The 60,948-nt window shown below is 45.1% G+C and overlaps 2 protein-coding genes and 1 long non-coding RNA gene across 3 annotated transcripts; all 3 read left to right on the top strand.

Annotated features, from left to right (window-relative positions):
- The first annotated feature begins 1,840 nt into the window (after window positions 1-1,840).
- LOC142771281 (polyhomeotic-proximal chromatin protein-like) lies at window positions 1,841-3,288 on the top strand. The gene has a single exon (XM_075872757.1). The coding sequence runs from the start codon at window positions 2,274-2,276 to the stop codon at window positions 3,279-3,281; it is 1,008 nt and encodes a 335-aa protein (XP_075728872.1). The 5' UTR covers window positions 1,841-2,273; the 3' UTR covers window positions 3,282-3,288.
- Window positions 3,289-25,773: 22,485 nt separating this feature from the next.
- Window positions 25,774-27,410, top strand: LOC142771282 (uncharacterized). Its single transcript, XM_075872758.1, has one exon. It carries the CDS (start codon window positions 26,054-26,056, stop codon window positions 27,161-27,163), a length of 1,110 nt encoding a protein of 369 aa, XP_075728873.1. The 5' UTR covers window positions 25,774-26,053; the 3' UTR covers window positions 27,164-27,410.
- A 1,853-nt stretch (window positions 27,411-29,263) lies between these two features.
- Window positions 29,264-48,933, top strand: LOC142771603 (uncharacterized). The gene is made up of 4 exons (XR_012886015.1): window positions 29,264-29,480; window positions 31,998-32,061; window positions 33,509-33,661; window positions 48,829-48,933. It is a non-coding gene; the product is annotated as an uncharacterized LOC142771603 (long non-coding RNA).
- Window positions 48,934-60,948: the final 12,015 nt, after the last annotated feature.

Below are 60,948 nucleotides of genomic sequence, written 5' to 3' on the forward strand. Positions count from 1 at the left end.
ACTCGGAAAATATTGGGCTCTGTTAATAAGTTAACTAGTGCGAGTATGGGAGTGTTCAAAAGCAATTTATAACCGAGATGAAGCGAACACTCAAATGTCCTCATTACAATAGTGAACTGAAAGAGAAATAGCAACAGAGAAGTAAAAACTAGAACGCAAAATATAAATAAACAGAAACAACAAGAAAAGACACAAAAATTGTGAATAGAAAACAGGAGAAGGAAAGAAAGAAAAAAACCACAGAGAAACAAAGTAGGCTGCCAAGCCGCACTTTTTTTTATGTTTGTAACCCCTAGTGTAATCCTGCTTTAATACTTCGGAAAAAAAAAAGTTACATTGAAGGTGCTATGTAGCTATCCAGGTATCATCAAAATTTTTAACTAAAATTTGTAACGTTTTCGATTCGTAAGTTCCTTTACTTCGAAATCGAATAGTACATTATAGTACCACTAAATGATTGGCCGATCCCCCAAACTGTGTATGAGCCACATGTGAAGGGCAACAAGAACAAGAACAGTATCTAAGCGAGCACTCTACCATCTGAGCTACACCAGCCGACGTAAAACAGAACGATATAGTGCGCTATTTGATCGAACGAGTGAAAGCAGCCTTTGCTGCCTTTCTCTCTCTCCATATCGAGTTTTAAAAAGGCTTCGTGAAAGAGCGGAGACTGGTAGGCGCACGTCGGGCAGAATACTTCTTCAGCATACGGCAGTTATGTAAAAAAAAAAAAACAGAGTTGATGATTATACGAACCGGCCTAAGGCATCTTATGAGTGATTTGTTGCACTGTTTTGAGTGAGTTCTGCCTTTTTTAAAATATGTGATTCTGTGAGCTAAAGGACTTTTTTTGTGGGTGTGTATTCGCTTTTCACAAGGTTATCCCGAGTTATCCGTGATAAAAACGCAGTGCTATAAGTTACAACGTACGTATACGCTCTGTTGTTTGTACATCCCACTAAATTCATTTTGTTACCTGGTGCAGTTGTACTCACCTGAAATGCAGTCGCTAGTATGCAACAAACCTCCCCATTCTCAAAAGCACAGAAGGTGGTTTTTATGCGCACATGAACTAAAGAGGCTGCACCTCGATGGTCCACTCCTTCTGAGGGACATCTGGCAATAATTCCTGCATCAACCCTGTGGTGCCGGCATGGCTTACACTAAATAAAGACACTTTATACGCAACGACAAGTGTCTTACACGGTAGAGTGACGTGTCGTTGTACAGTAGAGCCTGGTGATGCTACTTAGACGGCGAGCGGGACGGCTCAGTGCTCTCCCATAGTTGAGTACGAAGTACTCGAAATCGTTAAACATGTTTTCTAAACACAGAGCCTAGTATCTGCGGCACACACCCACCCGGGATATCGGCCACGAACTTTGCAGCTCTGAAAATACTTCAGTTTTTAAAGGCTTACGTCTGCTCAAACTATATATATATATATATATATATATATATATATATATATATATATATATATATATATATATATATATATATATATATATATATATATATATATATATATATGTTTTTGACACAACAATATTGAAATCTAACGGGTAATATTGCCAAGGACAGTATAGGAGAGGTTATTAGACCGAAATCTAAGGTAAATGTGAAAAAAGAAAAGTGGCTGAAAAATCACTTGCCGTTATAACCGAGATAACCAAAAAGCTAACTTGTCGGTTCCTGCCCACGGAGAGTTATCTTATCATAACCGACCGGCTAGCTGTATCTCGCCGTTGTCGTTGATTCCCCAGCTCATAGAAGCACTAGATTGACTGCTTGTTCCTCTACCACTTGCTCCTTGGACCACTACGAAGGATGTCACTAACTCGCGCTCAGATATGATTCTTCTTTTTCTGATCCTACACCTGGATTGCACGTGCTCCTTTCAAAAGGACGAAATCGACGCCACTGACACCACTGCCACGATTTTGCTATACGCTTGCGAAGCGTCTCATCAAAAGGGCATAAAAACAGTCGTGCACATTACTACGTTTCAAATTACACGTGTCAGTTTCGAAAGTTATCTTCTTTCTAAACGACGGCGAAGTTAGCACGCGCTAGAAAACATCCGCGCGCGACGCACTCGGTTTCGCTCGTTCGAAGAAACGTTCTTCAGCACGCGCACTGAGAATCACCAACTGAAACGCGATCGCTGTGGACGGGAAAGTCTTGAGACACCAACAGCGTCGACTGCATACAGGCGAACGCCGAGAATCGCAGTAAGTGACGGACGTCAAGATAGTTCGACCCTTAACGCCATGCCTGTACCGAATCGTCGGCAAAGACGCCACGTTAAGGGCCAGAAAGCACGCAGTCGTGCCGCTTCGACGGCCTCCTGCGGAACTCCCAGAGGCACACCGCCGTACTCCGGGCAACGTCCACAACGACTCGAGACCCGATCGGACATTACCGAAGATCCGTTACACGAAGCCTGCAGGGCCTTAGTCCTATCGGACCTCAGTCGCCTCTTGCCCACCCCGACGGTGTCCAAGCCAGGCGTGATAACGCACGTCATCGACGGGTACGTCATCCAGGAGTCATTGCAACCTTTGTCAACTGCGACCGCGGCAACGACATCCAGTGTTGAGGAGGCGCAGCGTTACTATCACGTCAGCAGCGCGGACGCACCACTGTCGACGAAGCTGGGCCCGGGGACAGACCCCGGTACGTCTGGAGCCGTAGCGCAGGATTCGACCACTAAGCGTGAACATCCGCAGTCCCTCGATACGTCCTTCATCGAGACGCCTGGCACAGCCGAGTCACTTCCGCGTGCTGCAACGTCCACAGCGAAATTGAGGCGCAGAAAGAAGATTCCGTCACTGGTCTGCAAGAAAACAGAAAAAGGCCTCAAGACGACTCCGAGAAAGACCGTCTCCTCTGTCCCAGGCGTCGATGCCACCTCCAAGTCTGAACTCATCAATGGGACGCCACCAGAAGTCCAACCGATGTCTCCCCAGGGCTCAGTGGCTTTGCAGGCATCTCCTCCGCTGATAACCGAACCCCGGCAGCGTCAGCACGAACCTGCGTATCCACTGCAGAATTGGAGTAACTCGCCGGAAAACTGGACGGTGGATGAAGTAGCAGAGTACGTTTCCGGGATCCCTGGGTGCGAGCGCATCGCTGAGAAGTTCCGCCACCACGAGATCGACGGCGGCGCGTTGTTCCTCATCAAGGAACACCACCTCATCAGGACGATGGACATGAAACTGGGACCGGCGTTGAAGATTTGTGCCACCATTGGTTCACTTCGCGAGGTGTTGTCCTAAAACAGACTTGTGGCACACGTCTGAACATAATAAAAAAGGTGTTCTAAATGTGTAAACCACTGTTCACTGTGGCATTATCGTGAGTAACGCAAAAAAAGAAGGAACGTGAATTGTTGCGAAAATGTACTCTTTGCGCTGCTTTCCAACATGTGAACGCCCCAAATTGAGATTAGATCTGTTTAACATTAACACCGGTTGTGCTAACAAAAACGATTGCAGTAGCCATTCAGCTCATGTTTTTCGCCATTGAACGACGTCGCCAACGCGAATTGAGTTGCGTCACGCAAAATCAAAAGTGACTTGTTTTGTCTATTGGTGCTACCGAGGATCGAAACTTCTCAATTCTGCGTAGCGAAATAGTTTGCACATTTGTTGACTCTAAATGAAATATGTCTTGTCTGTGGCACTCCGTTTTTTGTGGATTGTCAAGCACTTGCGATAGTGAATCAACGATAACGATAATGCAGCAACGATAATGCAGCAAAAAACTGTCTGCGTTACCGAAGATCCCCGTACATGAACACCGTCAATGTTTAGTATCTATAATGAAAGATGCAAGTTATTCTGGTAAAATAATCGATTGATTCGAAGGTAATCTGTTGAAGCAATACTTCTTTGCAGACTAGCAGGTTCTTCTTTAAAACTCGAAACTCAACTTGGTGGGCGAGTTGAAGGAAAAACCTGTCTCCCTTCTCGTTTTTCCTTCAGGTTGTGCACCAAAGCGAGTTTTCAACATAAGTAATCATTCTTAAGAATTTAGACATCAAGACCTTGCAAGCGCCGCTACAGAAATGTGGCCGCGCACAATATATTTAATATGCGACGGAGCAATCAGCGTCTGTAGCATTGATGCAAGGTGCAAAATCAGCTCAGTCGCGCTTTACCAGAAAAACCAACGAGAAAATTTGAAACGCGCAAATTTCTGTTGCCGAATCAGCACAACTTGCACACGCTGCACCTCTGCTCTTCTCCACATCGCATGAACTCATAAAATTTCGCGTCTGCATCGTGCTTCGGCATTCGGTCCATGAGCAGATATTTATAATTGATAAACCGCCCCAATCACTCAATCAATCAATCACCTAAATACAGAAAACGGTATGCACGCGAATTCATAATCGAGCCGCGAAATCGAAAACCGAAACTCATGCCTAGACGAAATAAGGCAACGAGTACCTAAATCGAAAACCGAAAATTAAAATCTTGACTAGCGACGACATCATCATCAGCAGTAAGTCATTCATTCGGGTAACGCCTCCTAAAAAATTATGCCTGGAACGTGAGCCGCAAACGCGCTGCCCTACCCTCTGATTTTACCCTCCTCCTTCGGTAAGAAGGGGAGCGTCTCCGCAGCCGCCCTCTGCGAACAAAGCCATGCTCTCACAGTTGCCTCCGAGCAGCCGTGATGTCACGTGACTGAGCGGTACGGAGATGAGTGGTCTCACGCGGCGGCCAGTCGCAACACAAGGCGCAGGAGACATGGCCTCCGAGATTGCGTGCTGCACCAGGAGGCTCCCAATTGAAAAGAGAGCGACGTTCTAGACACAGATTTTCTAGGAGGCGTTGATTCCGGTCACGTTATCCGTGTTTCATTTCGCTGCCGTGAGATGCCGTGAGCGCGCGTTTGATGTCGAGCTGACCGTTAATAAAGGGCGCGCGCTCAGTGTTGAAGCACAGTTCCCAGAGACGCGCATTGTTCGAGACAGGACGACAACGATGAGCAACGCTTCGAAGCGTGGAAGACCGACGCGACGCCTGGAGACCGGCAAGACGAAAGGCGCGGCGTGCTGCGGCGGCCGACACCGTCATGGTCCGTCTTCCCGAAAGACCACCGAGCGCTGGTTAGAGACCACAGAGCTAGCGGCACTACCTCCACCGGCTACAAGCGCGCCAGAACCACTGTTCGCCCGCACACCCCAAGAGCGGTGCATCAAACCGGACGTCACGACCCACGATATCTGCGGGCACGTCGTGCGGGAGACGTCCGAATTGTTCGAGTGTGAATGGAGAGCCCAACCCAATGCAGAGCCGGGACCAAGCGCCGTCGACGCCAGTCCTTCACGGGAGCTGTCACTCGTCAACCGTGATGCACGCACCTCATTTGACCGCCGCGACGGGACGCCGTTGCCGTTATTGGGCGTCACACTCGCTAGTGCTCGCGGATCTGCGACTTTTACCGCTACATCGGCGGTTGCTGCTAAGCCTACTTCTACGCCGAGTACGCCGCCTCCTCCGCCACTCCTAGCACCGTGCGTCGCTAGCGCGATGGGAAACCCGGCTTCTATCGTGATATGCGTTTGTGGAGAACACCTGCCGACCACCGCTTCTCAGCGGAACCACGATCGGAACAGCAGCATCCCAACAACGAACCCGGACAACCAGGCGGCCAACTCGTCTTCGCACACCGCATCCGAAGCTGCAGCCTCAGACGACGCACTCATGAGAGAAGAGGGCGATGAATTGGCGGCTTCTGCAGCCTGCCCGCCATCCCAGCGTCCGTGCGCGGATGAGCGTGCAATGGCTGGCGGCGCCTGTACGCGTACGAGTGTGCGTGAAATCGCATCGCAGACCTCGCCGCCTGGTCCGAGTACGCTTGCACAGGCTCCTACGGAGAAATCAGCCGAGGAGTGGACGGTAGAAGACGTGGTACGGTACGTCAAGGGGATCCCCGGATGTGCCCGGCACGCCGAGAAGTTTCACAAAGAGCAAGTCGACGGTGAAGCCTTGCTACTTCTTGGAATCAAACACCTGACTGTCGATATGGGCCTCCCCGTCGGTCCGGCGGTGAAAATATGGTGCGCAACACGTGATTTGCGCCAGCGCCCGAATTAGGACGTTAAGCATTTCGTTTTAGACCATGGGTCTTTGTTGAACGGCGTGAGGAAGCGTTTTCTTCTCTCGATATTTTAATTCCATGACTTTTTTTTACGCCGATTGACACGTGCGGCAGTGCTGCACAATAACTTTGATTATTGATATATGGGGTTTAACGTCCCAAAACAGCCATATGATTATGAGAGACGCCGCAGGGGAAGGTTCCGGACATTTCGACCACCTGGGGTTCTTTAACGTGCCCCCAAATACGAGAACACAGGCCTACAGCATTTCCGCCTGTTCACAATAACTTCTCCGGCCATCATGGAACCCTGGGACTTACGATATCTTGTGCAAAAAACAAAAAAAACGAGGTACCAGCATTTTTGTGTTCAATAAAATATTTTAGGCGTTTTTCATCTCTTTGATTTTGCAGAAAGCAAAGCCAACAGGAGCATTGAGGAATTGGGGTGTCTTAACTTGACAGTGATTACTAAGCATGTGCAACGTGACGATGATTGGGATGGTTAATGAAGTATGAATCCTACTTGATTGGAGACTTTGATATTAGCACATGCGTCATTCCTTCGCGTGGGCATGCCGTGGACACCACTTGTCAGTACATCAGTAAATGTTAACTCTTCGATATAGGATAGTGCCTGAAAAACACGCACGTTGTTATCAAAAGAATGCATAGCAAAGTATTGGCATTTCGAAATAATTAGACGTGGGAATTGCTTTGACACGTGGATAACGTCAGGTTATCTGTCCTTGGGTGATGCCTTCGCTGGCACGAGTGCTAGGCTGTAGTGAAACGACGAAAAATTGGGGAATAGGCCTCTAAGAGTTGAACTAAACAGTGATATCCGGTCCCTAGTAGGTACTTCAACAACCTGATACTTTGTTTTGTTAGATTTTTCTCGAGAAGTCCTAATTGTGAATTACTACAATGTATATGCATGGATACGACGGAATAGTCGAAATTGTGAACTACTGCAATGCAATCGATATAAGTGGCATGCATATGGATGTATACGACGGAATATAGTTCGCGCTGCGTTAAGGACTGGCGCAAGTTTTACCAAGCGACGTTGACATGCGATTATTTCTTGATGACGTCATAGATTTTGATGATTTTATGTGACTCGTGCTGTCGTCGCTGGCGCTCAGAGTCGCGTTTGATCGAGGCGTATATAAGACCTTCAAAAATTCAGGAGCTCACCCGCTATCATGAAAATGGCGGCAAGCTTCTCTTGGCGAGTGCGCGCCTGGACTATTACGTTTGTTTCATTACGTCATGGTTCAGAGGAGCAATATTTATTGAATGGCACTCGTGGGATCGGTCCACCCATCCGTCCGTGACCTGGAACGGTGCCAGCTGTGGCTTCTCACAGTGTCACATCAGTCGCGTGATGGACACATTTCTATGTAGTGTGGACATATTTCTGTGTGGTGTGGACACTCATGCAGTAAGTATTGAAAAACATCGATTCATTGCGTAGGCCTTATGGTATGCACATATGTATAGCCTTGTGTTTGCTACAAAATATGCGATGTCGGCTGTTGTGCAAGAGGAGTAGCCGGTGCCACGCATTGGCACCAACCTCTCTTTATATACATTTCATAAAAAAGAAAATAGCACAGCCGAGCATGGCCGCAGCTGCGTCACCACAACTGTGGCCTGACAGAGGCTCGTGTACACTGCCAGCGGCCGTGACTGCAATGTCAGTGCATGTTAAACAACACCAGTTGGTCAAAATTTCCAGAACCCAACAGTGCGGCGCCTCGCATTATAATATCACGGTTTTGCGACGTAAGGTTCCAGATAATAATAAATTATGTTGATTGTAACACCTCTGTTTTGATTACCCTGGGGTCATTTTTTTGTAACGAAATTGTTTCTTAGGTGATTGTATTGCTGACCCATGCTGAAAAGAAGTAAATGATATATGGGAGTAACGTGCGTTTTCAATCAAGAATTTTCGTTATCCTACAAACGTATCGCACAAGATAATATATTTTAGGTGCCCTTATCAAAGCCAAGTGAACCGCCTCTGGTCTTTTGTTTTGTTTAATGTGCGCGGGGGGCTGAAAGTGTCTTAAATTGTATGTTATCAACAGTTGTGTGCAATGTGTCAGTAGTACCCGTCGGTATTGCCTGAAGTAACCTCACCCTCTCTTTAGTATCCACTGTCCATCTAGGAGATTGCGGGATAAGCAATTCACATGTCGACTGAAGAAACATGGTGGTGCGTGCATCAAGAGAGGGTTCGATTCGAGATCCCGAATTTGTGATTCGCTCAAACTGTTCTAGCCAGAGGTGAAAGAAGGGTGAGGCGCTTTGAATATGAACGGCCTTCTATCAGCTTAGCAATTACTGAATCAACATTCGTACAGGTAATCGAAAAACTTGCGTGCATTGATGACTATAAAGCTAACTTTGACGACTTCTGCATCGAAAGTAAGAGCGAAATAAAATAATAATTCTTTTAGAAGCGCTCATAATATTGGTGTGTGTGTGTGTGTGTGTGTGTGTGTGTGTGTGTGTGTGTGTGTGTGTGTGTGTGTGTGTGTGTGTGTGTGTGTGTGTGTGTGTGTGTGTGTGTGTGTGTGTTTGTTTGTACGTGTGTGTGTGTGTGTGTGTGTGTTTGTACGTGTGTGTGTGTGTGTAAGTGATTTTCTTATGCACATCAATTTTTACAACAATGCTTGATTTGGTCTCTTTTCTGAATTGTTTCTAACCGTAACATTTCGTTTAGGCACATAGTCTTGCACACCTTCAGAAGCCGTGTTTTACAGCGCATGCTCATGAAAGTCTAATTCTTGTTCTCAGTTAGTTATAACTGAGAGCAATAATGAACATTTCGTCCGAATTAGAGAAAAGCTGGTGTCTGGTGGTAATATTGTGGTCTTCAGTGTTTAAAGTATCTAATTCTTGTAAAGTTATTTATTATTATTTATCTTCTCTATTGTTGCTTCTTGCCCCCATTCGCACGCTTATGCATGTGTTGATTCTAGCTCGCCCACTGCGAAAGCTATCCGCAGGGGGCGTTGCCAGAAATTTTTTCCGGGGGAGGGTGATCAACCATACTTTATGTATGTTCGTTGATGCGCTTGTATGTGTGCGTGTATATATACGCATCCAAATTTGAAAATTTTGAGGGGATCAATTCCCCTCCCCCTTGTCTACGCCCCTGGCTTTGCACTGCCTCCGCAATCGGCCTACCTTTCACTGGGCGACGACGCCAAATACAAAGAAAAAAAATCAATGACCTCAATACTTGAAGTCACGTTCTTGTGACGTTATAGCAAACGTTATGATGACGTCAAATAACGCTGCCACCAGGTACGCCACGACAACGCCATAAGGGGACGCTTTGCACCACACGTGTTCACACCGCCGACGGCCAATTTTCGCGCTTGACTTTTAAATCTTTCGACATACAAGAGAGAAAGAGAGAGAGAAAAGAGGCTTGGTGCGGCGAAATCATCAGGTAGTAGCGAGGCTAAGCGCCAGTAATTAAACCGCGCCTTTAGGCCCTTTGTCGTGTTTAGCCGTATACCGCGCAGCGTACGGACCCAGCGGACGTGTCACACTTGCTCTGGTCGTGGCCCGGCCAACAGAAAGCGTGCCTTCGTCGTCCCGGAACAACCAGTCACGGTACACGGTTGCCCTACCGACTTACAAGCGGGGATGAAAGGACCGTTGCACCGATCCTCGTTAAACTTTATTCACGAGCCTAATTAGTTTGTTTATGTGTGATGAGCCCGTGTTCTTATTATGTATGTTTGTTATGCCAAAGGGCAGTCTTTCAAATAAAAAAAGTACTACGGAGATTGAACTTGAAGGCAGAGATAGCTCCTTTCACTCCTTGCTTGCTTGCTTTGCCTTGCCTTGCCTTGCTTTGCCTTGCTTTGCTTTGCCTTGCTTTGATTTGCTTTGCTTTGCCTTGCTTTGCTTTGCCTTGCTTTGCTTTGCTTTGCTTTGCCTTGCTTTGCTTTGCTTTGCCTTGCCTTGCTTTGCTTTGCCTTGCCTTGCTTTGCCTTGCCTTGCTTTGCCTTGCCTTGCTTTGCCTTGCTTTGCCTTGCTTTGCCTTGCTTTGCTTTGCCTTGCTTTGCTTTGCCTTGCCTTGCTTTGCTTTGCTTTGCTTTGCTTTGCCTTGCTTTGCTTTGCCTTGCCTTGCTTTGCCTTGCTTTGCTTTGCCTTGCTTTGCCTTGCTTTGCTTTGCCTTGCCTTGCCTTGCTTTGCCTTGCTTTGCCTTGCTTGCTTTGCCTTGCTTGCTTTGCCTTGCTTGCTTGCTTGCTTGCTTTTGCTTGCTTTTGCTTGCTTTTGCTTGCTTGCTTGCTTGCTTTTGCTTACTTGCTTGCTTGCTTTTGCTTGCTTGCTTTTGCTTGCTTTTGCTTGCTTGCTTGCTTGCTTGCTTGCTTGCTTGCTTGCTTGCTTGCTTGCCCACCCGCCCGCCCACCCGCCCGCCTGCCTGCCTGCCTGCCTGCTTGCCTGCTTGTCCCTCGACCTTCTGGCTTCTATTCACTACGAAGGATTGGCAATTAAGCCAGCATTTAATATAAAAGGAATTAGTTCTTTTCAACTTTGAAAAGGAATGAGAAAGACTTCGTTTATTACACGAATAGGCGAAAATTTCTGAATGTCCTGCCTATATAGAGTGATGCATATATGCATGGAAAACAATGATACTTCCTGCTTTGAACCTGTCCTTCTCTTCTCCCTTATTCACGTCCTTCAATAAACAGCTCGTACTTAACATGATACACAGAACACATTGTGCTTGATGAAGAGGTTAACAGCCGGAAAAGCTGGAGTGGTTCAAGCGGTAAAATTACGATAGTAACCCGATACATAAATTTGGGCATTCCACTAATGTATCACAGGGAATACTTTTTACATCTCTCAACGAATTGATACTCAACAGACGCACGGACTTTGCTTTGTGAAACAAAAGAATGAGTTTAAAGTACACTAGCTGACACATATATGTTATAAACTTTAGAGGGTGCACTAACACACTCGAAATCATCTCGTGTCATTTCCTTTCATTTCTTTTGAAACAGGACAAGTTTTTGTGACATATTCTGGACAGTTTTTTATAATAAACGTTTAGTTGAATTTAAGCGCTTGTGTTGTGTGTTCTGTGTAATAGTGGCTGCGCTTGCTAGGGCTGATAAACACTTAGTTAGCAAGTGTGCTTGTAAATCTTAAGCGACTTCATTTGATGAGATGGACGTCCTATTCCATGACACAAAATGGTGTCACGGTTAGAAAATGTTGAGTTTTGTTCCCGGGTCTCCTTGGAAATTCAAACAACATTAGCCGTTCAGTAAATCAACCAATCAAGCAAATCGCAAGTGCAGCTTTTCGCATATATCATCAATCGCGAACATCACTGTCATCCATTAGTTTGTAACAAAACGTTGTAAATAACGCTGTTATGAACAAAAAAAAATTGACGTATCACTGGAAGTAATACTCATCGGTGCCAGCGCTTCTTTGTTGGTACATTTTTTTATTTTTACAAATCCAGTAAATTTTTTTCTTTGTTGTATATATATATATATATATATATATTTCTTTATAAAAGAATGTCTGACCGAAATATTTCTGTCGCTAGATATAAAGGCATCCAATTTGATCATTTTGTTATTTTATGTTTCATTTTTCATTTAGTTATTTCGCTTGCTTTTTTCTACTGAGTAGCGGATTTATTATTCTGGATAATGCGCTTTGACGATAGTCTACATTCCCATGTTTTTTACGAAATAAATGAAAAAAACACACACGCTCATGCACAAAATAAAACGAATTGCTTCCCAGATTTGAAAAAAAAAAATAGTGTGAGCATTATTTAGGCACTTGCTAGGTCGCTATATTTAAACAGCAACGCTCAGTTTGCCACGTGCCAACGTGACGACCCCTACTTTACCGCATCATCGGATACTTGAAAGGCTTGCCTACTACTCCTAATGCCAGACTACGTCGTCAGCTTCAGCAGTTAAAGCTAGAAAACAATGTCCTGCAGCGCTATACTTAAAATGCGGGTGACATTGGTAGGTGCCAGTACTTCCTCGTTCGCTGCGAAAACAAGTTCTCGAAGCATTGCACGACGACCCATCAGCTGGACACTTAGCATTTCAGAAGACCTACAACCGCGTTAGGAGCCGTTTCTTCTGGCCTGGTCTTTCTATATTTGCGGCTAATTATGTCACTTCTTGCACGCTTTGACAACGCTGGAAACGACAAACTTCAACTCCCGCTGGCCTATTGCAACCCATTCCTTGTCCCGATACAACAAATGCGTATAACGATCGAAGAAAGCAAAAAGAAAGAAAAGGAGTAGGGTAAATAAAAAAATTGAAAGCGAAATAGAAATAACCAGAAAAAAAGGAGAAAGGAATACGAAAATTTTAAAAGGAAAAGAAGAAAAGAAAGTAAGAGAAAACCTAAAAGAATCAAAGCAGTCTGCCCAGTGGCACGTTTTTCAGGCTTGACACATTAAGAGTAATGCTGAATTAATACTTCTTAGAGGGATTGGGTAGATAAACGAAGTACAGATGCATCAGAGTTCTGCTTTATCTCTCGCAAGCATTCCTGGTGTAACTATTTATTAAAAAAACATCTTTACGATGCAGAAGAAGAAAATTAAAGAAGTGGCACTGGAGGTGCTGGGTATCGATCCCAGTATCTCTCGCATGTAAGCGAGCGCTCTACCATCTGAGCTACACCCCCTGACTCTAAGGGCGAAGTATTTGAGAAGTATTGTAGTCGTTTAAACTAGGTTGAGTGGGCGACATGCAGAGAAGCTCTTGCAGTCTCTTTCTTCTCGCGTGCCGGCTTCGAGATTTTGAAACAGAGCAGGAAAAAGAGAGAAAGAGAGAGAGAGAGCATCCTACGAAAGATGAGAAGGCGGTTTGTGAGCCCCAGTAATTCAGTTGCACCATTATGGTTTCCATGAGCTACGCCAGCTTGCTTGCCAGCTTCCGCTGATCTGGCTCGTACCCACCACGCGTGCTGGGCCAATAAGCTGGTGGTTAATGTAAATTAACCACCAGCTTATGCCTCGGTGGGTCGCAAGCCCAGCGCTGTGCTTCGCGCACTAACGCCAACAAAGACAGGCGACCCTGAGTGCCACCTCAGCGTGGCAGTGCCGCGCCAGCGGGAACCACTACACGAGAACCATGGAGCGCGGCGGGCTACCCGCTGTTCTTTCCTCCTTAGCCGTGTGAGCACCCGACTCCACTCACACGTTGCCCGTGGCGGACCTCTAGGAGGTGGGGAGGGCATGATCCGAGGTCGCGGCTCCAACTAAGCTGGATTACGTGGGCGCGCCACCACCCATACCGTTCAGGCACCTGGATCATGGAATGGACCGGAAACTTCTCTGCTAGGTGTGCTAGGACCGACTTCTTATCAGCGGCATCCACATACGCTGGATTACAGAGGGACGCAAGCACCTCCTGCCAAAGCTGCCTAGTCTGCCAGGTCCTGCTCAAGGAATGCGTTCCTAATGCCAGCGCTTCTGAGTCGTCAGACTACAGGAGCTTACCAGTGTCCCAGCCATTCCGGCATTGTTCTGTTCGCAAAGCGAACTATGGTGTTAGCCTTCCTTGGAAACACACCTTGGCAGAGTGGACCAGTGTCCATTCGTGTGAGCTTCATTCTGTAAAGTACCTAGCCCCCAGACGCTGGGTTACAGAGGCTCGCCACCGCCTCCGGCGTGGTTATAACCGGGTACCCGTCAAAAGAACACACCCGCCACACCTGCCACCTCTAAATCACCAGCCGTCTGCGAACTACCGGAATTACACGGGGTCCGGAACGACGCCGACAGCTGGGTGGCAACCGTCAACGCGATAGCAATGCGCAAGGCCTGGACAGAAAATCAGAAATGGTATGTGGCTATAGACCATCCTCGGGAAGGTGCAGCGGCATGGCACCGGTATGAAGGTTGGAAGCAGCAGTCATGGGTGGAGTGGATCTGCAAGCTCATAGCTGCTTTTGGTCGTAATTCTTACCACCTCTCCACCACCACCCCGTCTAACCTGGCTGGTATCGAGGAGCAAGCTCCTCGATACCACCTCGAGGCTGCAGCTGTGCGCTGCAGCTTACCACACGAGAAGTTATACACTTTGTCGATACCCGAAGCAAGTTCACTGCGGCCAGAGGCCGCTACCGAAGTCGGACCTCTTGAAGGGCGTTGCTCCAACGAAACAGCCACAGAGAATCATCTCGACTGTGCTGCATTCCCTTCACCGACCCACCCCCACTCGCACACCGAGCTGAATCGGAGCAAAAACTCGAAAGTTCCTTGGAGCCCTCCAGCCGCGCGTCAGAAAGCTTCTCCGCCTGCCCTACGAATGACGTCAGACGCAGGTGCGACACGCCACTGCTGCTCTCAGTACCCGCGCCGGTACGCAATGCCATCATGTCAGTGGAAGAGGCTGATACCAGTCCTCATACAGCTGAGTTAGAGAAGCCAGCCCCAATATCACCTTTACCGAGGTTAGTGGAGACACCAGCATCGCCTATGCTTGAATTGCCTATGATCACGGCACCGGTAGAGCCCCAGGTAACCACTGCTGGTCTCACTGACCAAGATCATGAGGAGAAAGTTGGCGCTCAAGATGCAGACAGCAGCCGATACGATGACAGCTTCACAAAATGTCTTGCCGCAAATGCCAGAACCGGCCGTGAATTATATTCTCTGCCACACATCTCAGAAGTTGCGTACCCATTCTCGACGCAAGCCAAAGTACTCAGCGCGTCTTTTGGGATACTCTTTCGGCTACCCTCGTCCGGAGTTCAACGTCTGCCGTTGATTTTGCGGCCCGTCCGAAGCTCGCTGTCAGGTACATGTTTAGCTGCTTCCCACAGAGAGTCTCTGCATGGCCGACACCAACCACAACGATGCAGCCAGTCTCGACCTCCCGATAGACTTGTGGAAGACTCTGGCACCACCCAGTTTCAGCGTGGCCAAGGCCAACCTCCGAGATGCAGCCAGTATATCAACCGCCAGATCTACCTTTGGGATACCGGGACCAAATCGCGGCACGGTCGAGAGCGTCGGCCGCAACGGGTCAGCCAGTGCCGGCCGCCTGAGTCCACAGCACTTTTTCAAGGGACATTGTGGCGTGCAAAAAAAGCGACCAGCTCGAGGCAGCCAGTGCCGTCCACCAGAGACGCTTCCCCCAGACCGTCGCTCCATGTTGCATTGTGGTCCGGGCTGACCACCACGATGCAGCCAAGTCCGCCCACCAAAAACTTCGCCGCCAGCTCCGCGCGCGCGCAGTCATGGCCGAGTGTCATCACCAAGAAAGACTCTGGCGCTTCGGCGCGCGGGTAGCTAGAGCAAAGAGCAGAAGAACGAAATCAGAATAAAAATACGATCTGGGCTTCAGCCACAAGAACGTTTTCTATGCAGTTTGCAAGTACCTTAATGAAAGTAAAATAATTAAGCTTTTAATTGCATGATTACTATTCGTGCAAAAAAATCATCATACACAAGAGCATTCTTTAACCATGCTGATTCCTATTCAAGGTAATGGATAATTGTCTTATCTGAACGAGTGACAAACAACTAATGCACTCTTTTTGTTCTGCCTAGGGTCTCTTTTCTTTTTAGAGGCGGAGCTCCTTAGGGCGTGGTCTGTGCGTCCCCTGTAGCCTGTATGTAGCCACCTCTAGTTTAGTTCTTGCAGTGTTCACTAGATGGCGGTACCGTCCCCTGTATGTAGCCACCTCTAGTTTAGTTCTTGCAGTGTTCACTAGATGGCGGTACCGTCTCCTGTATGTAGCCACCTTTCGTTTAGTTCTTGTAGTGTTTACTAGATGGTGGTACTTGTAGCTGATGATGAAAAGATGCAAGATGTTATAAACTAGAAAGCGGTACTTGTAGTTGATGAAAGACGCGAGATCTTATAAAATAGGAATGATGTCACATATGGCGCGTGTCATTGGTTGAAGGCAATCGTTCGATTTAGTGCGGCGACGTACGCTAGGGGGAGCGTTGTAATAAAATCCGTTCGCTGTTGGCGCGCGCTCGGAGTCGCTGGATGGATAAGGCTGCACAGCGGAGAGAGCGCAAGGCGGCAGCAGCGCGCGCTCGCAGACAGAATCCCGATGACGGATGGATGCACGAACGAACGGACAGACGGATGGTCGGACTCACGGACAGATGCATGGACAGACGAACGGACAGATGGTCGGACGCATGAATGGACGCGCGGATGGTCGTGCGGATGGACAGAAGTACAGGTGGGCTGACGGACGCTTCGCCCCATTCATCATCATTCACTCCGGGGATATGCTGTGATTTTTTTTCTTTCTTTTTTCCGGTGGGTGGATTTGATATTGAAAAAAAAATCTCACTGAATTAAGTCATCGATTCTTGGCCGATCCCTCTGAGTGGGTACGAGCCATGGCTGTGGAATCATCATCATCATCATCATCATCATCATCATGGGACATCCCCGCAAACACGGACTGAACCCCGCTCCTTTCAAGATGTGTACGCTCGTTTCTCAAACACACGCATAAAAAAAAGAAAGGAAAACCTTCGGTGTAATGAATGGGCATTCCAGAGTGGAGTACCGGAAGGATTATTTCTACTATTCTCGCGGGCTCCCCCGCGCAAACACGAGGACCGGGCAGCGCCTTGTCGTCTACGGACAGTGTGACAGTGTACGGTGGAGATAATCCGCGCGCACCCTTCAAATTGGTGGCATGGGGGAGCAGCAGAGCACCTTTTAGGGGCGAAGCTCCTTAGGGCGTGGGCTGTGCGTCCCCTGTAGCCTGTATGTAGCCACCTCTAGTTTAGTTCTTGCAGTGTTCATTAGATGGCGGTACCGTCCCCTGTATGTAGCCACCTCTAGTTTAGTTCTTGCAGTGTTCACTAGATGGTGGTACCGTCTCCTGTATGTAGCCACCTCTCGTTTAGTTCTTGTAGTGTTTACTAGATGGTGGTACTTGTAGCTGATGATGAAAAGATGCAAGATGTTATAAACTAGAAAGCGGTACTTGTAGTTGATGAAAGACGCGAGATCTTATAAAATAGGAATGATGTAACATATGGCGCGTGTCATTGGTTGAAGGCAATCGTTCGATTTAGTGCGGCGACGTACGCTAGGGGGAGCGATGTAATAAAATCGAGTGGGCAAAATGTACAGAGGATTCATGGTTTACCAGGTTTACCTCCGGAGCTTCGCCCACTCATCATCATTCACTTCGTGGATATGGCGCAATTTTTTTGTTGGTTCGAGGAATGCGACCTTTGCCGCAGCGCCTGTGCCGGGTCCGGTCTAACTTCTGTCAGACTCCGTGGCTCCAGGAATCATTACTGCGTTCTGCGCGGATGGCCAACCCCGGCAGTGAATGACGAAGAAGCGGCGGCTACGGAGAATTTCGCGGGAGACACCGAGCTGCATAGAAACGTTGAGACTCGGTCTGGACGTCGGCTCACCAAGTGCCGGAAGCATTGGAACCATTGTTTCCCCTTAATTAAAGTTCTTCGGATGGCTCGCCCACCACTCTCCCTGAGGCTTGAGTTTGTACATTGTTACTTGCTCGGCTTTGTTTGGGAAAGGGTTTTCTACTGGTGTAAGCCGCGGGGGCGGCCGCCGAAGATGATACACTCGGACTGAGAAGAAAAGATATGCGGCGTGGAGTGGCGACTGGTTTGGTGCCTCGGTACGGCGGAGTCGGGTCCTACAAAAAGGGACTGAGAGATACGATGCGAAGAGAGACGGAGCGTTGAGATTGAGATGGTAGAGAGACGGAATGGAAAAGGAAGATAACGGTGCGAAGAGATAGCGATGAGAGGCGATGAGATGATGACTGGGACAAGGACGGTACGATGAGGAATGAAAGTTGGGGATAGGAGGCGAGTGAATGGAACGTTACGTAAAAGGGCTAAGATGGAAATCACTGAGAGGCACGACGAAGGCGACGATCACGAAGACGATGAAGACGCTGTCGAATTGGACAATGACCCCAGGAAGAAGCCCTGAGCCCCGACTCGAACAACCAGCTCCGAGTCCCCCATCAACATGGACCTTTCGTGAGACGGACTTTATGCACCTTATTTAGATTAGCTTTGCGGGAAGGGAGGTGGCGAATTGAGACATTGCGCGGTTTTGTTAATTAATGACTTTATCATTTGTGTCGTCGTGTGTTTACTTTGTATTGAGGCACCCTTGTATTGTCACAGTGACTTAACTTATGTATCCTGTTTTGCGTGTCGCTAGTATTTGCTGATGTGTTACAATTTCGTGTAACAGAGATGTCGTTCACGGACAGTATGTGTGTACGCCATTTGCACTTGCTATTAAATTAAATGAATCAGTAAAGAGAAACAGGTCGTAGCGACTCTTACTTCCCGGCCCCAGCACGAATCCCTGTATGTGAGAAGTGATTGAGACACATAGCCAAGAGGGAACTGGATAGACAAGGGGTTGAGTGCTCTTCCCTCTCTTCGGTAATCGGTGGCGTAGCGGGGGATGTCTCAATCAACAGCTTGCCCGACGAACGGGTGTTGTGTCTGTCTCGCTCATCGCAATATATATATATATATATATATATATATATATATATATATATATATATATATATATATATATATATATATATATATATATATATATATATATATATATATATAAGGGAAACAAGTGTATACTTAAGGGCTCGTTTTTCGTGTTTTACACAATATTAATGAGATCTAACAGACAATACTGCCAAAGAAGGTATAGGGGAAGTTATTAGGCCAATTGTAATGTAAATGAGAAGAAAGAAAAGTGGGTGAAAAGATAACTTGCCGTGGACAGGATCCGAACCTGCGACCTTCGAATAACGCGTTCTATGCTCTACCACTGAGCTACCACGACAGCTATCCCCCCAGCCACTTTTTGGGTATCTATGTCAATTTAAACGTGTGAGTGTCAGTCAGCGCCACCAGCAGCCATGGCGGCGAGTGTGGCACACTCTTAATGAGCCCGCTTGGGGTCACGTAGCACGTGAACTTATTACTAACTGGCAGCTGACCAATAGTCCCCCGTATACAACCTAAAGGCACCAAGTCTGCCAGTACAAGACCCTCGTTAATGAATAAGGGAAACAAGTGTATACTTAAGGGCCCGTTTTTCGTGTTTTTACACAATATTAATGAGATCTAACAGACAATAATGCCAAGGAACGTACAGGGGAAGTTATTAGGTCAATTGTAATGTAAATGAGAAGAAAGAAAAGTGGATGAAAAGATAACTTGCCGTGGACAGGATCTGAACCTGCGACCTTCGAATAACGCGTTCGATGCTCTACCACTGAGCTACTACGACAGCTATCCCCTAAGCCACTTTTTGGGTATCTATGTCAATTTAAACGTGTGAGTGTCAGTCAGCGCCACCAGCAGCCATGGCGGCGAGTGTGGCACACTCTTAATGAGCCCGCTTGGGGTCACGTAGCACGTGAACTTATTACTAACTGGCAGCTGACCAATAGTCCCCCGTATACAACCTAAAGGCACCAAGTCTGCCAGTACGAGACCCTCGTTAATGAATAAAGGAAACATGTGTATACTTAAGGGCTCGTTTTTCGTGTTTTTACACAATATTAATGAGATCTAACAACAATAATGCCAAGGAACGTATAAGGGAAGTTATTAGGCAAATCGTAATGTAAATGAGAAGAAACAAAAGTGGGTGAAAAGATAACTTGTAGTTCAAAGCCGCACTCAATTCACGAACTAGCAGCAGCGCCTTGCCGATTCAAATAGTTCTAGTTTAAATTCTCCCCATATTCTTAGCGTTTTAACAACCAGACCAATTTGGACGTATGCAGCTGGCACACGCTGGCCAACTCTGCATGTATAACGTATTCACTACTGCATCTGTGGTTAATAATATAGAGCAAGTTTTGCGGTGACGAGGACAGATTTAAGAAAAAACAAAGCCAGGCGCACGTGCGTCAGCAGAGAAGTGAAAAAGGGGCACTTGCCCCCCTACAGCCACAACAGCACTTGCCCTCACCCGAGCTAGACCAGTGCTTTCGCTCTCCTTAAACCATGATGCAACAATGGTATGCACCCCCCAAGAGAAATTTCTGCAGACGGCAATGGCAAAGTGTTTCTTCCTTCCGACTGAACACTAATCTTTCTATAGCAACACCCGCTGCACTAGCGTATGATCGCATGGGCTCTACGTAGTACAATGCGACACAAAATGCATTTGCTGCCGCATCTCTCGTGACCAACAGGCAGCATGGCTGCATTACCGAAGAAGCGCGGTGAAAATGACAACAGCTGTTGTCAACCCAGCTTGATCTTCCCGGAATCTGCATAGCATTGGCTTCTCCGCAGTGCAAATGAACACGTTTGACCACGTGACGGTGTTCGGCGAGTAAGGGCGCTCTACTCCTGTAGGCGGAGTGAGCGGGGCCTAGAGAACAGTGGCGCAACTCTGCTACCTAAAGGTGGCATATACAGTAACTCTAAGTACCGTGTGACAACAGCGCCGCCGCTACTGTCATCCGCCGGAAAAACATTTGAGATGCGGCGCGACCGCCTCGTTCACTACACTTCCCCCCTAGATGTGTGCGCCGACTAGTCGGCGCGTCGCCGCCGACGTTTTTCATCGGCGCAATCGGCGCGCCATTTATGCACCAGTACCGAATTTTCACAGATTTGTCTTTTTCTTTTTCATCTTGATTTATAGCTTCGTTTCGCATTTATGTAGCCAGTAAAAAACAGGCTTCTTAGTTGTCTTCATCCAGCTTCACAGACCGAGAGTACCACTATGAACAGCGGCACAAGTTCGGCGGCCGCTGCATGAAATGACATATTGGACAAATTGACAAAAAATCAATGTAACAGTTACAGTAATGCATAGACGCTGCCATCTTAGGCTTAAAATCAATTTTTGCTGGTTTTCTATGTCGTAATTAGCAACGATTTTCGTCATACAACGTTGAATGTACTGGCCCAGCGTGTTGATGCATGCGAGTTCACCGTAGCACTATTCGAATATTCATATGGATGCAAAACGGCATCATAATCAGTCCAAGATGGCAGCCTATGATCGTGCCCAAAACAGGGCGTATACACAGAAGAAATGAAATGGTAGCAGTGCAGCACGAATGCAGCGCGTTAGGTGAAGAACTACACAAAGCCCCGAAGGATGAAATCGAAAGGGAGAAGTTTAATGGAGTTTAGAAGCGTCGAGGCATAATACATGCTCGAACTTACTCAGGGTATATCATCACCTGTCCGTGGTGTTAAAGTTGATAATTTTCGAGGATTACCACTCATATGCAGCGTCCCAACATGCTGCAGAAAATATTTGATGCCTTTCAACTCAGGCATCAGATATCCGGGATGAAGATGCCAAGGCAGTAAGATGGCAAAAGAGAGAAAGTAAGGCTGGGGATTAACCAGATCTTGGCATCTGGTTTGCTGCCCAGCACTGGGGGTGGAGAAATAGGGGCAAGAAAGGGGGTGTATAGAGACAGAAGAGAAAACGCATGTGCACTCAGGAGTAGGATGGCAAACTTAACAGAGGATTTATTACATTCTGTACAGACAGGGCGAGAGATCTCTTGCGAATGAGCTGCGTGGCTCATTATAAAGTGTGCGTTTTGACTAAATCAGGGAATGGGTCCAGAATGCGCTGTTGAATCACGGGGGACACACACCATTTCTGACGGTGCCGCTCACACTCGCTCACGTCAACGTCTTTGATTGGGGCGTGGCCACCACGCTGCACCTGTGACACCAAGAAACCACTGTGGTCGTCACGTCGAACGTCTTATGATGTCGGAATGCCACCTCACTTCCCGGCTAAGATGGACAAAACACGGCTGGCAGCCCTTCGGTGACTTGTTTGACGAACAAAGAACGCCACTCTCCCCCGTCGGCCCAGGCGCCGCGTGTAACAACGCTATATAAGTGGTGAGCAGAGGCGTAATAGCTTGTCTGAGGCCACCAGTTTAAAAAAAATAAAATTTAAAAAACTTGCCAGCAAAAACTTTACAAAAGACGGCTGGATTCGTCAATAATGCGGAGACAGACACTTGAGCGATATATGACGTACTCCAGCAAACGTGTTTTCATCACGTACCTTGAACGGACCTACTGGCACTGTGAAAGATGAATAATAAAGTTGCGGACAGTGGTGATGTACTTCTGTTGCGAAAGTAATGCTCAAAATTAACCAAATAAATCTTAACTTTATATTCAGGTCTTGATAAAAAAGTTAGTCAAGTTAGAAAACTCCTCAAGTGGCTAAGTAATAAATTACTTCACCATATTTTATGGTGAAAAAATTTGCAAATAAATAATGCAACCTCTGTTTGATTGATATTCAATGACGTGACTGAGATCAACGGCGTGTCGTCGCTATGAAACTGGAACGTTATCTGCGGACACGAGCGGGCGAATGCAGTGGAGAACCAATATGTCACGTAATAAAAGCGATGTGATGTCGCACATATTCGCCTGTACAACTCCGTGTCCTTTTGCTTGCTCGTGATGTATTCGAAGGAGCTAGCCAGGTCTCGGGTAGAAGTCGAGCAGAGTAGCCGGGGCTGATAAGAGGAACGTTTACATACACTATTTACACACTAAAGGTAGCTATATGTTGATGGTAGCATCATGGAAGCGTGGTGGGAGCTTCTCAGGGATGGTTCAGAGCGTCTTGGTGCTCACGCTTTATGCCCCGGTCTTCCTAAAATTATCTGCAGGAGAAAACAGTTGACAGTTTGCAATAATCTGCTAGGCAGCTTTTCTGTAAGGTTAGTTTTTCAACCAAGAACTCACGTTCACAGGATGCTTTTCTCGGTCATTTCGTTTTTGCCATTCCTTTTTTTTTTTTTGAGATCTTGTTGTGCTCGCGTGCCTTCGCTGAAATTTGGAGAGGTGACATTTTGTTGTACTCGCGTGCTCAAAATAAGAAATAAAAGCAGTCTGTGAACGAGAGTTTTTGGTTGAAAAACAAACCTTACAGGAAAGCCGCCTTGCAGATCACTGTAAACTGACAGACTGCATGTCAATTCAGTTCAGGGCAGTCCGAACAAATTGTCGTCTTCATCTCCGTCCGCCAAATGGGGGGGGGGGGGTGTAGTGGTTATAAGAAGGTGTCTGATTTCTGCAGCCCAGCAGGGAGCACAGGGAGCAGCGAATAAGGATTAAAAAAAAAACGAGAGAGGGAGAAAGAGAGAGAAAGTCAAACACTGCCTTCTTTTAAACCCAGGAAAGAGAGAAGGTGCACGTTCAGTTTGTCACACGGCGAGAGAGAAACATAACGGAAGTCACAGTGCAATAATACGCACAACACATCACAGTGCAATAACATTGCATCGCATGTGCAGAATAGGGTCTGCAGTGCTAGGCAGGCTAGGGCTTGTAAGAATGGAAGACTTGCAAGCACCACAGAGTGTGGGAAACATACCTGACGAGGGATCCCAAGCTCTCGGCTAATTGTTCAGCGCGTCTCTTGGCACGTCGAACAAAACAAGCAGCCTCGATTTCAAACAGCTCTTCCTAGGCCGTCAGTCAGTCAGGCGTGTCCAAAGAGTTTTTGACGAGGGGAGCCAACAGCCCTAAAGCATTCGAAGTATGACTTTCGTGTTGTCGCTGCTTTTGGCGCACCTCGAGAGCGTTGATCCGGAACAAATCAGGGTAGGCTTAGCTGCAATCGTCCCCCGCGTCCAAGCGGCGCCCAGCCAGGGAGGCCGATCTTAACATCTTCTACAGACACACGCACATAAGCACGCACAGTTTCACTCCGAGAGGGAACTGGTCGCAATGACGTACGTAACGTGCATCTTCTATAAAAAGGCGTGCAGTGTATGCCATAGCTTCTTTTCTTTGAAAGTCTTGGAATTCTAGTATATTTTCATTATATAGCTGAAGTATGAGGCGGTCGTTAGTCGCATATATTTGGGTTAAAGTACTAGAAATATTTATTCGCCGCGCATGACTTCTGAAAATGATACTCTAAAAAAAGTGAAATCACTCCAATATTTTTTAAACTAAGTTCGCACGTGGGAGTACTTGTTCTCTGTCTGCGCTTTTCCATGGTTCATGAGTGTTAAGCCCCGCTGCTACTTCTATAGAATGGTGTACGATAAGCAATATCAACGCAGTGACAGGATTTCCTACAGACTACCAAGCATTCAATCACCAGGAATTTTCCCTCCGGCATATTCTGATTGAAAGAAGCGACATATTTTTGCTGAAAACCCGGTTTATGCACTGGGGCCCGGTGCACAGATGTTCCGAATTGCAACTCTTGATCATAGCGAACGCGAAGACGGCAAGTGAAAGCCTCTATGCTGTTGTCTGTACGGCTGGTGTAACGAAACCATATATAAAAATATTTTGCTTTGGACTCACTCAGACTGAGACTAACGTAATTTCTCTCTATTTAAACTCACTCAGACTCAGACTCACCGATGTTTTTGTCAGCCGGATCCACTAATACTTTCCTCAAATATACCCACTCATACTCAGACTGATCAAAACGTTCCTTCAGCGGTCTCACTCGGACTAATAGACTCCCCGAATGTTTCTAAAACAGACGCTCTTGGACTGAAAATGAGCGATATTCGACTTGGTCCGGCTCATACAATAAACGTCGAAGAAGCACCATTGAAAAACACATGTGAAAGAAGCGCAATTGCCAAGCAACATATATATATATATATATATATATATATATATATATATATATATATATATATATATATATATATATATATATATATATATATATATATATATATATATATATATATATATATATATATATATATTAGCTTTCAACATACAAAAACAAGTCATGGCTCTCAAACAGCTATCATGGCTGAGGGAGGCGGTCGAGTTGCTGTCGCTAGATTCGGTAGCAAGTGCTGGTGCAGCTTGAAGGGGTCAAGTGCCCCTTTTGCACCATGCTTATGTCTACACTTCATTCACTGAACACAACGGTGAGGACTAGTTGACTAAATTCGCAGATTTGTTTTCTTCCGCATCTTATACCGCTACATAAAACATTCTCATATTGTGGAAAGTAGGTATTTCGATTCGTTTGAAGGAAAGTAACATTCAAGGCATGACAGGTACTCAAAAGAGCTGTTTCCTGCAATCGCAATAAGAAAACTCGAAGCAGAGGTCCTTTTTTTTTCGTGCAGCGTACAATGTAAAAGTGAGATCCAATTCGGAAAAAGCGAACTGAGTGACGTGCGTCGGTGCTTGCTCAATGTTCAATGAAAGAAGGTTTCATGAAGTATAACGTAGCCAATAACAGAAACAAACTCCCAGATCTTAAATAAAAAAACAAGCAAAGTGCTGCACATTTGTGGTAGAACATGGATTGAAATACGCGTTTTTTTATTATGAAAGCGAAATAAAAACTATTTTACAAAACGCTTTGAATTCATCGTGATGTCGACACATCTTTGTAGTGTCATTAGTGCTATTTGGATGAAAATTCCTGAATTTCAACTAATTCAGCAACCTCTGGCAGAAGAGCCTTTTCAATTTTTAGTTTCGGTTTCCGCGCCGCCAGCGCCACCGCCGCCGATGAAATAATCGGCGTGCGCCGACGACGCCGCCGCCGCCGACTCTGAACGACACCCACGCTGCCGCCGGTCGAAATCGCCTCGGCGCACACCTCTACTCCCCCTTCTAGTACACTGTAACAAAACCGAAAATAAAAATCTCGACCAGCATTGACATCATCATCAGCAGTTCATCCGGGTCACGTTTTAAGTGTTTCATTTCGCTGCCGTGAGATGCCGTGAGCGCTTGTTTGATGTCGAGCTGACCGTTAATAGAGGTCGCGCTCAGAACACCGCGCGTTCTTGGTTGAGTGAAGATCGCCGCAGCGGCTTCGTCAAGTTTCTTTAATTAGGTGCATCGTATTCGTAGTCGCGCATTGCTTGAGACGGGAGGACGATCATGAGCAACATTGTGAAACGTGGAAGACCAAGCCGACGCCAGGGGACCGGTGAGACGAGAGGCATGGCGTGCCGCGGCGGCCAACAACGTCGTGGTTCATGTTCCCCCCAACCCGCCGAGTGCTGGATAGAGATTACTGAGCTAGGGGCACTACCTCCGCCGGCTACAAGCGTGAGAGAACCACTGTTCGCCCACATACCCCAAGAACTGGGCACCAAACTGGTCGTGATCGGCGGGCACGTCGCGCTGGAGTCGTCCGAACCATTCGAGTGCGGATTGAGAGCCGAACCCAATGCAGAGCCGGGACCAAGCGTCGTCGCCGCCAGTCCTCGGCAGGAGCAGTCTCTCGTCAACCGCAATGCACGCACCGCATTCGACAGCCGCAACGGGACGCCGTTGCGGTTATCGGGCGTCACACACGCTAGTCCTCGCCGATCTGCGACTTCTCCCGCTCCGTCGGCCGTTGCAGCTAAGCCTACTTCTACGCTGAGTACGCCGCCTCCTCCGCCACTCCTGGCACGGTGCGTCGCTCACGCGAGGGAAAACCGGGCTTCCACCGTGATATGCGTTTGCGGAAGACACCAGCCGACCATCGCTTCTCAGCGGAACCACGATCGGAACCGCAGCATCCCAACAACGAACCCGGACAACCAGGCGGCCTACTCGTCTTCGCACACCGCATCCGAAGCTACAGCCCCAGACGACGCACTCATGAGAGAAGAGGGCGATGAATTGGCGGCTTCTGCAGCCTACCCGCCATCCCAGCGTCCTTGCGAGGGTGAGCGTGCGATCACGGACGGCGCCTGTACGCGTAGGAGTGTGCGTGAAATGTCATCCCAGACCTCGCCGCCTGGTCCGAGTACGCTTGCACAGGCTCCTACGGAGAGATCAGTCAAGGACTGGACGATAAAAGACGTGGTACGGTACGTCAAGAGGATCCGCGGATGTGCCCGGCACGCCGAGAAGTTTCGCAAAGGAGAAGTTAACGGAGCAGCCTTGCTACTTCTTAGAATTAAACATATGACTGTCTATATGGGCCTCCCCCTTGGTCCGGCGGTGAAAATATTACGCGCAACACGTGAATTGGGCATGCGCCAGCGCCCGAATTAGGACTTTCAGCATTTCCGGTTGTAGACCGTTGGTATTACTTTCCCTTTTTTTTTGATAGAAGTGTGTTCTTTTTTGATGTTTTAATTCAGTAAGTTTTTGGGTTGTTTTTTTTTTTTTACGTCTATCGACACGTGCAACAGTGCTGCACATTACTGCTCCGGCCATTGTAAACCTGAGATCTTCGATATCTTGTGTAAAAAATGGGGTACCAACAGGTTTGTGTTTAATAAAATATTTTTTATGCGTTTTTATGAGTTTTTTTTTTCTCTGAAACTTGCGGAATGCAAAGCCCATAGGAGCATTCTGTGGATTAGGTGTCCTAAAGAGCCACTTACCAGGTTCGAAAATAATTTTGATCTGACAAACGCAATGCGTAGATGGGGCGTACAAAATCACGCCTGCCAGAAGTTACAACGCTGCGCGCCGCGAAAATAGGTCAAATTTAAATATGTGCGCTGCTCCTCCTCCCTTTCGCGGGCGCGAGCCCAGAGAGAATGAGGGCATGAGGTGAACGTGTGAATGGCTCTACGTAAACGGAAGTGCAGTGGCGTTGGGCCTCTACGTAGACGACTGTGCTTTGACGTTGCCGACAATGGCACGTCAGAGAATACATACCAGGGCACGTGACATGGCGAAAATTAACACGATATGCGCAGTTTACGTAATTTTATGCTTGAAGAGAATAACAAAACTTGTGGTAAATAATGGGACGCAATAAGGGAATGTGCGCGTATTTTGTACCGTGGATTGAAACGAGATGCGGGGCTAATGTGCCGGCGTTTCGCATGTGTTTGAGTCCCCGCGGTCAGCGCATCGAGCAGACGACAGAAACGAAGGCAAAGCTCCTACGCGTTCGAGCACTCAATGTGCTCACCTATTCTACCGCGTCTTCCAAACCATCCCGCAGAAACAGGCAGAAGACCACGAAATAACACTGGTCAGCAAAAAAAAAAAAATAAAGAAAAGAATGGTTTCGTATCTGCATGTTAATCTGCAAATGTCTTCGAAGGACGGTAGTCTTGCTTCTGAAGAGAGTGAACAGAAGGTTTATTTGTTGCTCTGCGCAAGAAAATCGGTGAATGGTATTCTGGAGGCGCTCCGTTAGAGTGCCTCGAGCGTGCAGCGGAGGCGAACGAGCGCATGAAGGCACGTCACACGTGAGACATGAGCGCTATCTGGCAGTTATCCTGGAAAACGAAGCGCGTGGCTCTGAGGCGGGCGTGCGCGCCCGTCTGAGAGCTCAGAATTGATGAGATGTAGAAAGCAAGGTGACGGGTAGGTGCCACCATCGTGTCATCTTAGCAAAGCGTTGGAAACACTTGCCATTTCGTGCAAGCGTTGCATGGTCAGCGATGCGTTATAAGCACTTCGGTACATATAATTTCTTATCTATGCAAGTTGTAGTAAGGGACGCGCATATAGAATATATGCGTGTTGTTATGGTGCCTCAGATATGCGCAATAATTGCTTTTGAATTGAGAATTGCACAAGTAGGAACGCTGAACCTTGAGCGACATTGGTGGGCGCTGCAGATCGGGTAGGCTGTTAGGGGTATCGGCTTGTGTCAATTAGAGTATCCGCTACTGTTTAGGGTGGAGTGCCAAGTGCTTTGTTTTAAGCTTAAATTTTAGGGACGGCTTTCAGTTCTCCCATAGTAGAGTACCGAGTACTCCAAATCGTTAACCACTTTTACTAAATAGAAACAGACAGAGAGACCAAAATGTTTGCGCCGAAGGTTCCACAAAAAAAAAAAAAAAAACTACACTGTAAACAAAAATAAGCACATAAGGGCGTTTTAAGCAGGTTATTTGCGCTTTTTTCACCCATTCCAAAATACGAACTACCTTGAAAGGGCAAGGACATAAAATAGGCTGAAACCATTGTTTTAGCATGATCATTAAAAATGAGAAAGTATGAGACTTAAACCATTCTGAAATGGGAGTGGCTGAAAAATAAAACAAAAAACAAATTGGCGTGGGTCAGTAGGGTGTATCTAAATACGCCCAATTGGGAAAGAAAAGACAAGCGAGAAGGATCGTTCTAAGCCTCAGCGTCAACGACTCAAAAGTAGGCAAGTTTGAAATAGCCCGCGCCACGCCGACGCTCTCCAAAAAGTTCATAAACCGCGCCTTACGATCCGGCGAATCAAGAACGACACGCACGCCCGCGGAGAAAGTGGTCCGGACCATGCCATCTTGTGTGCGTCAAAGCGCGGGACAGTGCGTCGTTTTTTTACCACCTTCTGTTCGTCGAGGCTGCCAGCGGTGGCCGGGACGAAGTCGTCGGTGCTGTCTAATTTTCAAGCCGAGGTCACATGGTAAGTAAATCCGAATGAACTTTGTGCGCTATTTCTTGGTATATGTGTGCGCTACAGCAACCCAATCAGTTGTTATAAGACTCGCGCTGGGTTCAAATTCGACATTTGTTCTCTCCGGAGTGAAAGCAACAAAACTCACCGGGAATTCACTCGCTTCACCGCCTAAGCCGCCGGAAACCTACGCCGTTAAGTCGGAACGAAAATACTTTCCCGTCGCGCGAAAGCGGACCCTCTTTCCGATCCACGGCCGACTATCTGAAAACCATGCGATCTGAATAGCTGGCCGGAGATGCAACATGGCGGTGAAAGCGTCGGCGGTGGCAAGCAACGGCTATAATTGCAAACTACTCGTGCAGCTCGACGAAGCTTGACGGCCTCGACGAGGACGCGTTCATCGAGATCCTGGTTTGCATTACGATAGCCGAGAACGCTGGAAGTAGACGGTGCAGCCATGGTGCAGCGGCAGCGAGTCGGCATGCCCGAACGTGTCTCGTTTTCGTGCACGGCGGGCTGAATCCGGTGCCGCCGCAGCCGGTGCATTCGCTCGTGCCGTTTTTTGCTGGCGTATAAGTCCCCAAACGAAGTTTCGGAAAGTGCGAGCTGTGTCTTGACAGTACTTTGCGTGAAAACTGGAATTCGGTGCTGAACATAGCGCCCAGAGAGCAGGTAAACTCGAATTATTTCGCGAAAGCAGCGGCGGCCGCATCATTCCGCGGGCTCATAACAAATGTGAACGTTTTCGACGCGTGCTGACGTGGTTTTCCGGCCGCTCTGGTGTTTTCGTTTCACTTCTCTACAGGGGCGCAGCCAGGGGGTGGCACACACCGTGCCCTTGCCCCCCCCCCCCTCTCAAATTTTTGTTCGTTGGCGTATAGAGCAGAAAACAGTTATTTTAAAACGGGTGCCCCCCCCCCCCCCCCCTCTTCCGCGAGAAAAAATTCTGGCTAGGCACCTATGTCTCATGTGTGAATGCGGCATGTGTGCCGCAAGCCCGCACTCTTAATCGCGTCAATCGAGGGGAAGGAAAATTAGGAGGGGCCATACATGCGAAGAGTGTGTGACGCAAATGTGCAGTTTTGTTGCCAAGGCCACCGTGGTGTAGTCGTAACGCCACTTGAGATCATCAAAAACCTAGCACTGCTTTGGTGTGCTTCTATTTGGTGCTGTTAATGCTCGGTGCTTCGAGCCACGACGTGTAGCATTCGGCCAGAAAGTTCTTCCATGCACAGCGAACTTACTTCAGTTGCTACAGCGCGCGATCACTCAGAATGCGTGCGTTTAATAATATTCATCTGATTGAAATGAACCATGAGCAGTATGTTTTTCGCAAGTTCAAGTTTAGTTTTCTTTTTTTTTTTTCTAAAGGGGATGTAGTAACAGAGGCTGATCCATAGCTACGATTTGAAACATGCGTTGTAGGAGCATAGCGGCCGAAAGGTGGAGACGTCGCTTCATCTGTTTTTTCTCAACACATGTGAACAATTTGTGTCAACAGTCAACACATGTGAGACCTAAATAAGCTTATTTAGTATTCAGTCAGTAAAGAGTAGTCAGCCTCTTCCTGGGCTTTTCTTCTCTGACTCATCGGGAACTCGACTTGGATTATTCGACCGCGATTGGGTTTTGCCTCATTGGGGCTAATTATGTTCGGTTAAATGAAGTGATATCATTATCAAATATGCCTAATTATATTTGAATATACTTAACTTGACACACCTCCACATAAATAAGCGTTACATGGATTAACATGAAAACAGCAAATGACATTTCCTAATTAAAATTAGCTTAATTTAATCAGCTAATGCTTGGCTTTTACAGGTTATATTATGCTACACTATGCTTGAGTAGTATTTCCTACAGTTTGGTGCAACAAGGCAAGTTTAACTTGGGTTAATGAGACAAGGGCCAGCTGGGCTGAAAAAATTTCATTTTTTCATGCTTAACTTCATTTGGTTATATGGTACTAGCTATGCTTAGTTAGGCTAACTGGTGAAAAAAAAATCTATGCGCCCAGCACTTCAAGTGGCGCTACCTAAGCTGCTGCATGAAAGAGCGGCATAGATTTGATGAAGCAAAGGAAAGCAACACTGGGCTGTCGTTTCGGCAAGAGCGCCGTAACTCCGTCAAACAAAGTGCTATGCAAGGCCACCTGATTAGGACTGGACAGGCATGCACACTGCCGCAGGCAATGTGCATAGATGGCACGTCGATCCGTCCTGCCGCGCAACTCCGTGGTCTGCACACTTATGCTTACTCCTGTACGTTTAAGACACGTTGCAAGCTGTACTAGGCTGGTGCTGTATTCAACAATGTCTTTATAAATGTGTGAGCTCATCATAGCAGCTTAAGCAGTGCAATAAGCACTTGCAGCTGAATGCTGCATGTTCTGTGTTTGTAAGAGTCATAATTCATATTTTTTGTCGTGTTTTTCAAAGTCACATTCATTTATTACTGGCTGGCATGCAACTGAATTGCTGCAACAAAATATAATTGACGCTGAACTCTGGCACCTTTCAGAAAGAAGATGCAGACTCATAGCCACATATCACTTGACCTATGATGATGGCTATTCCCTTTTGTGGTAATGTATGCGTTATTTGTCATGTGCCTCCTGATGTTCCTTTTCATTTCCATCAAGCTGTGGCCATCATGTGCCGTTGTGACTGCTTTTTCATGGGTGCAGCAGTTATAAGAAAACTGTGACAATGCAGCAGTATTTGTGTATAAGTTAGCCCATCATACTGTGTGATGATAAAGTAAGCAAAGAAAATTTTGAGCTCAGCTCATGCATATAGGGGTGAGCACTAGCATTCAAAAACTCGGTGAAAATGTTTCAATGCTATACTGCACAATGTTTTCTCCGTCACTGTATTATTGTGGATATGTGCTGGGCTCAAGATAGCATTGCATGATTAAAAGGCATTCTGCTGCGAAGTGAACATTGCAAGGGCTTTGATTCGCTTCCTCGTGGCTCTTCTTTTTCAAATAAATATTGTAGGCACAGTATAGAGCTTACAAGCAATTTGAATTTACTGTACCAGGTGAGGAACTAGCAGGAGAGTTGGTACATTTTTTTCTGCAGTAGTGCCTGCTGTGCTGCTACCTCTGGCTTGACGTTCTCAGCTTTGTTGCACTTCGATTATGTTATCATTACATATTTTTTCTGTGTTGTTTCAACACCTGTGAACCTTCAAGGGACTCGATTTATCGCCTCAACTGCTATAGGACATTCTTCTTTCAAGGACTTCGGCACTTAGCATCGAGTGTTCAGCTTAGCAATAGAGCTAGTTTGGGCCCATTTTGAATAGGGCTCAATAGCATTAAGACATAAAAAAGTTTTATTGCAAAAAAAGCATTGGTGTATTAGTCCTTGGCACTTAATTTGTGTATGAAGTGTACATTTTTGCCACTATGCAATGCATAGCAAATAATGTAGTCAAACAATTTGATTTTTTTGAAAAACTTTCATTCTCACATTTTCTTTCAATGGCGTTCCGAAATTCTCTGCACCTGCAATACATGGGTTGAATAAAATTTTTACCAAATATCTGTGCAGCAAACAAAATATTTGAATCAGATTTCACTAAAAGTGGATGTAAAAATAGTTGTTGACATCTAATGGGTTTGCTGTATGGACACTGTATGTCCGCTTCCCAAAGGCCATTGAAGACTTCATGCAGCCTTACATTTATGAATCAGATTTCGTGTACCCGAGTCTCATATACATTTGCGTCACAGTGTGTATGAAAGAAACCTAACAAAAATCCACTGAATGAGCTAGCCTATTTGCTTAATAAAGCATAACTGAATGAAATTTAGCATGAGTAAATAAAAAAAGGAATAGCAAATAATTATAAGCAATGTGAAAGGGATGTTAGTGTCGTGGTGCAAGCGTTTGTATGACGCTTGCATTATTGCCAAGCAGTATAGGGATGTTGATAGCTGCACATGGTCCTATGTGCGTCTCAATATTGCCTCTAAGTGAAGAAACATTTCTGGTCAATAAATAATTGGCCTTTTCACTGCAGAGCCATTGCTGCTAGTGTGCAACAACTAATCTGGCAATCAAGGCGCGACCTGTGTCACAGGGCCTGCTGGACAATATCCACAAGGATGTGGTGGCTTCATGCGGACACCGCATGTCCCATAACCACAAGGCCAGCTAGGAATCCAAAAGTTTGGCAAGTAGCGTTTTTGTTTCTCCAGCCAAGTCATGGTCCTGTCTGCAGATCAGATAAATGGAACTCTGAAGTTGAGAGCTTTCAATCCTATGTTGAGCATTTGGAGCTTCAGTGCAAACGACATAACAGAATAGAAGAAATCGTGCCTATTTTAACCAATAATTGGCACTGAAGCATAAAAAAATTCACAAGAATTTGGTTCTGTCATTGCCAGGAGCAAAGCTCTTCATGGAAGTAACATAACTAGTTCAAATTCACTGCTGCTCGAAGATTTCTATAATTGTGGAAAGGTGTAAATTCAGTCATAAATTTCAGCTTCAAAATGCAAGTGATGAAGATTTGTAGATTTGAAGGACCCAACCCGAAAATGTAACTGTTCTGGAGGTCGATCTGTACGGCAGAATGGTAGCTTGAGTTCAACTTACGTTTGAAGTCGTCTGCTTTTGACAAAAGATGAACCACATTACAAACTGCTGAAATAAAAACCGGAAACCTGGAGAAGCGCTTAAATCCAGTGAATATAAATTTCCGAAGGTGCGGTGGCCCCCGAAAAGCACTGAAGCAAGAAGTTCAAACTGAATAAGGCCAAGAAACAGAACTGGTATAGCTTTCGAAAAGCTAAAGTGGCGGAAAATCGCAGTGACAAAAGCTACTCATGCTAGCTATGCTCATCAACAAAACATGTGACGAACAAGGATAAATGAAGGCTAAATGCATGCAGTAATTTTAATAAAACCACCAGAGAAACATGAATACACTCCGAACAACTGTGCAGTCACATGAGCGAAAAAAAAATTATGGGGTGATTCTTACTCGGAAGTGCCGTGATTCTTGAATTCAGGTGGACATGTGGCCACAGCAGCACTTGTATGTGGAAGTATGCTTCAAAAGAGTCAATTGTTGGGCTAGTTAGTTTACATTTGGCCTAGAGGAGCGAAGGCTTGGAATCAAAGGAAGACTACTTAGAAGACGCTCAACTTGCAACAGAGTTTATTTTGAAAAGTATCTCAGCGCAAAATCAAATGCGCAGGCGCAGTCACACCTGATTTTCACTGAGCCAACAACAAATGTCTGGGCAAAATAAATGTGTTAGCAATGTACAATACCATGAAGGGGGCATGCTTAATAAGTTTTTTTATTTTACTGCATTCAAGAAAGTTTATTTCCTTCGTTGTCAGATTCACCGATGCTGCACTAATGCACGCATCTGCGACAATTTCAATCATTTCCTGCCAGTAATATTTTGCGCTCACACCTGCCCTTACCTCTTCCCTTGACATTCGCCTCCTCAAAAAGTTCATTGCAGCCAAATGTACTGCAATGCGCAAGACGGTGTTCATCATTGCTTCGAGCATGCACCGTAGTTACGTGCTTTCCAAGTCTATTGTTAGGGCGTCGGCTTGTTTGGGTGATGTGCGCTTTACCACAGCTGAATGGTATCTTGTATACCACTTCCATAGCACAACGGACAAATGGCTTCTTATGCTCCTATCGACATACTTCTTCCTCTCTTTCACCTGCAAGAAGTGCACAAAGGGAAAAGCTTTCAGGGTGCCGTGAAGACGAGGTCTATGTCCTGCTTTGAAGCTATCCTCTTAAGGTTGTGTGAAAGCGTGTAATTGTAGGGAATTACAGCAAACGTGTTCAACTTGTTGGACCTCTGTCATGTAGGCATGCTGGGTGAAGCCGCAATCTGCTTCAGAAGGGTGGATGCTATGGTAACGAGCAATGTGGAAAGGAAACCTGAAGTTCGAAGTCGCAAAATCTGGTGCTTGAAGCTGAAGTTGACCGGAAAAGAGCATGACTTAGACAGAGCCGAGCCCCGCCGCGGTGGTCTAGTGGCTAAGGTACTCGGCTGCTGACCCGCAGGGCGCGGGTTCGAATCCCGACTGCGGCGGCTGCATTTCCGATGGAGGCGGAAATGTTGTAGGCCCGTGTGCTCAGATTTGGGTGCACGTTAAAGAACCCCAGGTGGTCTAAATTTCCGGAGTCCTCCACTACGGCGTCTCTCATAATCATATAGTGGTTTTGGGACGTTAAACCCCACATATCAATCAATCAGACAGAGCCGAGTTGAGGCACGAAGAAGCAATCCGCCTTTTCACCAGTATAGTATGGAAAGAGCCAAATGGGAGGATAGCTTTTTTGACCGTGGCTTATACTCCCAGGAAATGTGGTTGTCCCATGTTTTCCGGATCACATTATTGTCGGAAAGGTCCATTGTTAAAGATAATGAGGGTGAACCCTGCTTAAAACACTGTTCAACGAACAACAATACAATCCAGTCTTTGATTTAGCATTGTTTTTCAATTGTGACGAGGGCATGTGGTGGGAGTTTCAGCCACGGTAAAAAAAACCAACCTTCCATATGACTCTTCCCATACTATACTGGTGAAAAGAGGGATCGCTTCTTCATGCCTCAACACGACTCTTACCAAGTCATGCTATCATAAGGACAGCCTTAGCTTTGACTGCCAGATTTTACACTTTCTAACTTCGGGTTCTTCTTCCACATTGCTCGTCGCCATAGCATCCTCCCTTCTCAAGCAGATTGTGACTTCACTGAGCGTGCCAACACGACAGAGGTCCAAGAAGTTTGTTGTAATTCTTTAGATTCACATAATTTCGCACAACCTCAAGAGAATGTTCAAAACATAACGAAGACCTCATCTTCTAAGCACCTTTAAAGCTTTTCCATTATGCACTCTTGCAGGGCACCGAACTGAGAAAGAAGTCTGTTGAAAGAAACATAAGAAGCTATTTTTTCCCTGTGCTACGGAAGTGGTATATAAGATACTACTCAGTTGTGGCAAAGCTTACATCGTCCAAACAGGCCGATGCCCTAACGATGGACTAGGAGGGCACCTAAACTACAGTGAATGCTCGGAACAATGGGGCCCACCTTCCTGCGCATTACAGTACATTCGGCTGAAATGCACTTTTTGAGGAGGCGAATGTCAAAAGCAGGGCTAAGTGCAGGTGTGAGCGCAAAATCTTGCAGGCAAGAAAGAATAAAATTGCTGCAGATGCATTTATTAGTGCATCATTGGTGCATCTGACAATGAAGGAAATAAACTACCTTGAACGAAGTCAAGTCTGAAAACCGATTAAGGATGCCCAATTCATGGCATCATAGAATGTTAACACGTTTTTTTTTTATCCAGATATTTTTGTTGTTAGTTCAGTAAAAATCAGGTGTGACTGCGCCTGCGCATTTGTTTTTGCACTGAGATACTCTTCAAAATAAACTCTATTGGAAGTTGAGCGTCTTCTAATAAGTCTTCTTTTGATTCCAAGCCTTCGCTCCTCTAGGCAAAATGCAAATTAACTAGCCCAACATTTCACTCTTTTGAAGCATACTTCCACATATAATGGCTGCTCTGACCACATGTTCATCTTAATTTAAGAATCACTGCACTTCGCACCAAGAGTCACCCCTTTTTTTTTTTTTTTTTTTTTTTTTTTTTTTTTTTTTGCTGACGCGACTGCACGGTTGTTTGGAGTGTATTCATGTTTCTGTTCTGGTTTTATTGAAATTACTGCATGCATTTAGCCTTCATTTATCCTTGTTCATCATATGTTTTATTTATGCCTTCTATAGCTTGTGTAAGTGTAAAAATCAGTCGAGCTCTAAAAATCGGGTATTACATCATATTTTGGCTGCAAGCTACTTACACTGCTCCTAATGATGGTTACCGAAGCCGTGATTAAAAAAAATGAAGTGGGTGATGTGTGACTGAACTGTCGGGCCAGTTGTGGCATCTTACTTTCATACTGGCCGCACATGTCAATCCAAGAGAGTGGTTAGCACTCGTATATCTCTATGGCTTTTTCTGTATGAAGCAAGCTTGCTAAGCAGTGCTGCTGTATATGCAGTAGGGGGGGGGGGGGGGGGATAGCAGGTACTAGTCAGGCATAGTCTGCTATATCCTATGCAGCACCTTTGATACACACCATACCCCATTCTAGTAGCAAGACCTGCATCGGGCAAACTAGGTATTGAATAACTGAGCAACTTAAGGAATATGCACAATGCGCAAATGATATTGGAATAGGGGGACATCATGTTGCTCATCTGAACTATACTGCTGCAGCTGTGCCTCATGATTTTGTGAGACGCTGATTTTTGGCAGAAGCAAGGGTAAATATGTTGCTTGCACTGAAGCTGGCCACATCAAAAAAAAGGGGGGGGGGGGGGGGAAGCTTTGTGTCATTGATACTTCTATATATTTTTAAAGCCTGTTAATTTTCAGTTTGTGCATTCACTTCGTTGTTAACTGTTTGTGTGTTCGTATGTAATATGTTTTGCTGCGTATGCAATGTTCTCTAGCTATGGAATTTATAAGTCGCTGACTGTTCACATTAGGCAAGAGCTGTTGAAAAAATCTGAATAATCGAGAGTCTGAAAGAAAGACTCGTCAGAAAAAAAAAGCACCTTTGTTGGCCCAGTAGCCAGAAAATACAGTGCACGTCTGCGCACAAGCACAATTACAGGCGACTAAGTCTGCCTGTATTTTAGCTAGCGTTTGGCCATAACCGTAGGTCATAGCGCTCCTAAGGTATGTGCTAAGTATGCATAACATTTGTGTGGGCGGCACTTCAGGGGAGTTATCATAAGCCACTGTTCACCTATCGGTGCCCGACTCAAACTCCTAAGCAGCATCAGATTGAAGTCTCCATTCTTTGTTCTTACAAATTAATATACTTTCTTTCACGGCCATTTATGTCTTGTAAATTCTTGTCTGGTTAGTGCCAAGGCCACATATGGAATCGGTAGCATTGGAGCCTTTTTAGCAGCCCTTCACCAAGCAAGAGCGAGACACAAAACATGCTTGACGACAGAAATAATTGACAAGCAAACTCTCAAGTGCCAAAAGGAACTAAGCTGCATAAAGCTAGTTCATGCTGCAGCTCTCCTGTTTCTTTGTTTGCTGTATACGTGTGGCCAATTTGAGCGATCAGCAAGCCAATTCTAAAGTTGGCGTGGCTTGGCGTGCAGTTTGGTTGTGGTAGTAATCCAAAGAGTACTTGGTCAAAAACAGCCATTATGTTCAGCCCAAAAGTACATTTCCTTTGAAATCTGCATTTCTGCATTGACTTTTACCCTGACACAATCTCCAGCCATAGCCACTGCAATCTTTTAGTGCTGGCAACCTAGTGAAACTATTGTAAAAACAACACGGGCAGCTGGTCATGGCATTCGATGCCGCACTCGATCAGGCAGCCGGAGTCCGGAAAATCTGAATGGCGCACCGTGAGGCATCCCAATTCTCGGTCCCGAGTTCGCAATGCTTCAATGGGATAATTGGCGGTGCCACAGATATGTCCAAATGAATGGGCATGTTCGAATTTTCAGCGTCCGAAAAAAACAGTGGGTGACTGTACATGTTGCAAAAAGAACAAAGTTGTTTGGGCCAGTCCCTTTTATTCTTTGGGGTGTCTGTCTGGCTTGCATTCAAGACATCTTTCTAAAACAGATGTGCTTTGTGACAGACAATTATAAGTATATATAGACACAGTGCGTACGTGTGTATAAAAAGTCTAAGAAAAAAACTTTTTTTCTGGCATGTATATATCGCAGGCACACTTGCAATGCACAGGCACTGTGGTAGCAGATGTAACCTCCCTGACGTGCCAAATGTCAGTCATCTCAGTGTTTCGTTAAGCTAGATCAAGTTTTAGTGGACTCGTATTTAGAGACTGTGCCAGTGCATAATGCAGCAATGGAATAAACAGCAACATGACTTAGCATCAACATTTGAGTTCGCCTCCCAATACATGACCACGTGACCTAAATAAACTCTCAACGATTCTCAGATTCCCTTACTGCACTTACTTAGCATGAGCAGACTCTTTCCTGTTCCCCAAAGTGAAATCTACCTGCAATGCACATCACCATGCCCCTTCAGAGAAACTTCTGCGCATGCCCTTTGACTCCTTACAGCAAAAAATTTGTTTGCAACTTTTTACAAGAGTTTGTAGCTTTGCTTGTGGTAATACCGACATTGAAACATAACTACTCTAACAGATTGTATAATCAACACTAGTGAATTAATTATGATATTGTGTCGATTGAAAACGCCCTTCTATGTATTCTAAGAGACAAGCGCCACACAGTGTGAAATTGCCCGAGACTGCATGCGCTGAAGCATCGGTCTCCCGATCGTTGCTTCAGCGCATGCAGTCTCAAAAATCGGCAGACCTGCAGGTGGTGAAGAATGAATAAACAATGGGAGGCCTTTGATCATATCCCCTGAGATAAAAAGAGAACTACTGCCATAAGCAGCCAAAACCACTGTGAGAGCAGCCCGGCAACAAAGTGAGAGGGGAGAGGGGGGAAGTGGCACTCCTCACCGGGTGCCATTTAGGGTATAGTGCGCACCCCACAAATGTTTTCTGTTGTCGACAATACTCCCCTTACTCATAGAACGTCACGTGCGACCTGTTTGCATCAAATCAGAGATGTCGATTGGTGCCAATAACTTGGATGAGCACTCACCCTTACTTTAAAACCAAATTAAAAAATTTTATAGGCAGCGCTCTTCAATAATAATTGGTCATAAATGCCTCCACATGCTGGACTGTCGGACAACACAAGCATTTCGAATTTCCAAATTTGGTGTTAAGGTTAGTTTGGAGAGCTTTCAGAATTAATCTACAAGGATGCATTTTAGTAATGAAAAAGCCATTGGCGAAACTGTGTCGGTGCTCAATACTTCAAAGGCTTTAGAATGACTTAGCAACGTCTTGAATAAATCTGTTTTTCCAAAACCTCTTCATATACTATTAAGACGATCGAGACCAGGGACTGCTTTGAACGAATACGGTTTATTAGGAGAAGTGAAGTAGCACGCGCTCGCTCCAGGCAGCAGTCTTTTTTTTTTTTTTTTCTTCCGGCGTTTGATGATGGTATTTTATAGGCTCCCGCCCGCCCAAGTTGAAATGTGATAAGCTCTCGCGGGCTATTTGAAACAACCTTTCATAGGGTATATGTGGTTCACCGGTCTTCTTAGAAGCTCTTTTTTGTCTGTGCGAAGGAGACAAGCTCTTGTTATTCCATCTCGCCCAGAGTAGAGTTTTTCAATCCGGCACATTTTCCAAAATGTTCTTGGAGCCTTGTCCTCAACCAACACGATGTCACCCTGTGAGAGTGGTTTTGCTTGCTGCGTCTTGGCGTTGACCGTAGCTCCTATTTCCTTGATGTATTCTTAATGCCATCTTTTCCACCAAGCGCACACGCGTTTGCATTTGCTTTGCCATGCGTCTTCAATGTCACCGTTGTACAGTCTTGTTTGTCCGTATTGAAGCTGTCACCGTCCACCTATGATGTCTGCCGGCGTTAGTGGCATTGGCTCGTAAGGTTCTCCATATACGTAAGTCAATGGTCGATTGTTGAGTATTCCTTCAACTTCTGCTACAATAGTGCGTAGCTCCTCTACCGAAGCTGTGCTTTTCGATATTATTTTTCGCATCGACGTCTTCATGTTTCTTATGAGGCGCTCGTAAAATTCTCCCCCACCATGGCGTGCACTCGTCTATCGTTTTCCACTGAATTTGTTGGCCACTGCAGTAATTCTTTAAGACCTCGTTTTTGATTGTTTCGAGCATTCTGTTGATTTCCTTTCCAGCATTTATAAATGTTTTGGCGTTTTCCGAGTAGATTACTGCTGGCATTCCCCGTCGAGCTGTAAATGGTCGCAAGGCTTGTAGAAAACTTGACGATGACAAATCGTTGGTAACTTCCAAGTGTATTCCTCTCGTTACTGCGCAAGTGAATATCAGTACATATTGCTTCACAATCTGGTACTAGTCCTTTGCCTAAAGAGGTCCTGTGAAGTCAACTCCCGTTACTTTGAATGGCTCTGCTTCAGTGACTCTGTCTGCCAGAAGTGGAGGTATGTCTTGAGTCGACGGTCTGGAGTTATGCCTCTTGCAGACAACACATCTGTTCAGAACTCTTTTCACTGCTTGTCTACCCTGCAATATCTAGAACTTAGTTCGAAGTTGCGCTAGCATTACTTGAACTCCTCCGTGTAATACCATTTTATGCACGTGACGTATTAGCAGTTCCGTGAAATGCTCATCCTTTGGAATTACTATAACGTGCTTGTTGAATTCTTGGCTCCACTGCAATCGTCCCTTCTGTCTGATGATTCCATCGTCATCAAGGTGGACTTTGTGTCCATTAATTTCAAATGATTGAGTGTTTGAATAGGCCTCACGCTTTGTCTCGGTGATATTTGGGTCTGTCTTATCCAGTATTTCTCTGCGTTTGTTACCTCTTTTCCTGTCAATGGCCCTTTGTGATTTTCCTTTCTTGTGTTGTCTATGAATCTGGACATCCATGCTGTCACTCTTATAAGCCGTTCGTATGATGAATACCTTTCGATTTCCGAAATTGGCTCAAATTCGGCTCTTCCCATGCATTGGTGAGATTGTGTTTTATGCTGGTCTTCCACGTCTGTATTTATGCCAATTATGCTCATTAAGTTCTTTTCCAGTGGCGTTATCCATTCGGTTTCATTCCATCATAACTTTGACGTTATCAATGCCTTTGCGCTTATTCCTCGTGTAAGTAGGTCAGCATCGTTGTCGTCACTTTCAACGAATGACCAGCTTGCTTGAAGTGTTTTTTTTTTCTAATTTCTGCGATTCAGTTGGCAACAAACTAATCTCTTTTGTTTCCTTGATCCAGTAAAGCACAATCATCGAGTCCGTCCAGCAGTGTATTTCCTGAAATCTTTCGTTGAAGTGACCTTTGATGTAGTCGCATAATCTTGATGCTACCACCACTGCCATCAGTTCAAGTCGTGCCAATGTCAGCTCTTTAATTGGAGATACGCAGCTTTTTGCTGTTACCAGCCTTGATTCTTTGCTTCCATCGTGGTATACTGCTATCAAGTACCGTATTTACTCGATTCTACCGCGCCCTCGATTGTAACGCGCACCCGCTTTCCACCGCGAAAAAAAAAAAAAAGTAAGACATCAATTGCAACGCGCACCCATTTTTCTCGCCGGCCCGCACGATCACACCACTCGAAAAAACTACTCCTTTCGGGAGCGTATTCTATTTAAATATGAAGTACGGGCGAAGCTTGTGCCCATCTGACGTGTAACAGAGCTTTCCGTCACGGTAGTTTTACCGTGGACCGATGTCAGCACGCGAACTTGCTTCGCCCCCTTCTTCTCGACGGTTGTGGTGCCAGGCATGTCGAAGTAAAGAGGCGTCTGATGGGCATTCCCGATTTGCCCAAGCAGGTAGCCGTTGTTGCGCCGCAAGTTTAGGACAAACCTCTGAAAACTGTGAAGCTTTTCATCGTACTCCTCCGCAAAACTTTTCGCATATGCATGTTCCCCTTCGGAGGGAAAAGCCTTTCCTCTAAATAAAGTTAGTTAGCCAGCACCTGCTCGCTTTAAACTGGCTCTGCATTAGACCTTTTTCCAAGACTAATACATAGCCCGCACTTGAAGCAGTTCTGTCGTCACGGGCCGCTGTGCCGCTCGCTGCTCAAGCACATACTTGCCGAGCAGCTCTTTAATTTGCGGAAACCAACCCTGCTGTGGTCCACTGAAGCCTTTGTGTGAAGCTTTGCTGTCGAGAATCTTCTGCTTTTGTTTCCGCTGGTCCCGCACGCACGTTTCGGGAACTCCGAACGACCGCGATGCGGCCCGATTTCCGTCCGTTTCTGCACACGCCATGACTTTTCTTTTAAAAGCGGCATCATGGTGCTATCGAGTTTTTGGAGTCGGCCCTTCCACGCCGTCGATGCTAATGCACTACTAGATGACGAACTCCTCAGCACACGTATGAAGTGCCGCACATGGGAAACACATAAGCAGAAATGGCCGACGCGCCATGCCGACGCACGTAGGGGGCGGCCATTTTGGATTCGCCGATGGCAATAGATTGACCGTAACTTTTTTTGTTCGTACTCGATTCTATCGCGCATGCAATTTATAAACTCGCTTAACCGGAAAAAAGGTGCGCGTTAGATTCGAGTAAGTACGGTATGCTGCTGCTCCGTATGCTAATGGGCTCGCGTCGGCAAATACATGCAGCTTGTATGCTTGTACTGGTTGATTCTTGCTTGCGTAGCATCAGGGAATTTCTAGAACTCGAAAGTCCTCGGCTTCAGACATAAGGTTCTTCCGTTTGTCGCATTCATCTTTAGGGAGCTGGTCGTCCCACGTGACGTTCGTTTTCCACACACAGTCTCTGCAGTCCTATTTTCGCGCGCACTGTGAATGGCGATAACAAACCGGGCAGGTCAAATATCTTCGCTGTGGTTTGTAACACGACCCTTTTTGTCAAGTACATTGTATCTGTTAATAAATTTCACTTTTCCATAGGGAAGAAAATCTAGCCTTTGAGTGTTTCCATATCAAGCCTAGAGCATTGTAACTCCTCTAGATCGAATATCTATGTGAGAATCGTCCCTTTCGTTTTCATCTATTATTTTGTTTAATCGCTCTTCATTGGATGTCCATTTTCTCAAATTCATTGCTGCCTCTCTGAACACTTGCTTTGCCTCTTTATACAACTTGACTGCTTCATGAAGCGTTGCTGCTCCCAGAATGACATCATCCACGTAGATCGCTTTCTGCAGTTTTCTTGTCGTATCGAGAAACCGGTCTTCCACTTGTTTCAAATGGTGTTGAATTGTAGCTGCCAGTATAAACGTGCTCGGTGTTGTTCCGAACGTTACTCTTGTCATGCGCCATGTTTGCACTTCATTCATTTACCTTCCTTCAGCGTCTTGCTTCCACCACAGAAATCTCATTGCATCTCTATCCTCTTCGTGTATAGAGATTTGTAGAAATGCCTTTTCAACATCTTCAACTAATGCCACCTTTTCTTTTCGGAAATTAATGAGCAGCGATAGCTTTTCCTCATTCAAATTGGGTCCTGCCTCTAGGTTCTCGTTTAAAGACATGCCTTTTCGAGAATGTGATGAGGCGTCAAACACTACTTGCACCTTTGTTGTGGCTCGGTCCTCTCTAATGATCACATGATGCAGCATGTAGTAGCAATAGCGTTTGGCTGTTCTGATGGACCTCCTCTGCGACTCCTAATGCCATATACTCTGATATAGCTTTGTTGTATCGATACAACATGTCTTCATTTTTCTGCAGCCTTTTAGTCAGTTGCTGTAGTTTTTTATCGCATTTTTGTTGTCTTTCCAAGTTTACGTCCTGTTTCCATGGCAACCTGACTTGATAGCGACCGTATTGTTGTACAATCTTGCGCTCGAATTCTTCATTTCATTTCCGGTGTTATCCAAACTATTTCTTGTGATCCCCATTGACTCCAGGCTGTGGAACTTCTGTAGCTCTTGCTGGAGTTCTGTCTCCGCAGCTTCGACCTTCAGAACCATGACTGCTTGATTATATGTGTCAGTTTTGTCTTGCTTTGCTCCGACGGCCCTTTCAGTACCCATCCCAGTATAGTTTCTACAGCCGTCAGTCTGTCCTCGATTCTTGGAGTTCTACCAGTAAAGAATTCCCAATAATAGTCTGAGCCGATCAGTAGTTCTACAGAATCTGTTGCAGTTGTTTCGGTCCTATGATCAGTCACTTGCATCTTTAGCTGTTTCATTTTCTCGCTGAGTTTCTTAGTTGGAGTGGGTATACAACTGTGTGAGATAACGTCGACTTGTAACGCTTCAATCACTGTTGTTGTGCTTATTTCTCGTGATCGTACAGTCACTTGCACCACGTTCATTAGTTTCAATCACTGTTGTTGTGCTTATTTCTCGTGATCGTACAGTCACTTGCACCACGTTCATTAGTTTGACCTTTTCGTCTCCTCCAAATGAACCAATCGTCAGCCTTTCCTGTCGCCACACCTTCGCACCTATTTCTTTCGCTAATTCCGCTTGAATAAATAATTGTTGAATTCCGCTGTCTAATAACAAACGGCAATGTCGGCCACATGTTTCTCCTTCTACGCATGCTACAGCTGTCTGCAAAAGCACAAACTTATGCTTGATATTTTCGGTTGCGTGTAGCGTAGACGTCGTTGCTTGGGCTTGCGCTGTTGACACCAGCCCTGCCCTTGTTTTCTGCATCACCGTTCTACACACTGACGTGGCATGTCGTCCCTTGCATTGCTTGCATTTTACTTGGGCCTTGCAAATGCGTACAGTGTGGTTTGGTCGCGTGCATCTAAAGCATGCTCTATTTTCGGTAAGCATAGCTTTCTTTTCATCCATTGGAATGCTCCTACAACAGTTTTCGGTAGCGTGGGTTGTCTGCTTGCAGAATAAGCATATTCTGTCCGCTGAGCTATAGAAGCGTGAAGTTGTGCGCATCTGTACACGGTTCTCTCTTGGGTTTGCAGTTATCCTCTTTTGTTGACGTTGTGTTTCTTCATGAAAAGCCGCTTGCTCTCTTAAGAATAACATAAGCCTGTCCAGCTTTTCCTCGCACGCTTTTCCCATTTTCTTTGTTTTGCTCGCCGTTTTCTGAAGCTGAGCTGTTTCTCATAGCCTCTTTTGACTTGAACAGCACTGATAATACTGGTGGAATATCTCTTTTCAATACAGGTAACAACATCGGCGCATAGCTCTCGGTTTCCATGTTAACTTGCACTCTCTGTAATAGCCTATTTAAGTCATCGGTATCTTGAACCGACTTCACTTTCTCCAAACTCAATAGCTCATTCATGTGCATTTCAATGCAATGTTCTCGATTGCCGAACGTTTTTCGCAGTATTTTGATTGCGTCATCATAATTTTCCAGTGACGAGTACTGAAGTCCTTCATTAGCAGCCACCGCTTTTCCGGTTAGTGATGCTAACAAGTAATTGAACTTCTGTCCCTTGCTCATGTTCGGTCTCAGGTGAACTGCCGACTTGTACTGAGACCAAAAGCGGTTCCACTTCAAAGCTTTTCCCCCAACTTTATCATTTCAAGCTTTGGTAGCTTAACTAGTGCCGTTGCTTCTTGTCCTGTACTTGAGGGCGTCACCTGCCTTGTCCTATTCCTTGAATCCGATTGTGCAGGCTGTCGAAGTCTGAATTCTATTGCAGATAAGGTCGTCGTTAATTTCATGTCGTACTCTATGACGCTTTCGAATTCAGCTTCGGCATTGTCTTCTGTCAGAAACTTTTCCATTTGCTCGTTTGCGCTCCTGAGACTGTCGCTTATTGCTTTAATCTGCGCCTGCGTTGTAAGCAGCTGCTCCTGGTTAGCTCCATCATTATATTCGCTGCTCGGCTGCGTTAATCAGTCGCGTGATCTGGGAGTGAAGCGCTTTCCTTTTCTTCGTTATCACTTCCTTGCTCATATTGAGGCGATTAACAATGACTCCTTACTTGTCAATCGTTCGTTCTGATGCTCGTACTGTCTACCGTGATCTCGTCACTGGATCCAGGTCGATCCTCTACTCCGCCGCCGTTTTCTTCTCTGCTGCTCCATGGCAGGTTGACCTTTCTTGCCTGCAAGGAGGTAGTCTCCTGGTTCACGGCACCATTATAAAGACGATCGAGACCAGGGACTGCTTCGAACGAATACGGTTTATTAGGAGAAGTGAAGTAGCACGCGCTCGCTCCAGGCAGCAATCTTCTTTTTTCTTCTTCCGGCGTTTGATGATGATATTTTGTATATACAAAATGCTTATCAAAGTAAGCGGAAGAAATATATGGCTACAAGACCCATGTATGTGCTGAGAGTGTTAACACTGCTAGTAGCCATGACGGCGAGTATGGAACACTTTTCCCACCTGCTGGAATGCTAAATCACGTAATATTTTATGAGTTGGAAAGCTGACTAATAATCTTTGCATACTACCTGAGGGCATCCAGCCTGACAGGATGAGACTCTCACTATGAATGAACAGAATAAGAAGAACTTTAAGGGCTTGTGCACCTGCATTAGGTACATTTGTTAGAACTAATGACAAAACAAGTTGGTGGAGCATCGGACGTATTCCAAGTTGGCAGGTTTGGTCTCTGCCAAAGGGAACACTATCTTTTCGTGCACCTTTCTCACAATTATGCTATAATTACTTGAAATAGCTACCCCTATATTTTCATTGGTTTTCTTGTTATTATCAACATTTTGTCAAGGCTGGAAAACGAGCTCTTAGCATTCCCCATTTTTTCGTTCATTTCATACTATGAAGGGATTAAGTGATGATGAGCACTTTGCATGAAACAAAGGTCTAGCATGCATCTTCTCACAGGCACTCAGGTTTCACCTCCCGAATTAAGGCATAAATATTAAGAGGGGTTGAGAAAACAGTGAGTCCATTCACCTCTGCCTACCCTATTTTCAAATTCTGCAACGTTGTGGTAAGGCAATACTTTCAACCTTCTTGTTGGGCACTTTGGCAACAAGCTCTGATTTTTTTTTTGAGAAACTTGTTTTCGTTTTCGAAACTAGCCCTTTACCTTGCCTTACATCACCACAGTCATTTGAATTAGCACCCATAGTCAGTAATGAACCAATTTAAAAAATTCTTTCAGTACGATCCCGCTTTCGAATGCCGGTTCTTTGAAAACTCTGCTGCGCCCTATCTTATGCCATTCCAGCTCACCGAGCACTTGACATGTTCTTCATGCAAAACAGATATGATTGTCCGTGATACCACCAAAATAAGACACTGTTGTGAAACATGCCTTGCTAACTTGCCATTCGTCATTATCACTACTTGACTGTGAGTTTAACTATATTGATAATTCGTAGACAAGTGCATCGAATGAATGCCACGCTTGCTGCTCACACTATCATCTTATTTTTGTTGACATGTGCACCCTTGTGTACTTATGTCCTTATACGTGAGAATGAACCAGTTGTTAGTTTAGTGCTCGTGCTGTGTGCCTCTTCTTTGCTTTGTGTCTGTGTTTACCCCCGCGCTCCCAGTTCGCTGAACTATCATGAATTACCAACTAGCCCACCTTTTCATCCTATTGCTAACTTTAGTTCGACAGACCATGCGTGGTTAAAGAACATTTTTCTATTGGTTCAACAGCATCGACACTGAATGTTACAATTTTGCTCAGTTTTGTTTAGTGTTTCCATAGTGTTGCGCTTGTGCTAGTCCGTTCCTATCTGATATTAGTCCTGTCTAGTTGCACTACTTGCAATGGCTTTTATGTCCAAATACGAAGTAGTCTAATCATCAACTCTTTTTTTTAAACTGTTGCTTTCTTTCTTCTATCGCAGGAACGAGCGCAGTTTCGGCCTTACCTGGTGCAGAAAAACATATTGTCCCTGCGCTTCAGTATGATAGACAGCTTGTTTTTCTAGCGTAATCGCCATTTTCTGGAATAGCCTACCTTCTTGTGCCTCATGTGGAATAGTACACTTGAAAAAGTACACAGAGAATTGTTCACAGAGCATGCATTATTCAACTTTTATAGAAACAGCTAGATTTCAAAGCCTTGACATAAATTAAAAAGTTAGTGAGGACTATTTTGCCGTGCTGCTGTTACTTTTTTCACAAAAGTGCTTATCTCCTGTTAATATCTTGATAAGTTTGATTGCAGTTAATGGTAACATTTTCTTTGACATTACCTTTGCCTTAAGAGTGGTGGCAGGGTTTTTAAACCAATACATATGTGTTGTATGAATGCTGACTCAATATGATTTTTTATCGTGCCATGGTTCCTAAATACTCTACTGGTTTTGTGACTCGGCACAGATAGGTCATTGATTCATGCATACATCTTTAGTATGTTGTGCCTTGCAAACCAGTGCAAGAAATCGCAATGCAAAATTTCGGTAAATGTAACAGGTTGGTTGGTGTTCAGTGCAGCATTGATTTTTCACTTGCCATGATCTCTGCAATTGACACCATAATTAATACACTATAGTTTAATACACTATATAGTTTAATACACTTTAGTGACACCATACACTACGCTATATGTCCTCAATGTTTTTTCCTAGCCTAATTGTCAATTGAATCACTCTAGTGTCTAACAAAAAAATAATCCCCTCTAAAATGCTCCCATTTTTTGTTAATTTGCATTCAGTTAGCACATTATAACTGGGTCATGACGTGCCAAGTCAACCACCGGTTTTCAGACCGTCACAAATGTGGCCGAAAAAATTTTACATTTCTCAAAGAACTTGTCCTGGTTGTTTATTCTGGTTACCAAAAGTTTTCGTGCTATTGTAAGTCTTCAGTTCTGTGCTGACTGAGCTGGAGGGCGTCAAAAAACAATTTTTTTCCTAAAATGTTTTGTAATGCACTTGATAAATCGGTATTTGTGGCAAGGTAATGAAGCAATGTAACTGTAAAAATAATGACTCGTTTATGTATATCAATTCTCCGAGGGCTTCCCACACCAGCAAAGCTAAATAGTTGCCAAATTTGTTTTTTATCAGGAAACATGGCAAGCTCAATAGGCACAGATAGATTATGTGCAGCTGGCGTGTTTGACATGCTAAAGAATGAAAATAATTTAGGTGCTGAAAGTATAGCAGATCGTCTGAGAAAAAAAAATTTGGTTTTCCCTGTTTTTGAGGGGGAAAAGCTCTTGTATTCAATGTCTCAAGTCACCTTGGTGCTTGGGCAAAAAATATGCATGATATCTCACTTGAAAGCATTATGTATTAGCTGAAAATAGATGCAGTTACTAGGGAGTATTGTTTTTTAAACTAAAAAATATTTTTTTTAAATTTAATTTTCCTTTTACTGCTTTTGACCAAGGTAACTGCGGTATGATGCACTTGCAAAGGCAATCTTCAGCCCAAACCCACTGATAAACATGTAGATGGCAATCTTGGTGCCATCTATAAAGCAACCGTAAAGAAAATGGAGTTATCATCTCTGTTTTACTGCCAACACAGGTACACTACAAGGAATGTAGCTATGGTGTGGTGACAGGTAGCATAGAAAAAAATATTTTGTGTGTGGGGTTGTGTGAAGAAAAAAAGTGTCAGCTACAATTTATGTACATTTGTGTGTGCATTTGTATCTGTACAGGTACATATGCTTATGAATAACTGAAACTGAAAAATATCTGAACAGCAAGGGGGGAGGGGGTAGTCGAGCATCTCTCTCTCTCTCCTTTCCTAGTGATGACTCCGAGATGAGCTATCAACCTGTTAAAAAGTATACAATACGCAATAATACTACATTACCCACAACGCAAGCGAGAGAAGACAGTAGGCTAGCCTCCAAGTTCTTAACATAAAGCTCTTCATTTGTGTGTAGTCATACCACAGGGTTTGGGTCTCAAGGAGCAAGATAGTCTCCGGAAAGCTGGAAAAAAATGAATTTGTATTAAGACTGTGTTCATCAGTGTATTTCGTGAATGGTACTTGCGTACTGAATATAACTTTTTTTATTGTGTCTAAAACACGCCTTCTGCATTTGCAGAAGTTCATAGGAAAGTAGCATTTGTGACTAAAATTCTAATGCTGGATGGTTCATCTCAAGTCACCACATTGACCACAATCACTGTTATGCATTTTCTTTAGCAACAGAATACAGATGATAAATCCATTTTCTTGTAGATAGCACAAAGTTTGCCATCTGCATCCTAGGCCAGTCGGCTTGAGTTGAGGATTGCCTTTGGGAACGCATCATGCTGCTTGAGTTGCATAGGTAAAAAGCTGTAAGGAGTACTCAATTTCAAAAACCATTGCTAAAGTTAAAAAATAGTACTGTCTAGTAACTGCATCCTTGTCTAGCTAATATATAACACTTTCAAATGAGCTATTGTGCATATTTTTAGTCCAACACCTAGGTAATTTTTTGCTGCTGTATACAAAGTGTTCTGGAAAAAATGTGAATATTTTTTTCTGATGAACTGCTACACCTTGAGCACCTGAATTACTTTTAATTTGTAGCATGCCAAACAGGCTGATTGCACATATTCTATGTGTGCTCTTTGCGCTAGCTAATATTCTGGAAAAAATATGCTTCAACAAGATCATTATTTTTGCAGTTCCATCAATTCATTACCTTGTCGTAAATACTAATATATTGAGTGCATTCCAAAAAAATCTTTAGAGAAAAGTTGGTTAACGCCCTCTAGCTCAGTTGGCAAAAAACTACAGACTCTTATAAATATGCAGGAAAGTTTTCGGCAATAGAAATAAATGAGCAGGACAAGTTTCGAGCTTCTAGAAACGTGGAAATTATTTCAGCTATATTAGTGGTGGTCGGAGAAACGCTGATTGATTTGAAATGGCGTGACCCAATTGCGTGCAAGTATGCTAGCTGACGTCAGTGACGACTTATTAGTGTGTAGTGTAAGTTATAGTGTTGTAATGCTGCAATTTTTATTTGCTGTGTGTGTGTGTGCTGGTTTGCCTCATTGCTATTTTAAATGCAATATGCTAGAAAAGTAGAAGCTTTGACAATTTTGAATGCATTAATTAGAAAGCATTAGCAGAGCATACATTGGAAAGTGAGACAGAAAAAGCTATCTCCTTGTTCGGTCCAGTTTTCCAATGGTATATGTTAGTACTTTTATGCATTATAGTTCTATGGAATGTGCATTTCTTTGTATGTTCATGAAGGTCTTCTTGGGTCACTATGGTCGCTAATAGTACTGAAGCGACAAATATATTGTAGTACACTCTTCAACCTCTCTTTCACAGTTGTGATTTGAAGCTGATTTAGGATAGTGAGGTGAAAATGGCTTTGCTCTAACTTGAAAGCTGGTCCAATAGTGCCTTCGTGTTTTTTATTTTCTTAGAGAAAAATATAGGTGCATTCATCTAATGCATTTGAGGATTGCCCATTTATTCTATATGTTATATGTGTGCCATGGGGAAAATGTCCAGAAATCTCTAAGGGAACTTTAGTCACTGGTGTAGCACTTAATTCAAGCAAGTGCCGTAAGGGGATCTTTTGACACATTGTAATTAAGTTCTACATATATGTTATTGGGCATTGCCATCTACAGTACCAGAACTGCAAAAACGTGCTTTTTATTAAATTAGGTTATCCTTTAATAGAAGTTTAGCAGATTTCTAGTCAAATCCTCTAATGTGATTGGCAAAGTGTATTTGAATGTTTGTATTTCATTTGATTTTTTACTTTTCAACTGTATGGTACAAATATGTGAATAAATTGTGTTGGTAGTGTTTGTACTTTCGGTGTTTTATGTGGTGGTAATTATTGTGCTCGTGCTGTACAAATCCTGTGGTCAATAACCATGCTCACTCCTGGGAAATGACCACAAGAGTTGTACTTTGTGTGAAATTTAACCTCCATAATAAATATTCTGCTAGTCTTCAGTCTGTGTGCTCTCGCAGTGTCTAAACTGTATGTAGATAAACTTTTGATCGCGTCAAATTTTTTTTTTGTATGCAGCCTGCAGTTTTGCAAGAATGCTTGCTCAGGAGTTCCGGCGGCAGTGATTACTCCCATTCAATACCAAAAGTACTCCCAAGAGAGGCGAGCTAAAACGCCCTAGATTCCACCTATTTACACCGAAATAGAATTACAAAATACAAAAACAGCCTAGTCACGTGACTAAAATATTCCCACTCTGCTTTAACGCCCAAAAGGGAGTAAAATATTGTTCTAGTCATATCGAAAATACACCCAAGTAAGAACCATAAAACTCCAGGTACGTTCTCGCTTAGCCACAAAGGGAGTAAAGCTTTTGCCCAATCTACGCCTTTTTTATTCCCTACCACATGGGTGTTTTTGTTACTCCCGATTCGTGGGGTGTAAAAACATGTACAGATGGGAGTGATCTAGAGGACAAGCTTAAAAACTCCCATTTGGGGGTTTTTGTTTACAGTGTAGCGTCTCAAAAAAAAAAAAACGTGGCTCGCATGCTCCGGGGTTGTGCTTGTTTGTGCACGGCATTCGCACGTGATCTCTTCGTCGGGTGCCAGAGAGGGCAGGGAAGAAATTTGGATTTCGAAGGCTACGCGGAGCAGCGGCGAGGGTTTCGAGCTCGCCTCCTCTCATCCTTGTTTCGCGCCGCTTCAAAATAACTGCTTTCTCATCTCGTAATGAACCGATTTAAACATTTTTGTGGCATAATGCTCCTCATCGGACACACAAGAATTTCCTCGGTCTAACTGAAATTTGTTATGGGGCCTGGTGAGTGGCCCTTAAGCATGACCGTGATTACTGAGCATGTGGGACGTTACGATGATTGGAATGGTTAATGAAGTACCAATGCTACTTGATTGGAGACTCTGTTGTATTGGCACACGCGTCATTCATTCGCGTGGACATGCCGTGGATACCACATGTTAGACCATGAGCAAATGTGAACGCTTCGACATAAGGTAGTGCCTCGTTCACACGCCGTAAATTTTTGTGTGTTAGCAAAGGGAGGCGTTGGGCTAGTTAGTTTTGTATGATTAAAATACTGGGTATTGGGTTGAAGAACGTGTAAGTTTAAGGGCTCGTTTTCTTCGTTCGACGCAATATTAAGGAGAACTAACAGACAATAAGGCCAGGGAAAGTATAGGGAATGTTATTAGAAGTAATGGTAATGAAAATGTGAAGAAAGAAAAGTGGACGAAAGGACAACTTTTCACCGTTTGCAGGACTCGGGCCTGCAACTTACAAATAACGCGTCCGATGCTCTATACCCTTGAGATGCGGTGGCGGTCATGCCCTGGCCACTTTAGCGGGTAAAATGTGCATTTAAACGGGGTAGCGTCAGTGAGCGCCAGCTCTCGTTCTGGCAGGCTGGATGCCTTGAGCTGGTATGCGAGGAAATAAAGGTCGGCTGCCATCTCGTATTAAGATCTCGTACTACTTGACGCAAAACGGGCAATGAAGAGTGTGCCACACTCGCCCTAATGGCAACAGCTGGCGCTGACGGACGCGTCCACGCTTGAATGCACATATATGCCCTTTAAAGTGGACTGGGGGGATGACCGCCACCGCAGCTCAGTGGCATCGGAAGCGTTATTCGAAGTTGCAGGTTCGGATCCTGCCGTTGGAAGTTTGGCTTGTCGTCCACTTTGCTTTCTTCACATTTACATTATACAATTACTTCTAATAACATCCGCGATACTTTCCCTGGTATTGGGCCAGTTGGTTTTGCACGATTAAAATACTGGTGGCGCTTGCAGTGTCCACTTCGTGACGTGTGTCTTCCCTTCCTTCTTTGGTCCCAGCAACTGTAGCGCAATATTTCAATCAAGTCTTGTATTTGTCTCATCGAGTCAAAGAATCTCGAGGTTTTGCGAGACCTGGCAGGTCATCACGGGGCCGCGAAATCAACGCGAACAATGAAAGGAAAAAGAGCGTTAATCAAAGAAGGTCGAGGATCCCGTAATCTTCAATTTCATGTATGTGGGACGACATCTCACCAAAAGTTCTATGGCAACAACGTAAGCATGACGTCAGCAATGCCGTCACCCTGTGATGTCATCATTCCTTTTCTCCACTCACCACAAGCATCAGCGAGTATTCCCAACGCTGACTAAATTTCAAGGCCGAAAGGTTGCCGCAGTGACGTCATAGGGTGGGGGTCAATAGTCTAGGTGGTGTTGCGCGAACGCGGCGGAAAGCCTGTGTTTCGTTCACGTTTTAGGAGAACCAACGCTCCCGCTCTCGCAGCTGCTGCGGCTTGATTGGGCCGTATAAAAGATGTGGAAAAAAAAGTCTTACTGAGCATGCTCAGTTGGGCAACTGGGCCCCCAACCTCTGACGTCACTGCGGCAGCCTTTCGGCCTTGAAATTTAGTCGGCGTTGGTATGCCGGACCGCGAAGCATGTAGACGCGGACGTCTTCGCGGGCGGCCAGTTCCGCGGCCGAGTCGATCCGGTGTCCGCTCTTGTGGCGCACCGTGAGGCCTGCCTTCTTCTTGCCGGTGAACATGTTGGAGAACACGAGCATGGCCAGCCACCAGGTGGCCACCACGACGCGGGATGACGACGATCGGGGCAAGCCGTCGTTGATTGCGCGTCGAAATAAAGAAAGAGGTGCTACATACGCAGCAACATCAATCCAGCGTGATGTCGCTCGTGTTTTAACGAAAAAAGAAAACCAAAGAAATTGGGCGCCTATGCACTAGCCGTGCTATTGGCCAAGAAACGTGGTGGTTAAGACCGAGAAAGGGGTGCAACTGGTGGCGTTGTCCTCCTCCTCATCTTCAAGTCCATCACCTACCGTTTCTCAAACAGTATAAGGCCCACCACCATGGTAGTCTAGCGGCTGAAAGGCACTCGGCTGCTGACCCGTAAGTCTCTGGATCCAGTCCCGGCTGCCGCATTTTCGATGGAGGTGAAAATTCTTGAGACCAGTGTGCTTAGATTTAAGTGTGTGATATTAAAGAACTCCAGGTGGTCAAATTTCCGGGTACTCCCCACTACGGCGTCTATCATAATCATATGGTGGGTTTGGGACGGCAAAGACCAACGAGTATTATTATTATCATTATTATTATTATTATTATTATTATTATTATTATTATTATTATTATTATTTATTAGAGGCCCTGCTTTAGGCTTGACACCTTTCAACACCTAATTTCCCGTGCCCTCCCCGTCACTTGTTTCCCCACCCCTCGATCTGATGCGATATGAGGCTATATAAGCAGGCACTGTAAAACGCAATGCTTGCTTTGTCTATTTTTTTCTTTCTCATTTTCTGTGTCTGTTTCTTTTCATTTAATTCTTCCACTCCCTTATTTCGTTCCTCCCCTTTCTCTCTCTCTATTTTCTATCTTTCTATTTCTTTCTCTCTCCCGCTTCTTTCTCCATTTTTTCCCATTTCTCTATTCTTCTGCATATTCCTTGTCCCCTTCTCTATCTCTCTGCATTCGTTCTCTCGCCCATCGGAGTTATTGCTTCCTGCGCCTATTGGTCTGGCGGCCGGACCAATAGGCGCCCGTTTCCTGGAAACAAAGCAGCAGATAAAGAGGACGAAGAGAGGGCGTGCAAGTTCGTAGTGATTATAGTTTTTAGGCCACGCCCCACGACACAACAAAAAGCTCATCGTCTCCGAGGCTGAAATAACGCCGGCCTTCAAGTTTGCATACAGTTGAAGCTAGTTATGACGAAGACTGGTATAGCGAATCATCGGTTATGGCGAACTAAGAATTTTTGTCCGTGACGCTCTATTAGAATGATGTTTTTGATGACAAAACCTAAAACAACCGCATCACCACAATGTCGGGTGTAAGGAAGAAATATTTGGTTTGTGTGAGGGTCAAAACCTTGGAGGTTGCATGGAAAGCAAGACAATTATGTGAAGTCAACCTACTAGCAGATGTATCTTCGATGTGTCTGTGACATTATAATGCGGTTGGAATTCATTTCCCGTTCTTCCGTTAAAAAACGTGAATGCAGGCCTGTTTTGACAAACAAATTTTTTTCTGTTGCGATTTTACCTTCTCGTATTTTGTTGTGTTAAGTTTGAAATGCTAAAACGAAGATGTATCGGATTACCTTCAATATGGTGTGTTGGAAGCATACAATAATTTGTTTTTGATATATGAGTGAGGCCCGAGCCAGATTGTTTACCTGTTAGTGCTGATGTTTGGGTCTATTGTTACTACGAATATTTCATATAACGCAGTAACTTATGATCCCCGTGGCGCGGCCGTGGTGGTCTAGCGGCTAAGATGCTCACCTGCTGACCCGCAGGTCGCAGGATCGAACCCCGGCTGCGGTGGCTGAGTTTTCGATGGAGGCGAAAATGCTGTAGGCCCGTGTGCTCAGATTTGGGTGCACGTTGGAAAACCCGAGGTGGTCGAAATCTTTGCAGCCCTCCACTATGGCGTCGTCTCACAACCATATGGTTGTTTTGGAACGTTAAACCCTACATATCAATGAATATGATCTTTCGGCTCGACCACAATTTGCGGGTTCCTTTGCCATCTGACCAGTTTCCAACAAAATGGCGAAAATGCTTCGAAATCACCAAGACATGTAGCAACATTTACTTTGGGTTCATGTTGCTTGATGAGCGGAATTTAACATTGCGTCCACGACTGACCATGCCCTATACTTCAAGTGAGCTGAGCAAAGAAAGAATCAGGAATGAAGTCTTCGCTGATTGGTTGCACGTATACCTTGAAGACACATGCTCCGTGTGAGGCTCAGCAGATTTTGCACCAGCCTGGAGGCAAAAGCTTTCGATGAACCGGGTGCCAGAGACATGGTCAGGCCGAGTACAAGAAGGCTGACGCCCAGCGCAATCCAGACCTGCAGACACGAAGGAAATGGAGGTCTCGCGCACGTAATAAAAGCGTCCGTGTTGAAGCTTGCATAATTCAAGATAGATCGATTAGAAAGCATTCTCACTGTGTACAATATTAGGAGGACAAACTTGGCGAGTTCGCATAACCGTTAATTTCCACGTAAAGCGCGATTGGACACGGACGAATTGAAGAACAGCGCGTAATATCACAGGACACACAAAAAGGGAACACATTCAGGTGTGCGCAGAGTTCCCTTCAGGGGAGGGGATTCGTCGCAACACCCCCCACCCCTCTTAAATAACTAGGGGGTGTAGGGAGAGGGCGGTTCCCCTTACTTCCTCCTCGTGCCAATGAACATACACAGAGTTTGTGCAGTGTTCGTTCCTTGTCTGCGCTTTTTTTAAAATCTTGTTTAACCAATAAACCCGACATCCTGCAGTCAAAAAAAAAAAAAAAAAAGACGGGCGCCTACTGGCAACTGAAACATATACTGAAAAAAAACTGACCCATGCGTAACGATATCATAACCGCACAGCAAAAAAAAATAATAATATCTAGAGTTTACGTCCCAAAACGAAGATATATGATAATAATAGACGCCGCCGTGGAGGGCTCCGGAAATCTCCCCCATCTGATATACGTTCTTTAACAAGCCCCATTTTTGTTTGTTTGTTTGTCTGTTCTTGTATGGAGCTGTTAATACTTTATCGATGGATTCATCACCTATACATTGTCACGTGGTCGTGATGGTTTAGAAGAAGCCGCCGGGCTGTGGAACACGAAGCTATTTCATCGGTGAACTTGTGCCCAGTGAAAGGAAAAGTGACCGCCCCTCTACATGACGGTTAAGAGCGCAACCAAACTTTCTTTTCTCATATTTGGGTTGGTGTAGCGTGATTCGCTGCTCCCTCACCGACACTCCTCCCTTGGTTGCAAATAAATGTTTTATTCTCTTTCTCTCGGCTGCCCTCACAGTACGAAACCCAAGGTCCACTTTCGTCCTAACAGGTACAAAAGCAGCCTACCAAAATTTTTGTGAAGGCTAAATTGGCCCTATGGCGCATCGACTTCTTACAAAACTCTCGTTCACGCTCAGAGGGTGAATGGAAACAGCTGATATGGATACCCGGCCACTGCGGAGTTAGAGGCAGTGAGCTCGCCCATGCCTCGTCCCGAGAATTACTCTTCCGGACCTCCGATCCCGGCATATCGCACCCACCCTCGGCTATGCGTATGGACCCGTTCCTAACATACACAGATATTCTGGAACATAAAAGACTCGAAAGACGGCAACTTCCGCCTCCTGGGCCAAAGCTAAGTAAGGAATCTCGGGGAGCGTGGCGTTGCCTGCAGACCTCGTCTTACCCCAATCTATACATACTGTCCAAGATAGATCCCGACACATAAGTACCACAGTGCAGGTTCTGCGTCACTAAAACAGCAACACTGTAAAACATGCTATGGGAATGCCCATTCGATTCGCCCCTACGGCAAAAAAAAATAACAGCAAATTGTTGGCATTGTGCTGTCATCTATCAACGACCGTAAAAATCAAGCGGCGCAGTTGGCCAAGGTTCGAAAGAGCGAATCGCGACACTGCGCTACTTTCCGCGTACAATGAATATTAAAGGATTCGTGCAATAGAAAAACACTGACGAATGCTATACGCGCGTAAAACAAGGTGAGGTTCAACTGCAAAGGTCAGACGGTAACATCTTGCGAAAATCTAATATGGGTACTCGAACGCGCGAGTTGCTACGTATTTTCACGAAAACTTTGCCTCTCGCGAGAGTGAAGTAGGTTTATTGCGTCACAGAGGGTCCAGTATATTTAATAATGTAAGTAATGCAAAGTGGCTTGTGTTCGTTTTTTTTTTCTATCGTGTTAACACTGAGGCTAGCGCAGCCTAACAAGCGAGCGTCAGCCTACTTATCATCCTAGAAAGAACGCTCCCGAATTCCACTAGGTGATGCGGCAGTCGATGAACATTGCGACGGGATTGCGATTAACATGGCGATTAGGAACGTCTACCAAACTAGAGTGTGCTAGAAGTTTTGAGTGGCGTGACCATGCCTCATCGCTTGAACCCTTTCACGTTACCCGCAACGGGGGCGCTGCAGTCGAATAGTGCTGAAAGACCCGCGCACCACGTGCAGGAACTGCTTTGCGCTTCGGCTCCTTCGTCGCGCTTTCTTGATACAGATTTCTTCGTACCTGCTCATCATTCATCTCTAGCACAACATGCCAAAGCCTTTGAAGTATGACACACCAATTTACTGAATTCGAGCTCCATAAAAGCCCTTGTGAAAAATCGAAAATAATTCAGAAACGATGTGTTTTATACAGATTTCTTATCTCCTAACTCTTTCTTTGTTGGTTAGGCGTCTCCAATATTCAGAATAACTGAGCCGATTTATTGGAAGTTAGCTTTGCTCAGAAAGCTGTGAGATTAAAAAGCAAATTCTGTGTCACACGCACGCAGAACCAGAAAGCCATAAGTAAAGAGCAGAGAGGAAGGCAATCGGAACCCCCTACGCCACGATATGTTTTCCTAATTTAAATCTTTAGGGTATACTGAAATATATACACGCATTCGCAGTGACCACCAATTGCCAAAGTTAGGCGTTCTGCTGCACGCCCCACCACCTTCAAAAAAAAAAAATCCTGGGTAGCCCTTCGCCAATAGTTTACATTTGGCGAAGCTGAATATAGCGTGTCTCTACATTGTGCACTGAGTGTAGAATGCACCTTTTCGACAGTATGAGGTCTCAAAACTAGTTCAAGCCTAACGTAGTCGGACGAGAAATGCACCGCCTAAAAGTAGCTGAGCTAAGGGCCATTGCATGGATATATATATATATATATATATATATATATATATATATATATATATATATATATATATATATATATATATATATATATATATATATATATATATATATATATATGTGTGTGTGTGTGTGTGTGTGTGTGTGTGTGTGTGTGTGTGTGTGTGTGTGTGTGTGTGTGTGTGTGTGTGTGTGTCTGTGTGTACACATACAAGAAAGGTAAATTTTCAAAAACAACATACACCCTTGCCTGCCTACACTTTTGACGCTTAATAATATAACTTCACTTATAATACAAAACATTGTCATAAATTGGCTCGCTTAAGATGTTGTTAGGTCAATAGAATATTTGGACAGCAGCACAATTT

The sequence above is a fragment of the Rhipicephalus microplus genome, chromosome 9 (genome assembly GCF_043290135.1).
Source record: "Rhipicephalus microplus isolate Deutch F79 chromosome 9, USDA_Rmic, whole genome shotgun sequence".
Taxonomy (NCBI): Eukaryota; Metazoa; Arthropoda; class Arachnida; order Ixodida; family Ixodidae; genus Rhipicephalus; species Rhipicephalus microplus.

Coding starts and splice junctions, on each gene's coding strand:
- LOC142771281 (XM_075872757.1), top strand. CDS start 2,274: ATGCCTGTACCGAATCGTCGGCAAAGACGCCACGTTAAGGGCCAGAAA.
- LOC142771282 (XM_075872758.1), top strand. CDS start 26,054: ATGAGCAACATTGTGAAACGTGGAAGACCAAGCCGACGCCAGGGGACC.